This window comes from Capricornis sumatraensis, unplaced genomic scaffold, assembly GCF_032405125.1.
Source record: "Capricornis sumatraensis isolate serow.1 unplaced genomic scaffold, serow.2 scaffold7, whole genome shotgun sequence".
Classification (NCBI taxonomy): Eukaryota; Metazoa; Chordata; class Mammalia; order Artiodactyla; family Bovidae; genus Capricornis; species Capricornis sumatraensis.
The window spans coordinates 4,347,948-4,417,629 of record NW_027184618.1 but is presented as its reverse complement, the minus strand read 5'-3'; positions in this window follow the sequence as shown (position 1 = coordinate 4,417,629).

Below are 69,682 nucleotides of genomic sequence, written 5' to 3'. Positions count from 1 at the left end.
TTCCTGGATTTTCTCGAGTTACGGCAGGTGTTCCCGAGTTACGACGGGGACCACTGGGACCCGCCCTGGTGGCCTCAGGAGAGGCCAGTCCCCATGCGAGTTGCTAGGGGGCCACTCGGGATTCCTCTCCCGTCAATACCGGGGCCAAAAACCTTGTGTGGAATCAGGGCCGGAACCGAGGATTCCTCTCAGGGGCTGACATGGATCTTTGGGTACTTCTGGAGTCTCGCCAGGGGAGACAGGCCTCGTCTCGAGTGGGGGCATGCACGTGCGCTTTCCTTCCAGGCTGTAGCAGCAATGTCACGCTTCCCGTCGCGTGGATCAAAGGGGCTGTGGTTTTCCCTCGAGGCTTTCCCTCGAGGCTTTCCCACAGGGCTGTCCCACGTGCCACCGTGGTGTGAGTCGATCCTCGGCGTGAAAGATGAGCCAGTGCAGGGCAAAGAGGTTCCTCTGGAATGGACTGAGACATCTGGGGGACTCTTGGAATGGTGGTACGACCATGGAGTTCCTCTCGCCTTTCCTGTTGAGAGTGCCTCCTCTTGAGATGCGAAGGGAACGCCGGGAATTCTTTCCCGTTGAAAGCAGGGAAAGGATCCCTCATCTCGAGCTCCGAGGGGGAAACGGGGCTCCTCTGGATGTGGGCGGGACCATCGTGCTTCCTCTCGAGTGGAGACGGGTATGGCGGTGAACTTCTTGAGTTGCAGCAAGGGTGTGAAAGACCCTTTCGAAGTTCCAGAGGTTAGGTGTCATTAGTCTCCAGACGCCTCATCGGAAATAGGCCTCATCTCGCCTGGAAGGGAGAACTTCCTGGATTTTCTCGAGTTGCGGCAGGTGTTGTCGAGTTACGACGGGGACCTCAGGGACCCGCCCTGGTGGCCTCAGGAGAGGCCAGTCCCCATGCGAGTTGCTAGGGGGCCTCTCGGGATTCCTCTCCCGTCGATACCGGGGCCAAAAACCTTGTGTGGAGTCAGGGCCGGAACCGAGGATTCCTCTCAGGGGCTGACATGGATCTTTGGGTACTTCTGGAGTCTCCCCAGCGGAGTCAGGCTTCGTCTCGAGTGGGGGCATGCACGTGCGCTTTCCTTCCAGGCTGTAGCAGCAATGTCACGCTTCCCGTCGCGTGGATCAAAGGATCTGTGGTTTTCCCTCGAGGCTTTCCCACAGGGCTGTCCCACGTGCCACCGTGGTGTGAGTCGATCCTCGGCGTGAAAGATGAGCCAGTGCAGGGCAAAGAGGTTCCTCTGGAATGGACTGAGACATCTGGGGGACTCTTGGAATGGTGGTACGACCATGGAGTTCCTCTCGCCTTTCCAGTTGAGAGTGCCTCCTCTTGAGATGCGATGGGAACGCCGGGAATTCTTTCCCGTTGAAAGCAGGGAAAGGATCCCTCATCTCGAGCTACGAGGGGGAAACGGGGCTCCTCTGGATGTGGGCGGGACCATCATGCTTCCTCTCGAGTGGACACGGGTATGGCGGTGAACTTCTTGAGTTGCAGCAAGGGTGTGAAAGACCCTTTCGAAGTTCCAGAGGTTAGGTGTCATTCGTCTCCAGACGCCTCATCGGAAATAGGCCTCATCTCGCCTGGAAGGTAGAACTTCCTGGATTTTCTCGAGTTGCGGCAGGTGTTGTCGAGTTACGACGGGGACCTCAGGGACCCGCCCTGGTGGCCTCAGGAGAGGCCAGTCCCCATGCGAGTTGCTAGGGGGCCTCTCGGGATTCCTCTCCTGTCGATACCGGGGCCAAAAACCTTGTGTGGAGTCAGGGCCGGAACCGAGGATTCCTCTCAGGGGCTGACATGGATCTTTGGGTACTCCTGGAGTCTCCCCAGCGGAGTGAGGCCTCGTCTCGAGTGGGGGCATGCACGTGCGCTTTCCTTCCAGGCTGTAGCAGCAATGTCACGCTTCCCGTGGCGTGGATCAAAGGATCTGTGGTTTTCCCTCGAGGCTTTCCCTCGAGGCTTTCCCACAGGGCTGTCCCACGTGCCACCGTGGTGTGAGTCGATCCTCGGCGTGAAAGATGAGCCAGTGCAGGGCAAAGAGGTTCCTCTGGAATGGACTGAGACATCTGGGGGACTCTTGGAATGGTGGTACGACCATGGAGTTCCTCTCGGCTTTCCTGTGGAGAATGCCTCCTCTTGAGATGCGACGGGATCGCCGGGAATTCTTTCCCGTTGAAAGCAGGGAAAGGATCCCTCATCTCGAGCTCCGAGGGGGAAACGGGGCTCTTCTGCATGTGGGCGGGAGAATCGTGCTTCCTCTCGAGTGGAGACGGGTATGGCGGTGAACTTCTTGAGTTGCAGCAAGGGTGTGAAAGACCCTTTCGAAGTTCCAGAGGTTAGGTTTCATTAGTCTCCAGACGCCTCATCGGAAATAGGCCTCATCTCGCCTCGAAGGGAGAACTTCCTGGATTTTCTCGAGTTGCGGCAGGTTATCCAGAGTTACGACGGGGACCTCAGGGACCCGCCCTGGTGGCCTCAGGAGAGGCCAGTCCCCATGCGAGTTGCTAGGGGGCCTCTCGGGATTCCTCTCCCGTCGATACCGGGGCCAAAAACCTTGTGTGGAGTCAGGGCCGGAACCGAGGATTCCTCTCAGGGGCTGATATGGATCTTTGGGTACTTCTGGAGTCTCGCCAGGGGAGACAGGCCTCGTCTAGAGTGGGGGCATGCACGTGCGCTTTCCTTCCAGGCTGTAGCAGCAATGTCACGCTTCCCGTCGCGTGGATCAAAGGGTCTGTGGTTTTCCCTCGAGGCTTTCCCTCGAGGCTTTCCCACAGGGCTGTCCCACGTGCCACCGTGGTGTGAGTCGATCCTCGGCGTGAAAGATGAGCCAGTGCAGGGCAAAGAGTTTCCTCTGGAATGGACTGAGACATCTGGGGGACTCTTGGAATGGTGGTACGACCATGGAGTTCCTCTCGACTTTCCTGTTGAGAGTGCCTCCTCTTGAGATGCGACGGGAACGCCGGGAATTCTTTCCCGTTGAAAGCAGGGAAAGGATCCCTCATCTCGAGCTACGAGGGGGAAACGGGGCTCCTCTGGATGTGGGCGGGACCATCGTGCTTCCTCTCGAGTGGAGACGGGTATGGCGGTGAACTTCTTGACTTGCAGCAAGGGTGTGAATTAACCTTTCGAAGTTCCAGATGTTAGGTGTCATTAGTCTCCAGACGCCTCATCGGAAATAGGCCTCATCTCGCCTGGAAGGGAGAACTTCCTGGATTTTCTCGAGTTGCGGCAGGTGTTCTCGAGTTATGACGGGGACCTCAGGGACCCGCCCTGGTGGCCTCAGGAGAGGCCAGTCCCCATGCGAGTTGCTAGGGGGCCTCTCGGGATTCCTCTCCCGTCGATACCGGGGCCAAAAGAATTTTTTGGAGTCAGGGCCGGAACCGAGGATTCCTCTCAGGGGCTGAAATGGATCTTTGGGTACTTCTGGAGTCTCCCCAGGGGAGTCAGGCCTCGTCTCGAGTGGGGGCATGCACGTGCACTTTCCTTCCAGGCTGTAGCAGCAATGTCACGCTTCCCGTCGCGTGGATCAAAGGATCTGTGGGTTTCCCTGGAGGCTTTCCCACAGGGCTGTCCCACGTGCCACCGTGGTGTGAGTCGATCCTCGGCGTGAAAGATGAGCCAGTGCAGGGCAAAAAGGTTCCTCTGGAATGGACTGAGACATCTGGGGGACTCTTTGAAAGGTGGTACGACCATGGACTTCCTCTAGCCGTTCCTGTTGAGAGTGCCTCCTCTTGAGATGCGACGGGAACGCCGGGAATTCTTTCCTGTTGAAAGCAGGGAAAGGATCCCTCATCTCGAGCTACGAGGGGTAAACGGGGCTCCTCTGGATGTGGGCGGGACCATCGTGCTTCCTCTCGAGTGGAGACGGGAATGGCGGTGAACTTCTTGAGTTGTAGCAAGGTTGTGATAGACCGTGTTGAAGTTCCAGAGCTTAGTTGTCATTAGTCTCCAGAAGCCTCATCGGAAATATGCCTCTTCTCGCCTGGAAGGGAGAACTTCCTGGATTTTCTCGAGTTGCGGCAGCTGTTCTCGCGTTACGACGGGGACCTCAGGGACCCGCCCTGGTGGCCTCAGGAGAGGCCAGTCCCCATGCGAGTTGCTAGGGCGCCTCTCGGGATTCCTCTCCCGTCGAAACCGGGGCCAAAAACCTTGTGTGGAGTCAGGGCCGGAACCGAGGATTCCTCTCAGGGGCTGACATGGATCTTTGGGTACTTCTGGAGTCTCCCCAGGGGAGTCAGGCCTCGTCTCGAGTGCGGGCATACACGTGCGCTTTCCTTCCAGGCTGTAGCAGCAATGTCACTCTTCCCATCGTGTGGATCAAAGGATCTGTGGTTTTCCCTCGAGGCTTTCCCTCGAGGCTTTCCCACAGGGCTGTCCCACGTGCCAGCGTGGTGTGAGTCGATCCTCGGCGTGAAAGATGAGCCAGTGCAGGGCAAAGAGGTTCCTCTGGAATGGACTGAGACATCTGGGGGACTCTTGGAATGGTGGTACGACCACGGAGTTCCTCTCGCCGATCCAGGTGAGAGTGCCTCCTCTTGAGATGCGACGGGAACGCTGGGAACTCTTTCCCGTTGAAAGCAGGGAAAGGATCCCTCATCTCGAGCTACGAGGGGGAAACGGGGCTCCTCTGGATGTGGACGGGACCATCGTGCTTCCTCTCGAGTGGAGACCGGTATGGCGGTGAACTTCTTGAGTTACAGCAAGGGTGTGAAAGACCCATTCGAAGTTCCAGAGGTTAGGTGTCATTACTCTCCAGACGCCTCATCGGAAATAGGCTTCATCTTTCCTGGAAGGGAGAACTTCCTGGATTTTCTCGAGTTGCGGCAGGTGTTCTCGAGATTCGATGGGGACCTCAGGGACCCGCCCTGGTGGCCTCAGGAGAGGCCAGTCCCCATGCGAGTTGCTAGGGGGCCTCTCGGGATTCCTCTCCCGTCGATACCGGGGCCAAAAGAATTTTTTGGAGTCAGGGCCGGAACCGAGGATTCCACTCAGGGGCTGACATGGATCTTTGGGTACTTCTGGAGTCTCCCCAGGGGAGTCAGGCCTCGTCTCGAGTGGGGGCATGCACGTGCGCTTTCCTTCCAGGCTGTAGCAGCAATGTCACGCTTCCCGTCGCGTGGATCAAAGGATCTGTGGTTTTCCCTCGAGGCTTTCCCTCGAGGCTTTCCCACAGGGCTGTCCCACGTGCCACCGTGGTGTGAGTCGATCCTCGGCGTGAAAGATGAGCCAGTGCAGGGCAAAGAGGTTCCTCTGGAATGGACTGAGACATCTGGGGGACTCTTGGAATGGTGGTACGACCATGGAGTTCCTCTCGCCTTTCCTGTTGAGAGTGCCTCCTCTTGAGATGCGACGGGAACACCGGGAATTCTTTCCCGTTGAAAGCAGGTAAAGGATCCCTCATCTCGAGCTCCGAGGGGGAAACCGGGCTCCTCTGGATGTGGGCGGGACCATCGTGCTTCCTCTCGAGTGGAGACGGGTATGGCGGTGAACTTCTTGAGTTGCAGCAAGGGTGTGAAAGACCCTTTCGAAGTGCCAGAGGTTAGGTGTCATTAGTCTCCAGACGCCTCATCGGAAATAGGCCTCATCTCGCCTGGAAGGGAGAACTTCCTGGATTTTCTCGAGTTGCGGCAGGTGTTCCCGAGTTACGACGGGGACCTCAGGGACCCGCCCTGGTGGCCTCAGGAGAGGCCAGTCCCCATGCGAGTTGCTAGGGGGCCTCTCGGGATTCCTCTCCCGTCGATACCGGGTCCAAAAACCTTGTGTTGGGTCAGGGCCGGAACCGAGGATTCCTCTCAGGGGCTGATATGGATCTTTGGGTACTTCTGGAGTCTTGCCTGGGGAGTCAGGCCTCGTCTACAGTGGGGGCATGCACGTGCGCTTTCCTTCCAGGCTGTAGCAGCAATGTCACGCTTCCCGTCGCGTGGATCAAAGGATCTGTGGTTTTCCCTCGAGGCTTTCCCTCGAGGCTTTCCCACAGGGCTGTCCCACGTGCGACCGTGGTGTGAGTCGATCCTCGGCGTGAAAGATGAGCCAGTGCAGGGCAAAGAGGTTCATCTGGAATGGACTGAGACATCTGGGGGACTCTTGGAATGGTGGTACGACCATGGAGTTCCTCTCGGCTTTTCTGTGGAGAGTGCCTCCTCTTGAGATGCGACGGGATCGCCGGGAATTCTTTCCCGTTGAAAGCAGGGAAAGGATCCCTCATCTCGAGCTCCGAGGGGAAACGGGGCTCCTCTGGATGTGGGCGGGACCATCGTGCTTCCTCTCGAGTGGAGACGGGTATGGCGGTGAACTTCTTGAGTTGCAGCAAGGGTGTGAAAGACCCTTTCGAAGTTCCAGAGGTTAGGTGTCATTAGTCTCCAGACGCCTCATCGGAAATAGGCCTCATCTCGCCTGGAAGGGAGAACTTCCTGGATTTTCTCGAGTTGCGGCAGGTGTTCTCGAGTTACGACGGGGACCTCAGGGACCCGCCCTGGTGGCCTCAGGAGAGGCCAGTCCCCATGCGAGTTGCTAGGGGGCCTCTCGGGATTCCTCTCCCGTCGATACCGGGACCAAAAACCTTGTGTGGAGTCAGGGCCGGAACCGAGGATTCTTCTCAGGGGCTGACATGGATCTTTGGGTACTTCTGGAGTCTCCCCAGGGGAGTCAGGCCTCGTCTCGAGTGCGGGCATGCACGTGCGCTTTCCTTCCAGGCTGTAGCAGCAATGTCACGCTTCCCGTCGTGTGGAACAAAGGATCTGTGGTTTTCCCTCGAGGCCCTCCCTCGAGGCTTTCCCACACGGCAGTCCCACGTGCCACCGTGGTGTGAGTCGATCCTCGGCGTGAAAGATGAGCCAGTACAGGGCAAAAAGGTTCCTCTGGAATGGACTGAGACATCTGGTTGACTCTTGGAATGGTGGTTCGACCATGGAGTTCCTCTCGCCTTTCCTATTGAGAGTGCCTCCTCTTGAGATGCGACGGGAACGCTGGGAATTCTTTCCCGTTGAAAGCAGGGAAAGGATCCCTCATCTCGAGCTACGAGGGGGAAACGGGGCTCCTCTGGATGTGGGCGGGACCATCGTGCTTCCTCTCGAGTGGAGACCGGTATGGCGGTGAACTTCTTGAGTTGCAGCAAGGGTGTGAAAGACCCTTTCGAAGTTCCAGAGCTTAGGTGTCATTAGTCTCCAGACGCCTCATCGGAAATAGGCCTCATCTCGCCTGGAAGGGAGAACTTCCTGGATTTTCTCGAGTTGCGGCAGGTGTTCTCGAGTTACGACGAGGACTTCAGGGACCCGCCCTGGTGGCCTCAGGAGAGGCCAGTCCCCAAGCGAGTTGCTAGGGGTCCTCTCGGGATTCCTCTCCCGTCGATACCAGGGACAAAAACCATGTGTGGAGTAAGGGCCGGAACCGAGGATTCCTCTCAGGGGCTGACATGGATCTTTGGGTACTCCTGGAGTCTCGCCAGGGGCGTCAGGCTTCGTCTCGAGTGGGGGCATGCACGTGTGCTTGCCTTCCAGGCTGTAGCAGCAATGTCACGCTTCCCGTCGCGTGGATCAAAGGATCTGTGGTTTTCCCTCGAGGCTTTCCCTCGAGGCTATCCCACATGCCTGTCCCACGTGCCACAGTGATGTGAGTCAATCCTCGTCGTGAAAGATGAGCCAGTGCAGGGCAAAGAGGTTCCTCGGGAATGGACTGAGACATCTGGGGGACTCTTGGCATCGTGGTACGACCATGGAGTTCCTCTCCCCTTTCCTGTTGAGATTGCCTCCACTTGAGATGCGACGGGAACGCCGGGAATTCTTTCCCGTTGAAAGCAGGGAAAGGATCCCTCATCACGAGCTACGAGGGGGAAATGGGGCTCCTCTGGATGTGGGCGGGACCATCGTGCTTCCTCTCGAGTGGAGACGCGTATGGCGGTGAACTTCTTGAGTTGCAGCAAGGCTGTGAAAGACCCTTTCGACGTTCCAGAGGTTAGGTGTCATTAGTCTCCAGACGCCTCATCGGAAAGAGGCCTCATCTCGCCTGGAAGGGAGAACTTCCTGGATTTTCTCGAGTTGTGGCAGGTGTTCTCGAGTTACAACGGAGACCACAGGGACCCGCCCTGGTGGCCTCAGGAAAGGTCAGTCCCAATGCGAGTTGCTATGTGGCCTCTCGGGATTCCTCTCCCTTCGATACTGGGGCCAAAACCCTTGTGTGGAGTCAGGGCCGGAACCGAGGATTCCTCTCAGGGGCTGATATGGATCTTTGGGTACTTCTGGAGTCTCCCCAGGGGAGTCAGGCCTCGTCTCGTGTGGGGTCATGCACGTGCGCTTTCCTTCCACACTGTAGAAGCAATGTCACGCTTCCCGTCGCGTGGATCAAAGGATCTGTGGTTCTCCCTCGAGGCTTTCCCACAGGGCTGTCCCTAGTGCCACCGTGGTGTGAGTCGTTCCTCGGCGTGAAAGATCAGCCAATGCAGGGCAAACAGGTTCCTCTGGAATGGAATGAGACATCTGGGGGACTCTTGGAATGGTGGTACGACCATGGAGTTCCTCTCGCCTTTCCTGTTGAGAGTGCCTCCCCTTGAGATGCGATGGGAACGCCGGGAATTCTTTCCCGTTGAAAGCAGGGAAAGGATCCCATATCTTGAGCTACGAGGGGGAAACGGGGCTCCTCTGGATGTGGGCGGGACCATCGTGCTTCCTCGCGAGTGGAGACGGATATGGCGGTGAACTTCTTGAGTTGCAGCAAGGGTGTGAAAGACCCTTTCGAAGTTCCAGAGTTTAGGTGTCATTAGTCTCCAGACCCCTCATCGGAAATAGGCTTCATCTCTCCTGGAAGGGAGAACTTCGTGGATTTTCTCGAGTTGCGGCAGGTGTTCTCGAGTTACGACGGGGACATCAGGGACCCGCCCTGGTGGCCACAGGAAAGGCCAGTCCCCATGCGAGTTGCTATCGGGCCTCTCGGGATTCCTCTCCTGTTGATACCGGGGCCAAAATCTTTGTGTGGATTCAGGGCCGGAACCGAGGATTCCTCTCAGGGGCTGACATGGATCTTTGGGTACTTCTGGAGTCTCCCCAGGGGAGTCAGGCCTCGTCTCGAGTGGGGGCATTCACGTGCGCTTTCCTTCCAGGCTGTAGCAGCAATGTCACGCTTCCCGTCGCGTGGATCAAAGGATCTGTGGTTTTCCCTCGAGGCTTTCCCTCGAGGCTTTCCCACATGGCTGTCCCACGTGCCACCGTGGTGTGAGTCGATCCTAGGCGTGAAAGATGAGCCAGTGCAGGGCAAAGAGGATCCTATGGAATGGACTGAGACATGTGGGGAACTCTTGGAATGGTGGTACGACCATGGAGCTCCTCTCGACTTTCCTGTCGAGAGTGCCTCCTCTTGAGATGCGACGGGAACGCCGGGAATTCTTTCCCGTTGAAAGCAGGGAAAGGATCCCTCATCTCGAGCTACGAGGGGGAAACGGGGCTCCTCTGGATGTGGGCGGGACCATCGTGCTTCCTCTCGAGTGGAGACGGGTATGGCGGTGAACTTCTTGAGTTGCAGCAAGGGTGTGAAAGACCCTTTCGAAGTTCCAGAGGTTAGGTGTCATTAGTCTCCAGACGCCTCATCGGAAATAGGCCTCATCTCGCCTGGAAGGGAGAACTTCCTGGATTTTCTCGAGTTGCGGCAGGTGTTCTCGAGTTACGACGGGGACCTCAGGGACCCGCCCTGGTGGCCTCAGGAGAGGCCAGTCCCCAAGCGAGTTGCTAGGGGTCCTCTCGGGATTCCTCTCCCGTCGATACAAGGGACAAAACCCTTGAGTCGAGTAAGGGCCGGAACCGAGGATTCCTCTCAGGGGCTGACATGGATCTTTGGGTACTCCTGGAGTCTCGCCAGGGGCGTCAGGCCTCGTCTCGAGTGGGGGCATGCACGTGTGCTTGCCTTCCAGGCTGTAGCAGCAATGTCACGCTTCCCGTCGCATGGATCAAAGGATCTGTGGTTTTCCCTCGAGGCTTTCCCTCGAGGCTATCCCACATGCCTGTCCCACGTGCCACCGTGATGTGAGTCGATCCTCGGCGTGAAAGATGATCCAGTGCAGGGCAAAGAGGTTCCTCGGGAATGGACTGAGACATCTGGGGGACTCTTGGCATCGTGTTACGACCATGGAGTTCCTCTCGCCTTTCCTGTTGAGAGTGCCTCCACTTGAGATGCGACGGGAACGCCGGGAATTCTTTCCCGTTGAAAGCAGGGAAAGGATCCCTCATCACGAGCTACGAGGGGGAAACGGGGCTCCTCTGGATGTGGGCGGGACCATCGTGCTTCCTCTCGAGTGGAGACGCGTATGGCGGTGAACTTCTTGAGTTGCAGCAAGGCTGTGAAAGACCCTTTCGACGTTCCAGAGGTTAGGTGTCATTAGTCTCCAGACGCCTCATCGGAAATAGGCCTCATCTCGCCTGGAAGGGAGAACTTCCTGGATTTTCTCGAGTTGCGGCAGGTGTTCTCGTGTTACAACGGAGACCACAGGGACCCGCCCTGGTGGCCTCAGGAAAGGTCAGTCCCAATGCGAGTTGCTATGTGGCCTCTCGGGATTCCTCTCCCGTCGATACTGGGGCCAAAACCCTTGTGTGGAGTCAGGGCCGGAACCGAGGATTCCTCTCAGGGGCTGATATGGATCTTTGGGTACTTCTGGAGTCTCCCCAGGGGAGTCAGGCCTCGTCTCGTGTGGGGTCATGCACGTGCGCTTTCCTTCCACACTGTAGAAGCAATGTCACGCTTCCCGTCGCGTGGATCAAAGGATCTGTGGTTTTCCCTCGAGGCTTTCCTTCGAGGCTTTCCCACAGGGCTGTCCCACGTGCCACCGTGGTGTGAGTCGATCCTCGGCGTGAAAGATGAGCCAGTGCAGGGCAAAGAGGTTCCTCTGGAATGGACTGAGACATCTGGGGGACTCTTGGAATGGTGGTACGACCATGGAGTTCCTCTCGCCTTTCCTGTTGAGAGTGCCTCCTCTTGAGATGCGACGGGATCACCGGGAATTCTTTCCCGTTGAAAGCAGGGAAAGGATCCCTCATCTCGAGCTACGAGGTGGAAACGGGGCTCCTCTGGATGTGGGAGGGACCATCGTGCTTCCTCTCGAGTGGAGACGGGTATGGGGGTGAAATTCTTTAGTTGCAGCAAGGGTGTGAAATACCCTTTCGACGTTCCAGAGGTTAGGTGTCATTAGTCTCCAGACGCCTCATCGGAAATAGGCCTCATCTCGCCTGGAAGGGAGAACTTCCTGGATTTTCTCGAGTTGTGGCAGGTGTTCTCGAGTTACGACGGGGACCTCAGCGACCCGCCCTGGTGGCCTCAGGAGAGGCCAGACCCCTAGCGAGTTGCTAGGGGGCCTCTCGGGATTCCTCTCCCGTCGATACCGGGGCCAAAAACCTTGTGTGGATTCAGGGCCGGAACCGAGGATTACTCTCAGGGGCTGACATGGATCTTTGGGTACATCTGAAGTCTCCCCAGGGTAGTCAGGCCTCGTCTCGAGTGGGGGCATGCACGTGCGCTTTCCTTCCAGGCTGTAGCAGCAATGTCACGCTTCCCGTCGCGTGGATCAAAGGATCTGTGGTTTTCCCTCGAGGCTTTCCCTCGAGGCATTCCCACAGGGCTGTCCCACGTGCCACCGTGGTGTGAGTCGATCCTCGGCGTGAAAGATGAGCCAGTGCAGGGCAAAGAGGTTCCTCTGGAATGGACTGAGACATCTGGGGGACTCTTGGAATGGTGGTACGACCATGGAGTTCCTCTCGCCTTTCCTGTTGAGAGTGCCTCCTCTTGAGATGCGACGGGAACGCCGGGAATTCTTTCCCGTTGAAAGCAGGGAAAGGATCCCTCATCTGGAGCTACGAGGGGGAAACGGGGCTCCTCTGGATGTGGGCGGGACCATCGTGCTTCCTCTCGAGTGGAGACGGGTATGGCGGTGAACTTCTTGAGTTGCAGCAAGGGTGTGAAAGACCCTTTCGAAGTTCCAGAGGTTAGGTGTCATTAGTCTCCAGACGCCTCATCGGAAAGAGGCCTCATCTCGCCTGGAAGGGAGAACTTCCTGGATTTTCTCGAGTTGCGGCAGGTGTTCTCGAGTTAAGACGGGGACCTCAGGGACCCGCGCTGGTGGCCTCAGGAGAGGCCAGTCCCCATGCGATTTGCTAGGGGCCTCTCGGGATTCCTCTCCCGTCGATACTGGGGCCAAAAACCTTGTGTGGAGTCAGGGCCGGTACCGAGCATTCCTCTCAGGGGCTGACATGGATCTTTGGGTACTTCTGGAGTCTCCCCAGGGGAGTCAGGCCTCGTCTCGAGTGGGGGCATGCACGTGCGCTTTCCTTCCAGGCTGTAGCAGCAATGTCACGCTTCCCGTCGCGTGGATCAAAGGATCTGTGGTTTTCCCTCGAGGCTTTCCCTCGAGGCTTTCCCACAGGGCTGTCCCACGTGCCACCGTGGTGTGAGTCGATCCTCGGCGTGAAAGATGAGCCAGTGCAGGGCAAAGAGGTTCCTCTGGAATGGACTGAGACATCTGGGGGACTCTTGGAATGGTGGTACGACCATGGAGTTCCTCTCGCCTTTCCTGTTGAGAGTGCCTCCTCTTGAGATGCGACGGGATCACCGGGAATTCTTTCCCGTTGAAAGCAGGGAAAGGATCCCTCATCTCGAGCTACGAGGAGGAAACGGGGCTCCTCTGGATGTGGGCGGGACCATCGTGCTTCCTCTCGAGTGGAGACGGGTATGGGGGTGAAATTCTTTAGTTGCAGCAAGGGTGTGAAAGACCCTTTCGAAGTTCCAGAGGTTAGGTGTCATTAGTCTCCAGACGCCTCATCGGAAATAGGCCTCATCTCGCCTGGAAGGGAGAACTTCCTGGATTTTCTCGAGTTGTGGCAGGTGTTCTCGAGTTACGACGGGGAACTCAGGGACCCGCCCTGGTGGCCACAGGAGAGGCCAGGCCCCATGCGAGTGGCTAGGGGGCCTCACCGGATTCCTCTCCCGTCGATACCGGGGCCAAAAACCTTGTGTGGAGTCAGGGCCAAAACCGAGGATTCCTCTCAGGGGCTGACATGGATCTTTGGATACTTCTGGAGTCTCCCCAGGGGAGCCAGGCCTCGTCTCGAGTGGGGGCATGCACGTGCGCTTTCCTTCCAGGCTGTAGCAGCAATGTCACGCTTCCCGTCTCGTGGATAAAAGGATCTGTGATTTTCCCTCGAGGCTTTCCCACAGGGCTGTCCCACGTGCCACCGTGGTGTGAGTCAATTCTCGGCGTGAAAGATGAGCCAGTGCAGGGCAAAGAGGTTCCTCTGGATTGGACTGAGACATCTGGGGGACTCTTGGAATGATGGTACGACCATGGAGTTCCTCTCGCCTTTCCTGTTGAGAGTGCCTCCTCTTGAGATGCGACGGGAACGCTGGGAATTCTTTCCCGTTGAAAGCAGGGAAAGGATCCCTCATCTCGAGCTACGAGGGGGAAACGGGGCTCCTCTGGCTGTGGGCGGGACCATCGTGCTTCCTCTCGAGTGGAGACGGGTATGGCGGTGAAATTCTTGAGTTGCAGCAAGGGTGTGAAAGACCCTTTCGAAGTTCCAGAGGTTAGGTGTCATTAGTCTCCAGACGCCTCATCGGAAATAGGCCTCATTTCGCCTGGAAAGGAGAACTTCCTGGATTTTCTCGAGTTGCGGCAGGTGTTCTCGAGTTACGACGGGGACCTCAGGGACCCGCCCTGGTGGCCTCAGGAACGGCCAGTCCCCATGCTAGTTGCTAGGGGGCCTCTCGGGATTCCTCTCCCGTCGATACCGGGGCCAGAAACCTTGTGTGGAGTCAGGGCCGGAACCGAGAATTCCTCTCAGTGGCTGACATGGATCTTTGGGTACTTCTGGAGTCTCCCCAGGGGAGTCAGGCCTCGTCTCGAGTGGGGTCATGCACGTGCGCTTTCCTTCCAGGCTGAAGCAGCAATGTCATGCTTCCCGTCGCGTGGATCAAAGGATCTGTGGTTTTCCCTCGAGGCTTTCCCACAGGGCTGTCCCACGTGCCACCGTGGTGTGAGTCGATCCTCGGCGTGAAAGATGAGCCAGAGCAGGGCAAAGAGGTTCCTCTGGAATGGACTGAGAAATCTCGGGGACTCTTGGAATGGTGGTACGACCATGGAGTTCCTCTCGTCTTTCCTGTTGAGAGTGCCTCCTCTTGAGATGCGACGGGAACGCCGAAAATACTTTCCCGTTGATAGCAGGGAAAGGATCCCTCATCTCGAGCTCCGAGGGGGAAACGGGGCTCCTCTGGATGTGGGCGGGACCATCATGTTTCCTCTCGAGTGGAGACGGTTATGGCGGTGAACTTCTTGAGTTGCAGCAAGGGTGTGAAAGACCCTTTCGAACTTCCAGAGGTTCCGTGTCATTAGTCTCCAGACGCCTCATCGGAAATAGGCCTCATCTCGCCTGGAAGGGAGAACTTCCTGGATTTTCTCGAGTTGCGGCAGGTGTTCTCGAGTTACGACGGGGACCTCAGGGACCCGCCCTGGTGGCCTCAGGAAAGGTCAGTCCCCTTGCGAGTTCCTGGGGGGCCTCTCGGGATTCCTCTCCCGTCGATACCGGGGCCAAAATACTTGTGTGGAGTCAGGGCCGGAACCGAGGATTCCTCTCAGGGGCTGACATGGGTCTTTGGGTACTTCTGGAGTCTCCCCAGGGGAGTCAGGCCTCGTCTCGAGTGGGGGCATGCACGTGCGCTTTCCTTACAGGCTGTAGCAGCAATGTCACGGTTCCCGTCGCGTGGATCAAAGGATCTGTGGTTTTCCCTCGAGGCTTTCCCTCGAGGCTTTCCCACAGGGCTGTCCCACGTGCCACCGTGTTATGAGTCGATCCTCGGCGTGAAAGATGAGCCAGTGCAGGGCAAAGAGGTTCCTCTGGAATGGACTGAGACATCTGGGGGACTCTTGGAATTGTGGTACGACCATGGAGTTCCTCTCGCATTTCCTGTTGAGAGTGCCTCCTCTTGAGATGCGACGGGAACGCCGGGAATTCTTTCCCATTGAAAGCAGGGAAAGGATCCCTCATCTCGAGCTACGAGGGGGAAACGGGGCTCCTCTGGATGTGGGCGGGACCATCGTGCATCCTCTCGAGTGGAGACGGGTGTGGTGGTGAACTTCTTGAGTTGCAGCAAGGGTGTGAAAGACCCTTTCGAAGTTCCAGCGGTTAGGTGTCATTAGTCTCCAGATGCCTCATCGGAAATAGGCCTCAACTCGCCTGGAAGGGAGAACTTCCTGGATTTTCTCGAGTTGTGGCAGGTGTTCTCGAGTTACGACGGGGAACTCAGGGACCCGCCCTGGTGGCCACAGGAGAGGCCAGGCCCCATGCGAGTGGCTAGGGGGCCTCACCGGATTCCTCTCCCGTCGATACCGGGGCCAAAAACCTTGTGTGGAGTCAGGGCCAAAACCGAGGATTCCTCTCAGGGGCTGACATGGATCTTTGGATACTTCTGGAGTCTCCCCAGGGGAGTCAGGCCTCGTCTCGAGTGGGGGCATGCACGTGCGCTTTCCTTCCAGGCTGTAGAAGCAATGTCACGCTTCCCGTCGCGTGGATCAAAGGATCTGTGGTTCTCCCTCGAGGCTTTCCCACAGGGCAGTCCCTAGTGCCACCGTGGTGTGAGTCGTTCCTCGGCGTGAAAGATGAGCCAATGCAGGGCAAACAGGTTCCTCTGGAATGGAATGAGACATCTGGGGGACTCTTGGAATGGTGGTACGACAGTGGAGTTCCTCTCGCCTTTCCTGTTGAGAGTGCCTCCTCTTGAGATGCGATGGGAACGCCGGGAATTCTTTCCCGTTGAAAGCAGGGAAAGGATCCCATATCTCGAGCTACGAGGGGGAAACGGGGCTCCTCTGGATGTGGGCGGGACCATCGTGCTTCCTCTCGAGTGGAGACGGTTATGGCGGTGAACTTCTTGAGTTGCAGCAAGGGTGTGAAAGACCCTTTCGAAGTTCCAGAGGTTAGGTGTCATTAGTCTCCAGACCCCTCATCGGAAATAGGCTTCATCTCTCCTGGAAGGGAGAACTTCGTGGATTTTCTCGAGTTGCGTCAGGTGTTCTCGAGTTACGACGGGGACATCAGGGACCCGCCCTGGTGGCCTCAGGGGAGGCCAGTACCCAAGCGAGTTGCTAGGGGTCCTCTCGGGATTCCTCTCCCGTCGATACCAGGGACAAAACCCTTGAGTGGAGTAAGGGCCGGAACCGAGGATTCCTCTCAGGGGCTGACATGGATCTTTGGGTACTCCTGGAGTCTCGCCAGGGGCGTCAGGCCTCGTCTCGAGTGGGGGCATGCACGTGTGCTTGCCTTCCAGGCTGTAGCAGCAATGTCACGCTTCCCGTTGCGTGGATCAAAGGATCTGTGGTTTTCCCTCGAGTCTTTCCCTCGAGGCTATCCCACATGCCTGTCCCACGTGCCACAGTGATGTGAGTCAATCCTCGGCGTGAAAGATGAGCCAGTGCAGGGCAAAGAGGTTCCTCGGGAATGGACTGAGACATCTGGGGGACTCTTGGCATCGTGGTACGACCATGGAGTTCCTCTCCCCTTTCCTGTTGAGAGTGCCTCCACTTGAGATGCGACGGGAACGCCGGGAATTCTTTCCCGTTGAAAGCAGGGAAAGGATCCCTCATCACGAGCTACGAGGGGGAAATGGGGCTCCTCTGGATGTGGGCGGGATCATCGTGCTTCCTCTCGAGTGGAGACGCGTATGGCGGTGAACTTCTTGAGTTGCAGGAAGGCTGTGAAAGACCCTTTCGACGTTCCAGAGGTTAGGTGTCATTAGTCTCCAGACGCCTCATCGGAAAGAGGCCTCATCTCGCCTGGAAGGGAGAACTTCCTGGATTTTCTCGAGTTGCGGCAGGTGTTCTCGAGTTACAACGGAGACCACAGGGACCCGCCCTGGTGGCCTCAGGAAAGGTCAGTCCCAATGCGAGTTGCTATGTGGCCTCTCGGGATTCCTCTCCCGTCGATACTGGGGCCAAAACCCTTGTGTGGAGTCAGGGCCAGAACCGAGGATTCCTCTCAGGGGCTGATATGGATCTTTGGGTACTTCTGGAGTCTCCCCAGGGGAGTCAGGCCTCGTCTCGTGTGGGGTCATGCACGTGCGCTTTCCTTCCACACTGTAGAAGCAATGTCACGCTTCCCGTCGCGTGGATCAAAGGATCTGTGGTTTTCCCTCGAGGATTTTCCTCGAGGCTTTCCCACAGGGCTGTCCCACGTGCCACCGTGGTGTGAGTCGATCCTCGGCGTGAAAGATGAGCCAGTGCAGGGCAAAGAGGTTCCTCTGGAATGGACTGAGACATCTGGGGGACTCTTGGAATGGTGGTACGACCATGGAGTTCCTCTCAACTTTCCTGTTGAGAGTGCCTCCTCTTGAGATGCGACGGGAACGCCGGGAATTCTTTCCCGTTGAAAGCAGGGAAAGGATCCCTCATCTGGAGCTACGAGCGGGAAACGGGGCTCCTCTGGATGTGGGCGGGACCATCGTGCTTCCTCTCGAGTGGAGACGGGTATGGCGGTGAACTTCTTGAGTTGCAGCAAGGGTGTGAAAGACCCTTTCGAAGTTCCATAGGTTAGGTGTCATTAGTCTCCAGACGCCTCATCGGAAATAGGCCTCATCTCGCCTGGAAGGGAGAACTTCCTGGATTTTCTCGAGTTGCGGCAGGTGTTCTCGAGTTACGACGGGGACCTCAGGGACCCGCCCTGGTGGCCTCAGGAACGGCCAGTCCCCATGCTAGTTGCTACGGGGCCTCTCGGCATTCCTCTCCCGTCGATACCGGGGCCAGAAACCTTGTGTGGAGTCAGGGCCGGAACCGAGGATTCCTCTCAGGGGCTGACATGGATCTTGGGGTACTTCTGGAGTCTCCCCAGGGGAGTCAGGCCTCGTCTCGAGTGGGGGCATGCACGTGCGCATTCCTTCCATGCTGTAGCAGCAATGTCACGCTTCCCGTCGCGTGGATCAAAGGATCTGTGGTTTTTAATCGAGGCTTTCCCTTGAGGCTTTCCCACAGGGCTGTCCCACGTGCCACCGTGGTGTGAGTCGTTCCTCGGCGTGAAAGATGAGCCAGTGCAGGGCAAAGAGTTTCCTCTGGAATGGACTGAGAAATCTCGGGGACTCTTGGAATGGTGGTACGACCATGGAGTTCCTGTCATCTTTCCTGTTGAGTGTGCCTCCTCTTGAGATGCGACGGGAACGCCGGGAATTCTTTCCCGTTGATAGCAGGGAAAGGATCCCTCATCTCGAGCTACGAGGGGGAAACGGGGCTCCTCTGGCTGTGGGCGGGACCATCGTGCTTCCTCTCGAGTGGAGACGGGTATGGCGGTGAAATTCTTGAGTTGCAGCAAGGGTGTGAAAGACCCTTTCGAAGTTCCAGAGGTTAGGTGTCATTAGTCTCCAGACGCCTCATCGGAAATAGGCCTCATTTCGCCTGGAAAGGAGAACTTCCTGGATTTTCTCGAGTTGCGGCAGGTGTTCTCGAGTTACGACGGGGACCTCAGGGACCCGCCCTGGTGGCCTCAGGAACGGCCAGTCCCCATGCTAGTTGCTAGGGGGCCTCTCGGGATTCCTCTCCCGTCGATACCGGGGCCAGAAACCTTGTGTGGAGTCAGGGCCGGAACCGAGAATTCCTCTCAGTGGCTGACATGGATCTTTGGGTACTTCTGGAGTCTCCCCAGGGGAGTCAGGCCTCGTCTCGAGTGGGGGCATGCACGTGCGCTTTCCTTCCAGGCTGAAGCAGCAATGTCATGCTTCCCGTCGCGTGGATCAAAGGATCTGTGGTTTTCCCTCGAGGCTTTCCCACAGGGCTGTCCCACGTGCCACCGTGGTGTGAGTCGATCCTCGGCGTGAAAGATGAGCCAGAGCAGGGCAAAGAGGTTCCTCTGGAATGGACTGAGAAATCTCGGGGACTCTTGGAATGGTGGTACGACCATGGAGTTCCTCTCGTCTTTCCTGTTGAGAGTGCCTCCTCTTGAGATGCGACGGGAACGCCGAAAATACTTTCCCGTTGATAGCAGGGAAAGGATCCCTCATCTCGAGCTCCGAGGGGGAAACGGGGCTCCTCTGGATGTGGGCGGGACCATCATGTTTCCTCTCGAGTGGAGACGGTTATGGCGGTGAACTTCTTGAGTTGCAGCAAGGGTGTGAAAGACCCTTTCGAACTTCCAGAGGTTCCGTGTCATTAGTCTCCAGACGCCTCATCGGAAATAGGCCTCATCTCGCCTGGAAGGGAGAACTTCCTGGATTTTCTCGAGTTGCGGCAGGTGTTCTCGAGTTACGACGGGGACCTCAGGGACCCGCCCTGGTGGCCTCAGGAAAGGTCAGTCCCCTTGCGAGTTCCTGGGGGGCCTCTCGGGATTCCTCTCCCGTCGATACCGGGGCCAAAATACTTGTGTGGAGTCAGGGCCGGAACCGAGGATTCCTCTCAGGGGCTGACATGGGTCTTTGGGTACTTCTGGAGTCTCCCCAGGGGAGTCAGGCCTCGTCTCGAGTGGGGGCATGCACGTGCGCTTTCCTTACAGGCTGTAGCAGCAATGTCACGGTTCCCGTCGCGTGGATCAAAGGATCTGTGGTTTTCCCTCGAGGCTTTCCCTCGAGGCTTTCCCACAGGGCTGTCCCACGTGCCACCGTGTTATGAGTCGATCCTCGGCGTGAAAGATGAGCCAGTGCAGGGCAAAGAGGTTCCTCTGGAATGGACTGAGACATCTGGGGGACTCTTGGAATTGTGGTACGACCATGGAGTTCCTCTCGCATTTCCTGTTGAGAGTGCCTCCTCTTGAGATGCGACGGGAACGCCGGGAATTCTTTCCCATTGAAAGCAGGGAAAGGATCCCTCATCTCGAGCTACGAGGGGGAAACGGGGCTCCTCTGGATGTGGGCGGGACCATCGTGCATCCTCTCGAGTGGAGACGGGTGTGGTGGTGAACTTCTTGAGTTGCAGCAAGGGTGTGAAAGACCCTTTCGAAGTTCCAGCGGTTAGGTGTCATTAGTCTCCAGATGCCTCATCGGAAATAGGCCTCAACTCGCCTGGAAGGGAGAACTTCCTGGATTTTCTCGAGTTGTGGCAGGTGTTCTCGAGTTACGACGGGGAACTCAGGGACCCGCCCTGGTGGCCACAGGAGAGGCCAGGCCCCATGCGAGTGGCTAGGGGGCCTCACCGGATTCCTCTCCCGTCGATACCGGGGCCAAAAACCTTGTGTGGAGTCAGGGCCAAAACCGAGGATTCCTCTCAGGGGCTGACATGGATCTTTGGATACTTCTGGAGTCTCCCCAGGGGAGTCAGGCCTCGTCTCGAGTGGGGGCATGCACGTGCGCTTTCCTTCCAGGCTGTAGAAGCAATGTCACGCTTCCCGTCGCGTGGATCAAAGGATCTGTGGTTCTCCCTCGAGGCTTTCCCACAGGGCAGTCCCTAGTGCCACCGTGGTGTGAGTCGTTCCTCGGCGTGAAAGATGAGCCAATGCAGGGCAAACAGGTTCCTCTGGAATGGAATGAGACATCTGGGGGACTCTTGGAATGGTGGTACGACAGTGGAGTTCCTCTCGCCTTTCCTGTTGAGAGTGCCTCCTCTTGAGATGCGATGGGAACGCCGGGAATTCTTTCCCGTTGAAAGCAGGGAAAGGATCCCATATCTCGAGCTACGAGGGGGAAACGGGGCTCCTCTGGATGTGGGCGGGACCATCGTGCTTCCTCTCGAGTGGAGACGGTTATGGCGGTGAACTTCTTGAGTTGCAGCAAGGGTGTGAAAGACCCTTTCGAAGTTCCAGAGGTTAGGTGTCATTAGTCTCCAGACCCCTCATCGGAAATAGGCTTCATCTCTCCTGGAAGGGAGAACTTCGTGGATTTTCTCGAGTTGCGTCAGGTGTTCTCGAGTTACGACGGGGACATCAGGGACCCGCCCTGGTGGCCTCAGGAGAGGCCAGTACCCAAGCGAGTTGCTAGGGGTCCTCTCGGGATTCCTCTCCCGTCGATACCAGGGACAAAACCCTTGAGTGGAGTAAGGGCCGGAACCGAGGATTCCTCTCAGGGGCTGACATGGATCTTTGGGTACTCCTGGAGTCTCGCCAGGGGCGTCAGGCCTCGTCTCGAGTGGGGGCATGCACGTGTGCTTGCCTTCCAGGCTGTAGCAGCAATGTCACGCTTCCCGTTGCGTGGATCAAAGGATCTGTGGTTTTCCCTCGAGTCTTTCCCTCGAGGCTATCCCACATGCCTGTCCCACGTGCCACAGTGATGTGAGTCAATCCTCGGCGTGAAAGATGAGCCAGTGCAGGGCAAAGAGGTTCCTCGGGAATGGACTGAGACATCTGGGGGACTCTTGGCATCGTGGTACGACCATGGAGTTCCTCTCCCCTTTCCTGTTGAGAGTGCCTCCACTTGAGATGCGACGGGAACGCCGGGAATTCTTTCCCGTTGAAAGCAGGGAAAGGATCCCTCATCACGAGCTACGAGGGGGAAATGGGGCTCCTCTGGATGTGGGCGGGATCATCGTGCTTCCTCTCGAGTGGAGACGCGTATGGCGGTGAACTTCTTGAGTTGCAGGAAGGCTGTGAAAGACCCTTTCGACGTTCCAGAGGTTAGGTGTCATTAGTCTCCAGACGCCTCATCGGAAAGAGGCCTCATCTCGCCTGGAAGGGAGAACTTCCTGGATTTTCTCGAGTTGCGGCAGGTGTTCTCGAGTTACAACGGAGACCACAGGGACCCGCCCTGGTGGCCTCAGGAAAGGTCAGTCCCAATGCGAGTTGCTATGTGGCCTCTCGGGATTCCTCTCCCGTCGATACTGGGGCCAAAACCCTTGTGTGGAGTCAGGGCCAGAACCGAGGATTCCTCTCAGGGGCTGATATGGATCTTTGGGTACTTCTGGAGTCTCCCCAGGGGAGTCAGGCCTCGTCTCGTGTGGGGTCATGCACGTGCGCTTTCCTTCCACACTGTAGAAGCAATGTCACGCTTCCCGTCGCGTGGATCAAAGGATCTGTGGTTTTCCCTCGAGGATTTTCCTCGAGGCTTTCCCACAGGGCTGTCCCACGTGCCACCGTGGTGTGAGTCGATCCTCGGCGTGAAAGATGAGCCAGTGCAGGGCAAAGAGGTTCCTCTGGAATGGACTGAGACATCTGGGGGACTCTTGGAATGGTGGTACGACCATGGAGTTCCTCTCAACTTTCCTGTTGAGAGTGCCTCCTCTTGAGATGCGACGGGAACGCCGGGAATTCTTTCCCGTTGAAAGCAGGGAAAGGATCCCTCATCTGGAGCTACGAGCGGGAAACGGGGCTCCTCTGGATGTGGGCGGGACCATCGTGCTTCCTCTCGAGTGGAGACGGGTATGGCGGTGAACTTCTTGAGTTGCAGCAAGGGTGTGAAAGACCCTTTCGAAGTTCCATAGGTTAGGTGTCATTAGTCTCCAGACGCCTCATCGGAAATAGGCCTCATCTCGCCTGGAAGGGAGAACTTCCTGTATTTTCTCGAGTTGCGGCAGGTGTTCTCGAGTTACGACGGGGACCTCAGGGACCCGCCCTGGTGGCCTCAGGAACGGCCAGTCCCCATGCTAGTTGCTAGGGGGCCTCTCGGCATTCCTCTCCCGTCGATACCGGGGCCAGAAACCTTGTGTGGAGTCAGGGCCGGAACCGAGGATTCCTCTCAGGGGCTGACATGGATCTTGGGGTACTTCTGGAGTCTCCCCAGGGGAGTCAGGCCTCGTCTCGAGTGGGGGCATGCACGTGCGCATTCCTTCCATGCTGTAGCAGCAATGTCACGCTTCCCGTCGCGTGGATCAAAGGATCTGTGGTTTTTAATCGAGGCTTTCCCTTGAGGCTTTCCCACAGGGCTGTCCCACGTGCTACCGTGGTGTGAGTCGTTCCTCGGCGTGAAAGATGAGCCAGTGCAGGGCAAAGAGTTTCCTCTGGAATGGACTGAGAAATCTCGGGGACTCTTGGAATGGTGGTACGACCATGGAGTTCCTGTCATCTTTCCTGTTGAGTGTGCCTCCTCTTGAGATGCGACGGGAACGCCGGGAATTCTTTCCCGTTGATAGCAGGGAAAGGATCCCTCATCTCGAGCTATGAGGGGGAAACGGGGCTCCTCTGGATGTGGGCGGGACCATCGTGTTTCCTCTCGAGTGGAGACGGGTATGGCGGTGAACTTCTTGAGTTGCAGCAAGAGTGTGAAAGACCCTTTCGAAGTTCCAGAGGTTCGGTGTCATTACTCTCCAGACGCCTCATCGGAAATAGGCCTCATCTCGCCTGGAAGGGAGAACTTCCTGGATTTTCTCGAGTTGCGGCAGGTGTTCTCGAGTTACGACGGGGACCTCAGGGACCCGCCCTGGTGTCCTCAGGAAAGGCCAGTCCCCATGCGAGTTGCCCGGGGGCCTCTCGGGATTCCTCTCCCGTCGATACCGGGGCCAAAAACCTTGTGTGGAGTCAGGGGCGGAACCGAGGATTCCTCTCAGGGGCTGACATGGATCTTTGGGTACTTCTGGAGTCTCCCCAGGGGAGTCAGGCCTCGTCTCGAGTGGGGGCATGCACGTGCGCTTTCCTTCCAGGCTGTAGCAGCAATGTCACGCTTCCCGTCGTGTGGATCAAAGGATCTGTGGTTTTCCCTCTAGGCTTTCCCACAGGGCTGTCCCACGTGCCACCATGGTGTGAGTCGATCCTCGGCGTGAAAGATGAGCCTGTGCAGGGCAAAGAGGTTGCTCTGGAATGGACTGAGACATCTGGGGGACTCTTGGAATGGTGGTACGACCATGGAGTTCCTCTCGCCTTTCCTGTTGAGAGTGCCTCCTCTTGAGATGCGACGGGAACACCGGGAATTCTTTCCCATTGAAAGCAGGGAAAGGATCCCTCATCTCGAGCTACGAGGGGGAAACGGGGCTCCTCTGGTTGTGGGTGGGACGATCGTGCTTCCTCTCGAGTGGAGACGGGTATGGCGGTGAACTTCTTGAGTTGCAGCAAGGGTGTGAAAGACCCTTTCGAAGTTCCAGAGGTTAGGTGTCATTAGTGTCCAGACGCCTCATCGGAAATAGGTCTCATCTCGCCTGGAAGGGAGAACTTCCTGGATTTTCTCGAGTTGCAGCAGGTGTTCTCGAGTTACGACGGGCACCTCAGGGACCCGCCATGGTGGCCTCAGGAAAGGCCAGTCCTCATGCGAGTTGCTAGGGTGCCTCTCGGTATTCCTCTCCCGTCGATACCTGGACCAAAAACCTTGTGTGGAGTGAGGGCCGGAACCGAGGATTACTCTCAGGGGCTGACATGTATCTTTGGGTCTTTCTGGAGTCTCCCGAGGGGAGTCAGGCCTCGTCTCGAGTGGTGGCATGCACGTGAGCTTTCCTTCCAGGCTGAAGCAGCAAAGACACTCTTCCCGTCGCGTGGATCAAAGGATCTGTGGATTTCCCTCCAGGCTTTCCCTTGAGGCTTTCCCACAGGGCTCTCCCACGTGCCAACGTGGTGTGATTCGATCCTCGGCATGAAAGATGAGCCAGTGCAAGGCAAAGAGTTTGCTCTGGAATGGACTGAGACATCTGGGGGACTCTTGAAATGGTGGTACGACCATGCAGTTCCTCTCGCCTTTCCTGTTGAGAGTGCCTCCTCTTGAGATGCGATGGGAACGCCGGGAATTCTTTCCCCTTGAAAGCAGGGAAAGGATCCCTCATCTCGAGCTACCATGGGGAAACGGGGCTCCTCTGGATGTGGGCGGGACCATCATTCTTCCTCTCGAGTCGACACGGGTATGGCGGTGAACTACTTGAGTTGCAGCAAGGGTGTGAAAGACCCTTTCGAAGTTCCAGAGGTTAGGTGTCATTAGTCTCCAGACGCCTCATCGGAAATAGGCCTCATCTCGCCTGGAAGGGAGAACTTCCTGGATTTTCTCGAGTTGCGGCAGGTGTTCTCCAGTTACGACGGGGACCTCAGGGACCGGCCTGGTGGCCTCAGGAAAGGCTAGTCCACATGCGAGGTGCTAGGGGGCCTCTCGGGATTCCTCTCCCGTCGATACCGGGGCCAAAAACCTTTTGTGGAGTCAGGGCCGGAACCGAGGATTCCTCTCAAGGGCTGACATGGATCTTGGGGTACTTCTGGAGTCTCCCCAGGGGAATCAGGCCTCATCTCGAGTGGGGGCACGCACGTGCGCTTTCCTTCCAGGCTGTAGCAGCAATGTCACGCTTCCCGTCGCGTGGATCAAAGGATCTGTGGTTTTCAATCGAGGCTTTCCCTTGAGGCTTTCCCACAGGGCTGTCCCACGTGCCACCGTGGTGTGATTCGATCCTCGGCGTGAAAGATGAGCCAGTGCAGGGCAAAGAGGTTCCTCTGGAATGGACTGAGACATCTGGGGGACTCTTGGAATGGTGGTACGACCATGGAGTTCCTCTCGCCTTTCCTGTTGAGAGTGCCTCCTCTTGAGATGTGACGGGAACGCCGGGAATTCTTTCCCGTTGAAAGCAGGGAAAGGATCCCTCATCTCGAGCTACGAGGGGGAAACGGGGATCCTCTGGATGTGGGCGGGACCATCATGCTTCCTCTCGAGTCGACACGGGTATGACGGTGAACTTCTTGTGTTGCAGCAAGGGTGTGAAATACCCTTTCGAAGTTCCAGAGGTTAGGTGTCATTAGTGTCCAGACGCCTCATCGGAAATAGGCCTCATCTCGCCTGGAAGGGAGAACTTCCTGGATTTTCTCGAGTTGCGGCATGTGTTCTCCAGTTACGACGGGGACCTCAGAGACCGGCCTGGTGGCCACAGGAAAGGCCAGTCCCCATGCGAGTTGCTCGGGGGCCTCTCGGGATTCCTCTCCCGTCGATACCGGGGCCAAAAACTTTGTGTGGAGTCAGGGGCGGAACCGAGGATACCTCTCAGGGGATGACATGGATCTTTGGGTACTTCTGGAGTCTCCCCAGGGGAGTCAGGCCTCGTCTCGAGTGGGGGCATGCACGTGCGCTTTCCTTCCAGGCTGTAGCAGCAATGTCACGCTTCCCGTCGTGTGGATCAAAGGATCTGTGGTTTTCCCTCTAGGCTTTCCCACAGGGCTGTCCCACGTGCCACCGTGGTGTGAGTCGATCCTCGGCGTGAAAGATGAGCCTGTGCAGGGCAAAGAGGTTGCTCTGGAATGGACTGAGACATCTGGGGGACTCTTGGAATGGTGGTACGACCATGGAGTTCCTCTCGCCTTTCCTGTTGAGAGTGCTTCCTCTTGAGATGCGACGGGAACACCGGGAAATCTTTCCCATTGAAAGCAGGGAAAGAATCCCTCATCTCGAGCTACGAGGGGGAAACGGGGCTCCTCTGGTTGTGGGTGGGACGATCGTGCTTCCTCTCGAGTGGAGACGGGTATGGCGGTGAACTTCTTGAGTTGCAGCAAGGGTGTGAAAGACCCTTTCGAAGTTCCAGAGGTTAGGTGTCATTAGTCTCCAGACCCCTCATCGGAAATATGCCTCATCTCGCCTGGAAGGGAGAACTTCCTGGATTTTCTCGAGTTGCAGCAGGTGTTCTCGAGTTACGACGGGGACCTCTGAGATCCGCACTGGTGGCCTCAGGAAAGGCCAGTCCCCATGGGAGTTACTAGGGGGCCTTTTGGGATTCCTCTCCCGTCGATACCGGGACCAAAATCCTTGTGTGGAGTCAGGGCCGGAACCGAGGATTCCTCTCAGGGGCTGACATGGATCTTTGGGTACTTCTGGAGTCTCCCCAGGGGAGTCAGGCCTCGTCTCGTGTGGGGGCATGCACTTGCGGTTTCCTTCCAGGCTGTAGCAGCAATGTCACCCTTCCCGTGGCGTGGATCAAAGGATCTGTGGTTTTCCCTCGAGGCTTTCCCTCGAGGGTTTCCCACAGGGCTGTCCCACGTGCCACCGTGGTGTGAGTCGATCCTCGGCGTGAAAGATGAGCCAGTGCAGGGCAAAGAGGTTCCTCTGGAATGGACTGAGACATCTGGGGGACTCTTGGAATGGTGGTACGACCATGGAGTTCCTCTCGCCTTTCCTGTTGAGAGTGCCTCCTCTTGAGATGCGACGGGAACACCGGGAATTCTTTCCCGTTGAAAGCAGGGAAAGGATCCCTCATCTCGAGATCCGAGGGGGAAACGGGGCTCCTCTGGTAGTGGGCGGGACCATCGTGCTTCCTCTCGAGTGGAGACGGGTATGGCGGTGAACTTCTTGAGTTGCAGCAAGGGTGTGAAAGACCCTTTCGAAGTTCCAGAGGTTAGGTGTCATTAGTCTCCAGACGCCTCATCGGAAATAGGCCTCATCTCGCCTGGAAGGGAGAACTTCCTGGATTTTCTCGAGTTGCGGCAGGTGTTCTCGAGTTACGACGGGGACCTCAGGGACCCGCCCTGGTGGCCTCAGGAGAAGCCAGTCCCCATGCGAGTTGCTAGGGGGCCTCTCGGGATTCCTCTCCCGTTGATACCAGGGCCAAAATCCTTGTGTGGAGTCAGGGCCGGAACCGAGGATTCCTCTCAGGGGCTGACATGGATCTTTGGGTACTTCTGCAGTCTCCCCAAGGGAGTCAGGCCTCGTCTCGAGTGGGGGCATGCACGTGCGCTTTCCTTCCAGGCTGTAGCAGCAATGTCACGCTTCCCGTCGCGTGGATCAAAGGATCTGTGGTTTTCCCTCGAGGCTTTCCCTCGAGGCTTTCCCACAGGGCTGTCCCACGTGCCACCGTGGTGTGAGTCGATCCTCGGCGTGAAAGATGAGCCAGTGCAGGGCAAAGAGGTTCCTCTGGAATGGACTGAGACATCTGGGGGACTCTTGGAATGGTGGTACGACCATGGAGTTCCTCTCGCCTTACGTGTTGAGAGTGCCTCCTCTTGAGATGCGACGGGAACACCGGGAATTCTTTCCCGTTGAAAGCAGGGAAAGGATCCCTCACCTCGAGCTACGAGGGGGAAACGGGGCTCCTCTGGATGTGGGCGGGACCATCGTGCTTCCTCTCGAGTGGAGACGGGTATGGCGGTGAACTTCTTGAGTTGCAGCAAGGGTGTGAAAGACCCTTTCGAAGTTCCAGAGGTTAGGTGTCATTAGTCTCCAGACGCCTTATCGGAAATAGGCCTCATCTCGCCTGGAAGGGAGAACTTCCTGCATTTTCTCGAGTTGCGGCAGGTGTTCTCGAGTTACGACGGGGACCTCAGGGACCCGCCCTGGTGGCCTCAGGAGAGGCCAGTCCACATGCGAGGTGCTAGGGGGCCTCTCGGGATTCCTGTCCCGTCGATACCGGCGCCAAAAACCTTGTGTGAAGTCAGGGCCGGAACCGAGGATTCCTCTCAGGGGCTGACATGCATCTTTGGGTACTTGTGGAGTCTCCCCAGGGGAGTCAGGGCTCGTCTCGAGTGGGGGCATGCACGTGCACTTGCCTTCCAGGCTGTAGCAGCAATGTCACGCTTCCCGTCGCGTGGATCAAACGATCTGTGGTTTTCCCTCGAGGCTTTCCCTCGAGGCTTTCCCACAGGGCTGTCCCACGTGCCACCGTGGTGTGAGTCGATCCTCGGCGTGAAAGATGAGCCAGTGCAGGGCAAAGAGGTTCCTCTGGAATGGACTGAGACATCTGGGGGACTCTTGGAATGGTGGTACGACCATGGAGTTCCTCTCGCCTTTCCTGTTGAGAGTGCCTCCTATTGAGATGCGACGGGAACGCCGGGAATTCTTTCCCGTTGAAAGCAGGGAAAGGATCCCTCATCTCCAGCTCCGAGGGGGAAACGGGGCTCCTCTGGATGTGGGCGGGACCATCGTGCTTCCTCTCGAGTGGAGACGGGTATGGCGGTGAAATTCTTGAGTTGCAGCAAGGGTGTGAAAGACCCTTTCGAAGTTCCAGAGGTTAGGTGTCATTAGTCTCCAGACGCTTCATCGGAAATAGGCCTCATCTCGCCTGGAAGGGAGAACTTCGTGGATTTTCTCGAGTTGTGGCAGGTGTTCTCGAGTTACGACGGGGACCTCAGGGACCCGCCCTGGTGGCCTCAGGAGAGGCCAGTCCCCATGCGAGTTGCTAGGGGGCCTCTCGGGATTCCTCTCCCGTCGATACCGGGGCCAAAAGAATTTTTTGGAGTCAGGGCCGGAACCGAGGATTCCTCTCAGGGGCTGACATGGATCTTTGGGTACTTCTGGAGTCTCCCCAGGGGAGTCAGGCCTCGTCTCGAGTGGGGGCATGCACGTGCGCTTTCCTTCCAGGCTGTAGCAGCAATGTCACGCTTCCCGTCGCGTGGATCAAAGGGTCTGTGGTTTTCCCTCGAGGCTTTCCCTCGAGGCTTTCCCACAGGTCTGTCCCACGTGCCACCGTGGTGTGAGTCGATCCTCGGCGTGAAAGATGAGCCAGTGCAGGGCAAAGAGGTTCCTCTGGAATGGACTGAGACATCTGAGGGACTCTTGGAATGGTGGTACGACCATGGAGTTCCTCTCGGCTTTCCTGTGGAGAGTGCCTCCTCTTGAGATGCGACGGGATCGCCGGGAATTCTTTCCCGTTGAAAGCAGGGAAAGGATCCCTCATCTCGAGCTCCGAGGGCGAAACGGGTCTCCTCTGGATGTGGGCGGGACCATCGTGCTTCCTCTCGAGTGGAGACGGGTATGGCGGTGAACTTCTTGAGTTGCAGCAAGGGTGTGAAAGATCCTTTCGAAGTTCCAGAGGTTAGGTGTCATTAGTCTCCAGACGCCTCATCGGAAATAGGCCTCATCTCGCCTGGAAGGGAGAACTTCCTGGATTTTCTCGACTTGCGGCAGGTGTTCTCGAGATTCTACGGGGACCTCAGGGACCCGCCCTGGTGGCCTCAGGAGAGGCCAGTCCCCAAGCGAGTTGCTAGGGGGCCTCTCGGGATTCCTCTCCCGTCGATTCCGGGGCCAAAAACCTTGTGTGGAGTCAGGGCCGGAACCGAGGATTCTTCTCAGTGGCTGACATGGATCTTTGGGTAATTCTGGAGTCTCCCCAGGGGAGTCAGGCCTCGTCTCGAGTGCGGGCATGCACGTGCGCTTTCCTTCCAGGCTGTAGCAGCAATGTCACGCTTCCCGTCGTGTGGAACAAAGGATCTGTGGTTTTCCCTCGAGGCCCTCCCTCGAGGCTTTCCCACACGGCAGTCCCACGTGCCACCGTGGTGTGAGTCGATCCTCGGCGTGAAAGATGAGCCAGTACAGGGCAAAAAGGTTCCTCTGGAATGGACTGAGACATCTGGTTGACTCTTGGAATGGTGGTTCGACCATGGAGTTCCTCTCGCTTTTCCTATTGAGAGTGCCTCCTCTTGAGATGCGACGGGAACGCTGGGAATTCTTTCCCGTTGAAAGCAGGGAAAGGATCCCTCATCTCGAGCTACGAGGGGGAAACGGGGCTCCTCTGGATGTGGGCGGGACCATCGTGCTTCCTCTCGAGTGGAGACCGGTATGGCGGTGAACTTCTTGAGTTGCAGCAAGGGTGTGAAAGACCCTTTCGAAGTTCCAGAGGTTAGGTGTCATTAGTCTCCAGACGCCTCATCGGAAATAGGCCTCATCTCGCCTGGAAGGGAGAACTTCCTGGATTTTCTCGAGTTGCGGCAGGTGTTCTCGAGTTACGACGAGGACCTCAGGGACCCGCCCTGGTGGCCTCAGGAGAGGCCAGTCCCCAAGCGAGTTGCTAGGGGTCCTCTCGGGATTCCTCTCCCGTCGATACCAGGGACAAAAACCTTGTGTGGAGTAAGGGCCGGAACCGAGGATTCCTCTCAGGGGCTGACATGGATCTTTGGGTACTCCTGGAGTCTCGCCAGGGGCGTCAGGCCTCGTCTCGAGTGGGGGCATGCACGTGTGCTTGCCTTCCAGGCTGTAGCAGCAATGTCACGCTTCCCGTCGCGTGGATCAAAGGATCTGTGGTTTTCCCTCAAGGCTTTCCCTCAAGGCTTTCCCACAGGGCTGTCCCACGTGCCACCGTGGTGTGAGTCGATCCTCGGCGTGAAAGATGAGCCACTGCAGGGCAAAGAGGTTCCTCTGGTATGTACTGAGATAAATGGGGGACTCTTGGCATGGTGGTACGACCATGGAGTTCCTCTCGCCTCTCCTGCTGAGAGTGCCTCCTCTTGAGATGCGACGGGAACAACGGGAATTCTTTCCCGTTGAAAGCAGGGAAAGGATCCCTCATCTCGAGCTACGAGGGGGAAACGGGGCTCCTCTGGATGTGGGCCGGACCATCGTGCTTCCTCTCGAGTGGAGACGGGTATGGGGGTGAACTTCTTGAGTTGCAGCAAGGGTGTGAAAGACCCTTTCGAAGTTCCAGAGGTTAGGTGTCATTAGTCTCCAGACGCCTCATCGGAAATAGGCCTCATCTCGCATGGAAGGGAGAACTTCCTGGATTTTCTCGAGTGCGGCAGGTGTTCTCGAGTTACGAAGGAGACCTCAGGGACCCGCCCTGGTGGCCTCAGGAAAGGTCAGTCGCAATGCGAGTTGCTATGTGGCCTCTCGGGATTCCTCTCCCGTCGATACTGGGGCCAAAACCCTTGTGTGGAGTCAGGGCCGGAACCGAGGATTCCTCTCAGGGGCTGATATGGATCTTTGGGTACTTCTGGAGTCTCCCCCGGGGAGTCAGGCCTCGTCTCGTGTGGGGTCATGCACGTGCGCTTTCCTTCCACACTGTAGAAGCAATGTCACGCTTCCCGTCGCGTGGATCAAAGGATCTGTGGTTCTCCCTCGAGGCTTTCCCACAGGGCAGTCGCTAGTGCCACCGTGGTGTGAGTCGTTCCTCGGCGTGAAAGATGAGCCAATGCAGGGCAAACAGGTTCCTCTGGAATGGAATGAGACATCTGGGGGACTCTTGGAATGGTGGTACGACAGTGGAGTTCCTCTCGCCTTTCCTGTTGAGAGTGCCTCCTCTTGAGATGCGATGGGAACGCCGGGAACTCTTTCCCGTTGAAAGCAGGGAAAGGATCCCATATCTCGAGCTACGAGGGGGAAACGGGGCTCCTCTGGATGTGGGCGGGATCATCGTGCTTCCTCTCGAGTGGAGACGGGTATGGCGGTGAACTTCTTGAGTTGCAGCAAGGGTGTGAAAGACCCTTTCGAAGTTCCAGAGGTTAGGTGTCATTAGTCTCCAGACACCTCATCGGAAATAGGCTTCATCTCTCCTGGAAGGGAGAACTTCGTGGATTTTCTCGAGTTGCGTCAGGTGTTCTCGAGTTACGACGGGGACATCAGGGACCCGCCCTGGTGGCCTCAGGAAAGGCCAGTCCCCATGCGAGTTGCTATCGGGCCTCTCGGGATTCCTCTCCTGTCGATACCGGGGCCAAAATCTTTGTGTGGATTCAGGGCCGGAACTGAGGATTCCTCTCAGGGGCTGACATGGATCTTTGGGTACTTCTGGAGTCTCCCCAGGGGAGTCAGGCCTCGTCTCGAGTGGGGACATGCACGTGCGCTTTCCTTCCAGGCTGTAGCAGCAATGTCACGCTTCCCGTCGCGTGGATCAAAGGATCTGTGGTTTTCCCTCGAGGCTTTCCCTCGAGGCTTTCCCACATGGCTGTCCCACGTGCCACCGTGGTGTGAGTCGATCCTAGGCGTGAAAGATGAGCCAGTGCAGGGCAAAGAGGATCCTATGGAATGGACTGAGACATGTGGGGGACTCTTGTAATGGTGGTACGACCATGGAGCTCCTCTCGACTTTCCTGTCGATAGTGCCTCCTCTTGAGATGCGACGGGAACGCCGGGAATTCTTTCCCGTTGAAAGCAGGGAAAGGATCCCTCATCTCGAGCTACGAGGGGGAAACGGGGCTCCTCTGGATGTGGGCGGGACCATCGTGCTTCCTCTCCAGTGGAGACGGGTATGGCGGTGAACTTCTTGAGTTGCAGCAAGGGTGTGAAAGACCCTTTCGAAGTTCCAGAGGTTACGTGTCATTAGTCTCCAGACGCCTCATCGGAAATAGGCCTCATCTCGCCTGGAAGGGAGAACTTCCTGGATTTTCTCGAGTTGCGGCAGGTGTTCTCGAGTTACGACGGGGACCTCAGGGACCCGCCCTGGTGGCCTCAGGAGAGGCCAGTCCCCATGCGAGTTGCTAGGGGGCCTCTCGGGATTCCTCTCCCTTCGATACCGGAGCCAGAAACCTTGTGTGGAGTCAGGGCCGGAACCGAGGATTCCTCTCAGGGGCTGACATGGATCTTTGGGTACTTCTGGAGTCTCCCCAGGGGAGTCAGGCCTCGTCTCGAGTGGGGGCATGCACGTGCGCTTTCCTTCCAGGCTGTAGCAGCAATGTCACGCTTCCCGTGGCGTGGATCAATGGATCTGTGGTTTTCCCTCGAGGCTTTCCCTCGAGGCTTTCCCACAGGGCTGTCCCACGTGCCACCGTGGTGTGAGTCGATCCTCGTCGTGAAAGATGAGCCAGTGCAGGGCAAAGAGGTTCCTCTGGAATGGACTGAGACCTCTGGGGGACTCTTGGAATGGTGGTACGACCATGGAGTTCCTCTCGCCTTTCCTGTTGAGAGTGCCTCCTCTTGAGATGTGACGGGAACGCCGGGATTCTTTCCCGTTGAAAGCAGGGAAAGGATCCCACATCTCGAGCTCCGAGGGGGAAACGGGGCTCCTCTGGATGTGGGCGGGACCATCGTGCTTCCTCTCGAGTGGAGACGGGTATGGCGGTGAACTTCTGGAGTTGCAGCAAGGGTGTGAAAGACCCTTTCGAAGTTCCAGAGGTTAGGTGTCATTAGTGTCCTGACGCCTCATCGGAAATAGGCCTCATCTCGCCTGGAAGGGAGAACTTCCTGGATTTTCTCGAGTTGCGGCAGGTGTTCTCGAGTTAAGACGGGGACCTCAGGGACCCGCCCTGGTGGCCTCAGGAGAGGCCAGTCCCCATGCGAGTTGCTAGGGGGCCTCTCGGGATTCCTCTCCCGTCGATACAGGGGCCATAAACCTTGTGTGGAGTCAGGGCCGGAACCGAGCATTCCTCTCAGGGTCTGACATGGATCTTTGGGTACTTCTGGAGTCTCCCCAGGGGAGTCAGGCCTCGTCTCGAGTGGGGGCATGCACGTGCGCTTTCCTTCCAGGCTGTAGCAGCAATGTCACGCTTCCCGTCGCGTGGATCAAAGGATCCGTGGTTTTCCCTCGAGGCTTTCCCTCGAGGCTTTCCCACAGGGCTGTCCCACGTGCCACCGTGGTGTGAGTCGATCCTCGGCGTGAAAGATGAGCCAGTGCAGGGCAAAGAGGTTCCTCTGGAATGGACTGAGACATCTGGGGGACTCTTGGAATGGTGGTACGCCCATGGAGTTCCTCTCGCTTTTCCTGTTGAGAGTGCCTCCTCTTGAGATGCGACGGGAACGCCGGGAATTCTTTCCCGTTGAAAGCAGGGAAAGGATCCCTCATCTCGAGCTACGAGGGGGAAACGGGGCTCCTCTGGATATGGGCGGGACCATTGTGCTTCTTCTCGAGTGGAGACGGGTATGGTGGTGAACTTCTTGAGTTGCAGCAAGGGTGTGAAAGACCCTTTCGAAGTTCCAGTGGTTAGGTGTCATTAGTCTCCAGATGCCTCATCGGAAATAGGCCTCAACTCGCCTGGAAGGGAATACTTCCTGGAATTTCTCGAGTTTCGGCAGGTGTTCTCGAGTTATGACGGGGACCTCAGGGACCCGCCCTGGTGGCCTCAGGAGAGGCCAGTCCCCATGCGAGTTGTTAGGGGGCCTCTCGGGATTCCTCTCCCGTCGATACCGGGGCCAAAAACCTTGTGTGGATTCAGGGCCGGAACCGAGGATTCCTCTCAGGGGCTGACATGGATCTTTGGGTACTTCTGGAGTCTCCCCAGGGGAGTCAGGCCTCGTCTCGAGTGGGGGCCTGCACGTGCACTTTCCTTCCAGGCTGTAGCAGCAATGTCAAGCTTCCCGTGGCGTGGATCAAAGGATCTGTGGTTTTCCCTCGAGGCTTTCCCTTGAGGCTTTCCCACAGGGCTGTCCCACGTGCCACCGTGGTGTGAGTCGATCCTCGGCGTGAAAGATGAGCCAGTGCAGGGCAAAGAGGTTCCTCTGGAATGGACTGAGACATCTGGGGGACTCTTGGAATGGTGGTACGACCATGGAGCTCCTCTCGCCTTTCCTGTTGAGAGTGCCTCCTCTTGAGATGCGACGGAAACACCGGGAATTCTTTCCCGTTGATAGCAGGGAAAGGATCCCTCATCTCGAGCTACGAGGGGGAAACGGGGCTCCTCTGGATGTGGGCGGGACCATCGTGCTTCCTCTCGAGTGGAGACGGGTATGGTGGTGAACTTCTTGAGTTGCAGCAAGGGTGTGAAAGACCCTTTCGAAGTTCCAGTGGTTAGGTGTCATTAGTCTCCAGATGCCTCATCGGAAATAGGCCTCAACTCGCCTGGAAGGGAATACTTCCTGGAATTTCTCGAGTTTCGGCAGGTGTTCTCGAGTTACGACGGGGACCTCAGGGACCCGCCCTGGTGGCCTCAGGAGAGGCCAGTCCCCATGCGAGTTGTTAGGGGGCCTCTCGGGATTCCTCTCCCGTCGATACCGGGGCCAAAAACCTTGTGTGGATTCAGGGCCGGAACCGAGGATTCCTCTCAGGGGCTTACATGGATCTTTGGGTACTTCTGGAGTCTCCCCAGGGGAGTCAGGCCTCGTCTCGAGTGGGGGCCTGCACCTGCACTTTCCTTCCAGGCTGTAGCAGCAATGTCAAGCTTCCCGTGGCGTGGATCAAAGGATCTGTGGTTTTCCCTCGAGGCTTTCCCTTGAGGCTTTCCCACAGGGCTGTCCCACGTGCCACCGTGGTGTGAGTCGATCCTCGGCGTGAAAGATGAGCCAGTGCAGGGCAAAGAGGTTCCTCTGGAATGGACTGAGACATCTGGGGGACTCTTGGAATGGTGGTACGACCATGGAGCTCCTCTCGCCTTTCCTGTTGAGAGTGCCTCCTCTTGAGATGCGACGGAAACACCGGGAATTCTTTCCCGTTGATAGCAGGGAAAGGATCCCTCATCTCGAGCTACGAGGGGGAAACGGGGCTCCTCTGGATGTGGGCGGGACCATCGTGCTTCCTCTCGAGTGGAGACGGGTATGGCGGTGAACTTCTTGAGTTGCAGCAAGGGTGTGAAAGACCCTTTCGAAGTTCCAGAGGTTAGGTGTCATTCGTCTCCAGACGCCTCATCGGAAATAGGCCTCATCTCGCCTGGAAGGGAGAACTTCCTGGATTTTCTCGAGTTGCGGCAGGTGTTCTCGAGTTACGACGGGGACCTCAGGGACCCGCCCTGGTGGCCTCAAGAACGGCCAGTCCCCATGCTAGTTGCTAGTGGGCCTCTCGGGGATCCTCTCCCGTAGATACCGGGGCCAAAAACCTTGTGTGGAGTCAGGGCCGGAACCGAGGATTCCTCTCAGGGGCTGACATGGATCTTTGGGTACTTCTGGAGTCTCCCCAGGGGAGTCAGGCCTCGTCTCTAGTGGGGGCATGCACGTGCACTTTCCTTCCAGGCTGTAGCAGCAATGTCACGCTTCCCGTCGAGTGGATCAAGGGATCTGTGGTTTTCCCTCGAGGCTTTCCCTCGAGGCTTTCCCACAGGGCTGTCCCACGTGCCACCGTGGTGTGAGTCGATCCTCGGCGTGAAAGATGAGCCAGTGCAGGGCAAAGAGGTTCCTCTGGAATGGACTGAGACATCTGGGGGACTCTTGGAATGGTGGTACGACCATGGAGTTCCTCTTGCCTTTCCTGTTGAGAGTGCCTCCTCTTGAGATGTGACAGGAACACCGGGAATTCTTTCCCATTGAAAGCAGGGAAAGGATCCCTCATCTCGAGCTACGAGGGGGAAACGGGGCTCCTCTGGTTGTGGGTGGGACGATCGTGCTTCCTCTCGAGTGGAGTCGGGTATGGCGGTGAACTACTTGAGTTGCAGCAAGGGTGTGAAAGACCCTTTCGAAGTTCCAGAGGTTAGGTGTCATTAGTCTCCAAACGCCTCATCGGAAATAGGCCTCATCTCGCCTGGAAGGGAGAACTTCCTGTTTTTTCTCGAGTTGCAGCAGGTTTTCTCGAGTTAGGACGGGGACCTCAGGGACCCGCCTTGGTGGCATCAGGAAAGGCCAGTCCCCATTCGAGTTGCTAGGGTGCCTCTCAGTATTTCTCTCCCGTCGATACCAGGACCAAAAACCTTGTGTGGAGGCAGGGCCGGAACCGAGGATTCCTCTCAGGGGCTGACATGGATCTTTGGGTCTTTCTGGAGTCTCCCGATGGGAGTCAGGCCTCGTCTCGAGTGGGGGCATGCACGTGCGCTTTCCATCCAGGCTGTAGCAGCAATGTCACGCTTCCCGTCGCGTGGATCAAAGGATCTGTGGTTTACCCTCGAGGCTTTCCCACAGGGCTGTCCCACGTGCCACCGTGGTGTGAGTCGATCCTCGGCGTGAAAGATGAGCCAGTGCAGGGCAAAGAGTTTCCTCTGGAATTTACTGAGACATCTGGGGGACTCTTGGAATGGTGGTACGACCATGGAGTTCCTCTCGCCTTTCCTGTTGAGAGTGCCTCCTCTTGAGATGCGACGGGAACGCCGGGAATTCTTTCCTGTTGAAAGCAGGGAAAGGATCCCTCATCTCGAGCGACGAGGGGGAAACGGGGCTCCTCTGGATGTGGGCGGGACCATCGTGCTTCCTCTCGAGTGGAGACGGGTATGGCGGTGAACTTCTTGAGTTGCAGCAAGGGTGTGAAAGACCCTTTTGAAGTCCCAGAGATTAGCTCTCATTAGACTCCAGACGCCTCATCGGAAATAGGCCTCATCTCGCCTGGAACGGAGAACTTCCTGGATTTTCTCGAGTTGCGGCAGGTGTTCTCGAGTTACGACGGGGACCTCAGGGACCCGCCCTGGTGGCCTCAGGAAACTCCAGTCCCCATACGAGTTGCTAGGGTGCCTCTCGGGATTCCTCTCCAGTCGAAACCGGGGCCAAAAACCTTGTGTGGAGTCAGGGCCGGAACGGAGGATTCCTCTAAGGGGCTGACATGGATCTTTGGGTCTTTCTGGAGTCTCCCCAGGGGAATCAGGCCTTGTCTCGAGTGGGGGCATGCACGTGCGCTTTCCTTCCAGGCTGTAGCAGCAATGTTACGCTTCCCGTCGCGTGGATCAAAGGATCTGTGGTTTTCCCTCGAGGCTTTCCCTTGAGGCTAACCCACAGGGCTGTCCCACGTGACACCGTGGTGTGAGTCGATCCTCGGCGTGAAAGATGAGCCAGTGCAGGGCAAAGAGGTTCCTCTGGAATGGACTGAGACATCTGGGGGACTCTTGGAATGGTGGTACGACCATGGAGTTCCTCTCGCCTTTCCTGTTGAGAGTGCCTCCTCTTGAGATGTGACGGGAACGCCGGGAATTATTTCCCGTTGATAGCAGGGAAAGGATCCCTCATCTCGAGCTACGAGGGGGAAACGGGGCTCCTCTTCATGTGGGCGGGACCATCGTGCTTCCTCTCGAGTGGAGACGGGTATGGCGGTGAACTTCTTGAGTTGCAGCAAGGGTGTGAAAGACCCTTTCGAAGTTCCAGAGGTTAGGTGTCATTAGTCTCCAGACGCCTCATCGGAAATAGGCCTCATCTCGCCTGGAAGGGAGAACTTCCTGGATTTTCTCGAGTTGTGGCAGGTGTTCTCGAGTTACGACGGGGAACTCAGGGACCCGCCCTGGTGGCCACAGGAGAGGCCAGGCCCCATGCGAGTGGCTAGGGGCCTCACCGGATTCCTCTCCCGTCGATACCGGGGCCAAAAACCTTGTGTGGAGTCAGGGCCAAAACCGAGGATTCCTCTCAGGGGCTGACATGGATCTTTGGATACTTCTGGAGTCTCCCCAGGGGAGTCAGGCCTCGTCTCGAGTGGGGGCATGCACGTGCGCTTTCCTTCCAGGCTGTAGCAGCAATGTCACGCTTCCCGTCTCGTGGATAAAAGGATCTGTGATTTTCCCTCGAGGCTTTCCCACAGGGCTGTCCCACGTGCCACCGTGGTGTGAGTCAATTCTCGGCGTGAAAGATGAGCCAATGCAGGGCAAAGAGGTTCCTCTGGATTGGACTGAGACATCTGGGGGACTCTTGGAATGATGGTACGACCATGGAGTTCCTCTCGCCTTTCCTGTTGAGAGTGCCTCCTCTTGAGATGCGACGGGAACGCCGGGAATTCTTTCCGTGGAAAGCAGGGAAAGGATCCCTCATCTCGAGCTACGAGGGGGAAACGGGGCTCCTCTGGATGTGGGCGGGACCATCGTGCTTCCTCTCGAGTGGAGACGGGTATGGCGGTGAAATTCTTGAGTTGCAGCAAGGGTGTGAAAGACCCTTTCGAAGTTCCAGAGGTTAGGTGTCATTAGTCTCCAGACGCCTCATCGGAAATAGGCATCATTTCGCCTGGAAAGGAGAACTTCCTGGATTTTCTCGAGTTGCGGCAGGTGTTCTCGAGTTACGACGGGGACCTCAGGGACCCGCCCTGGTGGCCTCAGGAACGGCCAGTCCCCATGCAAGTTGCTAGGGGGCCTCTCGGTATTCCTCTCCCGTCGATACCGGGGCCAGAAACCTTGTGTGGAGTCAGGGCGGGAACCGAGGATTCCTCTCAGGGGCTGACATGGATCTTTGGGTACTTCTGGAGTCTCCCCAGGGGAGTCAGGCCTCATCTCGAGTGGGGGCATGCACGTGCGCTTTCCTTCCAGGCTGTAGCAGCAACGTCATGCTTCCCGTTGCGTGGATCAAAGGATCTGTGGTTTGCCCTCGAGGTTTTCCCACAGGGCTGTCCCACGTGCCACCGTGGTGTGAGTCGATCCTCGGCGTGAAAGATGAGCCAGTGCAGGTCAAAGAGGTTCCTCTGGAATGGACTGAGAAATCTCGGGGACTCTTGGAATGGTGGTACGACCATGGAGTTCCTCTCGCCTTTCCTGTTGAGAGTGCCTCCTCTTGAGATGCGACGGAAACGCCGGGAATTCTTTCCCGTTGAAAGCAGGGAAAGGATCCCTCATCTCGAGCTACGAGGGGGAAACGGGGCTCCTCTGGATGTGGGCGGGACCTTCATGCTTCCTCTCGAGTCGACACGGGTATGGCGGTGAACTTCTTGAGTTGCAGCAAGGGTGTGAAAGACCCTTTCGAAGTTCCAGAAGTTCCGTGTCATTAGGCTCCAGACACCTCATCGGAAATAGGCCTCATCTCGCCTGGAAGGGAGAACTTCCTGAATTTTCTCGAGTTGCGGCAGGTGTTCTCGAGTTACGACGGGGACCTCAGGGACCTGCCCTGGTGGCCTCAGGAAAGGCCAGTCCCCATGCGAGTTACTCGGGGCCCTCTCGGGATTCCTCTCCTGTCGATACCGGGGCCAAAAAACTTGTGTGGAGTCAGGGCCTGAACCGAGGATTCCTCTCAGGGGCTGACATGGATCTTTGGGTACTTCTGGAGTCTCGCCAGGGGAGTCAGGCCTCGTCTCGAGTGGGGGCATGCACGTGCGCTTTCCTTCCAGGCTGTAGCAGCAATGTCACGCTTCCCGTCTCGTGGATAAAAGGATCTGTGATTTTCCCTCGAGGCTTTCCCACAGGGCTGTCCCACGTGCCACCGTGGTGTGAGTCAATTCTCGGCGTGAAAGATGAGCCAATGCAGGGCAAAGAGGTTCCTCTGGATTGGACTGAGACATCTGGGGGACTCTTGGAATGATGGTACGACCATGGAGTTCCTCTCGCCTTTCCTGTTGAGAGTGCCTCCTCTTGAGATGCGACGGGAACGCCGGGAATTCTTTCCGTGGAAAGCAGGGAAAGGATCCCTCATCTCGAGCTACGAGGGGGAAACGGGGCTCCTCTGGATGTGGGCGGGACCATCGTGCTTCCTCTCGAGTGGAGACGGGTATGGCGGTGAAATTCTTGAGTTGCAGCAAGGGTGTGAAAGACCCTTTCGAAGTTCCAGAGGTTAGGTGTCATTAGTCTCCAGACGCCTCATCGGAAATAGGCATCATTTCGCCTGGAAAGGAGAACTTCCTGGATTTTCTCGAGTTGCGGCAGGTGTTCTCGAGTTACGACGGGGACCTCAGGGACCCGCCCTGGTGGCCTCAGGAACGGCCAGTCCCCATGCAAGTTGCTAGGGGGCCTCTCGGTATTCCTCTCCCGTCGATACCGGGGCCAGAAACCTTGTGTGGAGTCAGGGCGGGAACCGAAGATTCCTCTCAGGGGCTGACATGGATCTTTGGGTACTTCTGGAGTCTCCCCAGGGGAGTCAGGCCTCATCTCGAGTGGGGGCATGCACGTGCGCTTTCCTTCCAGGCTGTAGCAGTAACGTCATGCTTCCCGTTGCGTGGATCAAAGGATCTGTGGTTTGCCCTCGAGGTTTTCCCACAGGGCTGTCCCACGTGCCACCGTGGTGTGAGTCGATCCTCGGCGTGAAAGATGAGCCAGTGCAGGTCAAAGAGGTTCCTCTGGAATGGACTGAGAAATCTCGGGGACTCTTGGAATGGTGGTACGACCATGGAGTTCCTCTCGCCTTTCCTGTTGAGAGTGCCTCCTCTTGAGATGCGACGGAAACGCCGGGAATTCTTTCCCGTTGAAAGCAGGGAAAGGATCCCTCATCTCGAGCTACGAGGGGGAAACGGGGCTCCTCTGGATGTGGGCGGGACCTTCATGCTTCCTCTCGAGTCGACACGGGTATGGCGGTGAACTTCTTGAGTTGCAGCAAGGGTGTGAAAGACCCTTTCGAAGTTCCAGAAGTTCCGTGTCATTAGGCTCCAGACACCTCATCGGAAATAGGCCTCATCTCGCCTGGAAGGGAGAACTTCCTGAATTTTCTCGAGTTGCGGCAGGTGTTCTCGAGTTACGACGGGGACCTCAGGGACCTGCCCTGGTGGCCTCAGGAAAGGCCAGTCCCCATGCGAGTTACTCGGGGGCCTCTCGGGATTCCTCTCCTGTCGATACCGGGGCCAAAAAACTTGTGTGGAGTCAGGGCCTGAACCGAGGATTCCTCTCAGGGGCTGACATGGATCTTTGGGTACTTCTGGAGTCTCGCCAGGGGAGTCAGGCCTCGTCTCGAGTGGGGGCATGCACGTGCGCTTTCCTTCCAGGCTGTAGCAGCAATGTCATGCTTCCCGTCGCGTGGATCAAAGGATCTGTGGTTTTCCCTCGAGGCTTTCCCACAGGGCTGTCCCACGTGCCACCGTGGTGTGAGTCGATCCTCGGCGTGAAAGATGAGCCAGTGCAGGGCAAAGAGGTTCCTCTGGAATGGACTGAGAAATCTCGGGGACTCTTGGAATGGTGGTACGACCATGGAGTTCCTCTCGTCTTTCCTGTTGAGAGTGCCTCCTCTTGAGATGCGACGGGAACGCCGAAAATACTTTCCCGTTGATAGCAGGGAAAGGATCCCTCATCTCGAGCTACGAGGGGCAAACGGGGCTCCTCTGGATGTGGGCGGGACCATCATGTTTCCTCTCGAGTGGAGACGGTTATGGCGGTGAACTTCTTGAGTTGCAGCAAGGGTGTGAAAGACCCTTTCGAACTTCCAGAGGTTCCGTGTCATTAGTCTCCAGAAGCCTCATCGGAAATAGGCCTCATCTCGCCTGGAAGGGAGAACTTCCTGTATTTTCTCGAGTTGCGGCAGGTGTTCTCGAGTTACGACGGGGACCTCAGGGACCCGCCCTGGTGGCCTCAGGAAAGGTCAGTCCCCTTGCGAGTTCCTAGGGGGCCTCTCGGGATTCCTCTCCCCTCGATACCGGGGCCAAAATACTTGTGTGGAGTCAGGGCCGGAACCGAGGATTCCTCTCAGGGGCTGACATGGGTCTTTGGGTACTTCTGGAGTCTCCCCAGGGGAGTCAGGCCTCGTCTCGAGTGGGGGCATGCACGTGCGCTTTCCGTCCAGGCTGTAGCAGCAATGTCACGCTTCCCGTCGCGTGGATCAAAGGATCTGTGGTTTTCCCTCGAGGCTTTCCCTCGAGGCTTTCCCACAGGGCTGTCCCACGTGCCACCGTGGTGTGAGTCGATCCTCGGCGTGAAAGATGAGCCAGTGCAGGGCAAAGAGGTTCCTCTGGAATGGACTGAGACATCTGGGGGACTCTTGGAATGGTGGTACGACCATGGAGTTCCTTTCGCCTTTCCTGTTGAGAGTGCCTCCTCTTGAGATGCGACGGGAACGCCGGGAATTCTTTCCCGTTGAAAGCAGGGAAAGGATCCCTCATCTCGAGCTACGAGGGGCAAACGGGGCTCCTCTGGATGTGGGCGGGACCATCGTGCTTCCTCTCGAGTGGAGACGGGTATGGCGGTGAACTTCTTGAGTTGCAGCAAGGGTGTGAAAGACCCTTTCGAAGTTCCAGAGGTTAGGTGTCATTAGTCTCCAGACGCCTCATCGGAAATAGGCCTCATCTCGCCTGGAAGGGAGAACTTCCTGAATTTTCTCGAGTTGCGGCAGGTGTTGTCGAGTTACGACGGGGACCTCAGGGACCCGCCCTGGTGGCCTCAGGAGAGGCCAGTCCCCATGCGAGTTGCTAGGGGGCCTCTCGGGATTCTTCTCCCGTCGATACCGGGGCCAAAAAACTTGTGTGGATTCAGGGCCGGAACCGAGGATTCCTCTCAGGGGCTGACATGGATCTTTGGGTACTTCTGGAGTCTCCCCAGGGGAGTCAGGCCTCGTCTCGAGTGGGGGCATGCACGTGCGCTTTCCTTCCAGGCTGTAGCAGCAATGTCATGCTTCCCGTGGCGTGGATCAAAGGATCTGTGGTTTTCCCTCTAGGCTTTCCCTCGAGGCTTTCCCACAGGGCTGTCCCACGTGCCACCGTGGTGTGAGTCGATCCTCGGCGTGAAAGATGAGCCAGTGCAGGGCAAAGAGGTTCCTCTGGAATGGACTGAGACATCTGGGGGACTCTTGGAATGGTGGTACGACCATGGAGTTCCTCTCGCCTTTCCTGTTGAGAGTGCCTCCTCTTGAGATGCGACGGGGACGCTGGGAATTCTTTCCCGTTGAAAGCAGGGAAACGATCCCTCATCTCGAGCTCCGAGGGGGAAACGGGGCTCCTCTGGATGTGGGCGGGACCATCGTGCTTCCTCTCGAGTGGAGACGGGTATGGCGGTGAACTTCTTGAGTTGCAGCAAGGGTGTGAAAGACCCTTTCGAAGTTCCAGAGGTTAGGTGTCATTCGTCTCCAGACGCCTCATCGGAAATAGGCCTCATCTCGCCTGGAAGGTAGAACTTCCTGGATTTTCTCGAGTTGCGGCAGGTGTTGTCGAGTTACGACGGGGACCTCAGGGACCCGCCCTGGTGGCCTCAGGAGAGGCCAGTCCCCATGCGAGTTGCTAGGGGGCCTCTCGGGATTCCTCTCCCGTCGATACCGGGGCCAAAAACCTTGTGTGGAGTCAGGGCCGGAACCGAGGATTCCTCTCAGGGGCTGACATGGATCTTTGGGTACTTCTGGAGTCTCCCCAGCGGAGTCAGGCCTCGTCTCGAGTGGGGGCATGCACGTGCGCTTTCCTTCCAGGCTGTAGCAGCAATGTCACGCTTCCCGTCGCGTGGATCAAAGGATCTGTGGTTTTCCCTCGAGGCTTTCCCTCGAGGCTTTCCCACAGGGCTGTCCCACGTGCCACCGTGGTGTGAGTCGATCCTCGGCGTGAAAGATGAGCCAGTGCAGGGCAAAGAGGTTCCTCTGGAATGGACTGAGACATCTGGGGGACTCTTGGAATGGTGGTACGACCATGGAGTTCCTCTCGCCTTTCCAGTTGAGAGTGCCTCCTCTTGAGATGCGATGGGAACGCCGGGAATTCTTTCCCGTTGAAAGCAGGGAAAGGATCCCTCATCTCGAGCTCCGAGGGGGTAACAGGGCTCCTCTGGATGTGGGCGGGACCATCATGCTTCCTCTCGAGTGGACACGGGTATGGCGGTGAACTTCGTGAGTTGCAGCAAGGGTGTGAAAGACCCTTTCGAAGTTCCAGAGGTTAGGTGTCATTCGTCTCCAGACGCCTCATCGGAAATAGGCCTCATCTCGCCTGGAAGGTAGAACTTCCTGGATTTTCTCGAGTTGCGGCAGGTGTTCTCGAGTTACGACGGGGACCTCAGGGACCCGCCCTGGTGGCCTCAGGAGAGGCCAGTCCCCATGCGAGTTGCTAGGGGCCTCTCGGGATTCCTCTCCCATCGATACCGGGGCCAAAAACCTTGTGTGGAGTCAGGGCCGGAACCGAGGATTCCTCTCAGGGGCTGACATGGATCTTTGGGTACTCCTGGAGTCTCCCCAGCGGAGCCAGGCCTCGTCTCGTGTGGGGGCATGCACGTGCGCTTTCCTTCCAGGCTGTAGCAGCAATGTCACGCTTCCCGTCGCGTGGATCAAAGGGTCTGTGGTTTTCCCTCGAGGCTTTCCCTCGAGGCTTTCCCACAGGGCTGTCCCACGTGCCACCGTGGTGTGAGTCGATCCTCGGCGTGAAAGATGAGCCAGTGCAGGGCAAAGAGTTTCCTCTGGAATGGACTGAGACATCTGGGGGACTCTTGGAATGGTGGTACGACCATGGAGTTCCTCTCGCCTTTCCTGTTGAGAGTGCCTCCTCTTGAGATGCGACGGGAACGCCGGGAATTCTTTCCCGTTGAAAGCAGGGAAAGGATCCCTCATCTCGAGCTACGAGGGGGAAACGGGGCTCCTCTGGATGTGGGCGGGACCATCGTGCTTCCTCTCGAGTGGAGACGGGTATGGCGGTGAACTTCTTGAGTTGCAGCAAGGGTGTGAAAGACCCTTTCGAAGTTCCAGATGTTAGGTGTCATTAGTCTCCAGACGCCTCATCGGAAATAGGCCTCATCTCGCCTGGAAGGGAGAACTTCCTGGATTTTCTCGAGTTGCGGCAGGTGTTCTCGAGTTACGACGAGGACCTCAGGGACCCGCCCTGGTGGCCTCAGGAGAGGCCAGTCCCCATGCGATTTGCTAGGGGGCCTCTCGGGATTCCTCTCCCGTCGATACCGGGGCCAAAAGAATTTTTTGGAGTCAGGGCCGGAACCGAGGATTCCTCTCAGGGGCTGACATGGATCTTTGGGTACTTCTGGAGTCTACCCAGGGGAGTCAGGCCTCGTCTCGAGTGGGGGCATGCACGTGCGCTTTCCTTCCAGGCTGTAGCAGCAATGTCACGCTTCCCGTCGCGTGGATCAAAGGATCTGTGGTTTTCCCTCGAGGCTTTCCCTCGAGGCTTTCCCACAGGGCTGTTCCACGTGCCACCGTGGTGTGAGTCGATCCTCGGCGTGAAAGATGAGCCAGTGCAGGGCAAAGAGGTTCCTCTGGAATGGACTGAGATATCTGGGGGACTCTTGGAATGGTGGTACGACCATGGAGTTCCTCTCGGCTTTCCTGTGGAGAGTGCCTCCTCTTGAGATGCGACGGGATCGCCGGGAATTCTTTCCCGTTGAAAGCAGGGAAAGGATCCCTCATCTCGAGCTCCGAGGGGGAAACGGGGCTCCTCTGGATGTGGGCGGGACCATCGTGCTTCCTCTCGAGTGGAGACGGGTATGGCGGTGAACTTCTTGAGTTGCAGCAAGGGTGTGAAAGACCCTTTCGAAGTTCCAGAGGTTAGGTGTCATTAGTCTCCAGACGCCTCATCGGAAATAGGCCTCATCTCGCCTGGAAGGGAGAACTTCCTGGATTTTCTCGAGTTGCGGCAGGTGTTCCCGAGTTACGACGGGGACCTCAGGGACCCGCCCTGGTGGCCTCAGGAGAGGCCAGTCCCCATGCGAGTTGCTAGGGGGCCTCTCGGGATTCCTCTCCCGTCGATACCGGGGCCAAAAACCTTGTGTGGAGTCAGGGCCGGAACCGAGGATTCCTCTCAGGGGCTGACATGGATCTTTGGGTACTTGTGGAGTCTCCCCAGGGGAGTCAGGCCTCGTCTCGAGTGGGGGCATGCACGTGCGCTTTCCTTCCAGGCTGTAGCAGCAATGTCACGCTTCCCGTCGCGTGGATCAAAGGATCTGTGGTTTTCCCTCGAGGCTTTCCCTCGAGGCTTTCCCACAGGGCTGTCCCACGTGCCACCGTGGTGTGAGTCGATCCTCGGCGTGAAAGATGAGCCAGTGAAGGGCAAAGAGGTTCCTCTGGAATGGACTGAGATATCTGGGGGACTCTTGGAATGGTGGTACGACCATGGAGTTCCTCTCGCCTTTCCTGTTGAGAGTGCCTCCTCTTGAGATGCGATGGGAACGCCGGGAATTCTTTCCCGTTGAAAGCAGGGAAAGGATCCCTCATCTCGAGCTACGAGGGGGAAACGGGGCTCCTCTGGATGTGGGCGGGACCATCATGCTTCCTCTCTAGTGGACACGGGTATGGCGGTGAACTTCTTGAGTTGCAGCAAGGGTGTGAAAGACCCTTTCGAAGTTCCAGAGGTTAGGTGTCATTCGTTTCCAGACGCCTCATCGGAAATAGGCCTCATCTCGCCTGGAAGGTAGAACTTCCTGGATTTTCTCGAGTTGCGGCAGGTGTTGTCGAGTTACGACGGGGACCTCAGGGACCCGCCCTGGTGGCCTCAGGAGAGGCCAGTCCCCATGCGAGTTGCTAGGGGGCCTCTCGGGATTTCTCTCCCGTCGATACCGGGACCAAAAACCTTGTGTGGAGTCAGGGCCGGAACCGAGGATTCCTCTCAGGGGCTGACATGGATCTTTGGGTACTTCTGGAGTCTCCCCAGCGGAGACAGGCCTCGTCTCGAGTGGGGGCATGCACGTGCGCTTTCCTTCCAGGCTGTAGCAGCAATGTCACGCTTCCCGTGGCGTGGATCAAAGGATCTGTGGTTTTCCCTCGAGGCTTTCCCTCGAGGCTTTCCCACAGGGCTGTCCCACGTGCCACCGTGGTGTGAGTCGATCCTCGGCGTGAAAGATGAGCCAGTGCAGGGCAAAGAGGTTCCTCTGGAATGGACTGAGACATCTGCGGGACTCTTGGAATGGTGGTACGACCATGGAGTTCCTCTCGCCTTTCCAGTTGAGAGTGACTCCTCTTGAGATGCGATGGGAACGCCGGGAATTCTTTCCCGTTGAAAGCAGGGAAAGGATCCCTCATCTCGAGCTACGAGGGGGAAACGGGGCTCCTCTGGATGTGGGCGGGACCATCATGCTTCCTCTCGAGTGGACACGGGTATGGCGGTGAACTTCGTGAGTTGCAGCAAGGGTGTGAAAGACCCTTTCGAAGTTCCAGAGGTTAGGTGTCATTCGTCTCCAGACGCCTCATCGAAAATAGGCCTCATCTCGCCTGGAAGGGAGAACTTCCTGGATTTTCTCGAGTTGCGGCAGGTGTTCTCGACTTACGACGGGGACCTCAGGGACCCGCCCTGGTGGCCTCAGGAGAGGCCAGTCCCCATGCGAGTTACTAGGGGGCCTCTCGGGATTCCTCTCCCATCGATACCGGGGCCAAAAACCTTGTGTGGAGTCAGGGCCGGAACCGAGGATTCCTCTCAGGGGCTGACATGGATCTTTGGGTACTCTTGGAGTCTCCCCAGCGGAGTCAGGCCTCGTCTCGAGTGGGGGCATGCACGTGCGCTTTCCTTCCAGGCTGTAGCAGCAATGTCACGCTTCCCGTCGCGTGGATCAAAGGATCTGTGGTTTTCCCTCGAGGCTTTCCCTCGAGGCTTTCCCACAGGGCTGTCCCACGTGCCACCGTGGTGTGAGTCGATCCTCGGCGTGAAAGATGAGCCAGTGCAGGGCAAAGAGGTTCCTCTGGAATGGACTGAGACATCTGGGGGACTCTTGGAATGGTGGTACGACCATGGAGTTCCTCTCGCCTTTCCTGTTGAGAGTGCCTCCTCTTGAGATGCGACGGGAACGCCGGGAATTCTTTCCCGTTGAAAGCAGGGAAAGGATCCCTCATCTCGAGCTACGAGGGGCAAACGGGGCTCCTCTGGATGTGGGCGGGACCATCGTGCTTCCTCTCGTGTGGAGACGGGTATGGCGGTGAACTTCTTGAGTTGCAGCAAGGGTGTGAAAGACCCTTTCGAAGTTCCAGAGGTTAGGTGTCATTAGTCTCCAGACGCCTCATCGGAAATAGGCCTCATCTCGCCTGGAAGGGAGAACTTCCTGGATTTTCTCGAGTTGCGGCAGGTGTTCCCGAGTTACGACGGGGACCTCAGGGACCCGCCCTGGTGGCCTCAGGAGAGGCCAGTCCCCATGCGAGTTGCTAGGGGGCCACTCGGGATTCCTCTCCCGTCGATACTGGGGCCAAAAACCTTGTGTGGAGTCAGGGCCGGATCCGAGGATTCCTCTCAGGGGCTGATATGGATCTTTGGGTACTTCTGGAGTCTCGCCAGGGGAGACAGGCCTCGTCTCGAGTGGGGGCATGCACGTGCGCTTTCCTTCCAGGCTGTAGCAGCAATGTCACGCTTCCCGTCGCGTGGATCAAAGGGGCTGTGGTTTTCCCTCGAGGCTTTCCCTCGAGGCTTTCCCACAGGGCTGTCCCACGTGCCACCGTGGTGTGAGTCGATCCTCGGCGTGAAAGATGAGCCAGTGCAGGGCAAAGAGTTTCCTCTGGAATGGACTGAGACATCTGGGGGTCTCTTGGAATGGTGGTACGACCATGGAGTTCCTCTCGCCTTTCCTGTTGAGAGTGCCTCCTCTTGAGATGCGACGGGAACGCCGGGAATTCTTTCCCGTTGAAAGCAGGGAAAGGATCCCTCATCTCGAGCTCCGAGGGGGAAACGGGGCTCCTCTGGATGTGGGCGGGACCATCGTGCTTCCTCTCGAGTGGAGACGGGTATGGCGGTGAACTTCTTGAGTTGCAGCAAGGGTGTGAAAGACCCTTTCGAAGTTCCAGAGGTTAGGTGTCATTAGTCTCCAGACGCCTCATCGGAAATAGGCCTCATCTCGCCTGGAAGGGAGAACTTCCTGGATTTTCTCGAGTTGCGGCAAGTGTTCTCGAGTTACGACGGGGACCTCAGGGACCCGCCCTGGTGGCCTCAGGAGAGGCCAGTCCCCATGCGAGTTGCTAGGGGGCCTCTCGGGATTCCTCTCCCGTCGATACCGGGGCCAAAAACCTTGTGTGGAGTCAGGGCCGGAACCGAGGATTCCTCTCAGGGGCTGACATGGATCTTTGGGTACTTCTGGAGTCTCCCCAGGGGAGTCAGGCCTCGTCTCGAGTGGGGGCATGCACGTGCGCTTTACTTCCAGGCTGTAGCAGCAATGTCATGCTTTCCGTGGCGTGGATCAAAGGATCTGTGGTTTTCCCTCTAGGCTTTCCCTCGAGGCTTTCCCACAGGGCTGTCCCACGTGCCACCGTGGTGTGAGTCGATCCTCGGCGTGAAAGATGAGCCAGTGCAGGGCAAAGAGGTTCCTCTGGAATGGACTGAGACATCTGGGGGACTCTTGGAATGGTGGTACGACCATGGAGTTCCTCTAGCCTTTCCTGTGGAGAGTGCCTCCTCTTGAGATGCGACGGGAACGCCGGGAATTCTTTCCCGTTGAAAGCAGGGAAAGGATCCCTCATCTCGAGCTACGAGGGGGAAACGGGGCTCCTCTGGATGTGGGCGGGACCATCGTGCTTCCTCTCGAGTGGAGACGGGTATGGCGGTGAACTTCTTGAGTTGCAGCAAGGGTGTGAAAGACCCTTTCGAAGTTCCAGAGGTTAGGTGTCATTAGTGTCCAGACGCCTCATCGGAAATAGGCCTCATCTCGCCTGGAAGGGAGAACTTCCTGGATTTTCTCGAGTTGCGGCAGGTGTTCTCGAGTTACGACGGGGACCTCAGGGACCCGCCCTGGTGGCCTCAGGAGAGGCCAGTCCCCATGCGAGTTGCTAGGGGGCCTCTCGGGATTCCTCTCCCGTCGATACCGGGGCCAAAAACCTTGTGTGGAGTCAGGGCCGGAACCGAGGATTCCTCTCAGGGGCTGACATGGATCTTTGGGTACTTCTGGAGTCTCCCCAGGGGAGTCAGGCCTCGTCTCGAGTGGGGGCATGCACGTGCGCTTTCCTTCCAGGCTGTAGCAGCAATGTCACGCTTCCCGTCGCGTGGATCAAAGGATCTGTGGTTTTCCCTCGAGGCTTTCCCTCGAGGCTTTCCCACAGGGCTGTCCCACGTGCCACCGTGGTGTGAGTCGATCCTCGGCGTGAAAGATGAGCCAGTGCAGGGCAAAGAGGTTCCTCTGGAATGGACTGAGACATCTGGGGGACTCTTGGAATGGTGGTACGACCATGGAGTTCCTCTCGCCTTTCCTGTTGAGAGTGCCTCCTCTTCAGATGCGACGAGAACACCGGGAATTCTTTCGCGTTGAAAGCAGGTCAAGGATCCCTCATCTCGAGCTCCGAGGGGGAAACGGGGCTCCTCTGGATGTGGGCGGGATCATCGTGCTTCCTCTCGAGTGGAGACGGGTATGGCGGTGAACTTCTTGAGTTGCAGTAAGGGTGTGAAAGGCCCTTTCGAAGTTCCAGAGGTTAGGTGTCATTAGTATCCAGACGCCTCATCGGAAATAGGCCTCATATCGCCTGGAAGGGAGAACTTCCTGGATTTTCTCGAGTTGCGGCAGGTGTTCCCGAGTTACGACGGGGACCTCAGGGACCCGCCCTGGTTGCCTCAGGAGAGGCCAGTCCCCATTCGAGTTGCTAGGGGGCCTCTCGGGATTCCTCTCCCATCGATACCGGGGCCAAAAACCTTGTGTGGAGTCAGGGCCGGAACGGAGGATTCCTCTCAGGGGCTGACATGGATCTTTGGGTACTTCTGGAGTCTCCCCAGTGGAGTCAGGCCTCGTCTCGAGTGGGGGCATGCACGTGCGCTTTCCTTCCAGGCTGTAGCAGCAATGTCACGCTTCCCGTCGCGTGGATCAAAGTATCTGTGGTTTTCCCTCGAGGCTTTCCCTCGAGGCTTTCCCACAGGGCTGTCCCACGTGCCACCGTGGTGTGAGTCGATCCTCGGCGTGAAAGATGAGCCAGTGCAGGGCAAAGAGTTTCCTCTGGAATGGACTGAGACATCTGGGGGACTCTTGGAATGGTGGTACGACCATGGAGTTCCTCTCGGCTTTCCTGTGGAGAGTGCCTCCTCTTGAGATTCGACGGGATCGCCGGGAATTCTTTCCCGTTGAAAGCAAGGAAAGGATCCCTCATCTCGAGCTCCGAGGGGGAAACGGGGCTCTTCTGGATGTGGGCGGGACCATCGTGCTTCCTCTCGAGTGGAGACGGGTATGGCGGTGAACTTCTTGAGTTGCAGCAAGGGTGTGAAAGACCCTTTCGAAGTTCCAGAGGTTAGGTTTCATTAGTCTCCAGACGCCTCATCGGAAATAGGCCTCATCTCGCCTGGAAGGGAGAACTTCCTGGATTTTCTCGAGTTGCGGCAGGTTATCCAGAGTTACGACGGGGACCTCAGGGACCCGCCCTGGTGGCCTCAGGAGAGGCCAGTCCCCATGCGAGTTGCTAGGGGGCCTCTCGGGATTCCTCTCCCGTCGATACCGGGGCCAAAAACCTTGTGTGGAGTCAGGGCCGGAACCGAGGATTCCTCTCAGGGGCTGATATGGATCTTTGGGTACTTCTGGAGTCTCGCCAGGGGAGACAGGCCTCGTCTAGAGTGGGGGCATGCACGTGCGCTTTCCTTCCAGGCTGTAGCAGCAATGTCACGCTTCCCGTCGCGTGGATCAAAGGGTCTGTGGTTTTCCCTCGAGGCTTTCCCTCGAGGCTTTCCCACAGGGCTGTCCCACGTGCCACCGTGGTGTGAGTCGATCCTCGGCGTGAAAGATGAGCCAGTGCAGGGCAAAGAGTTTCCTCTGGAATGGACTGAGACATCTGGGGGACTCTTGAAATGGTGGTACGACCATGGAGTTCCTCTCGCCTTTCCTGTTGAGAGTGCCTCCTCTTTAGATGCGACGGGAACGCCGGGAATTCTTTCCCGTTGAAAGCAGGGAAAGGATCCCTCATCTCGAGCTACGAGGGGGAAACGGGGCTCCTCTGGATGTGGGCGGGACCATCGTGCTTCCTCTCGAGTGGAGACGGGTATGGCGGTGAACTTCTTGAGTTGCAGCAAGGGTGTGAAAGACCCTTTCGAAGTTCCAGATGTTAGGTGTCATTAGTCTCCAGACGCCTCATCGGAAATAGGCCTCATCTCGCCTGGAAGGGAGAACTTCCTGGATTTTCTCGAGTTGCGGCAGGTGTTCTCGAGTTACGACGAGGACCTCAGGGACCCGCCCTGGTGGCCTCAGGAGAGGCCAGTCCCCATGCGAGTTGCTAGGGGGCCTCTCGGGATTCCTCTCCCGTCGATACCGGGGCCAAAAGAATTTTTTGGAGTCAGGGCCGGAACCGAGGATTCCTCTCAGGGGCTGACATGGATCTTTTGGTACTTCTGGAGTCTCCCCAGGGGAGTCAGGCCTCGTCTCGAGTGGGGGCATGCACGTGCGCTTTCCTTCCAGGCTGTAGCAGCAATGTCACGCTTCCCGTCGCGTGGATCAAAGGATCTGTGGTTTTCCCTCGAGGCTTTCCCACAGGGCTGTCCCACGTGCCACCGTGGTGTGAGTCGATCCTCGGCGTGAAAGATGAGCCAGTGCAGGGCAAAGAGGTTCCTCTGGAATGGACTGAGACATCTGGGGGACTCTTGGAATGGTGGTACGACCATGGAGTTCCTCTCGGCTTTCCTGTGGAGAGTGCCTCCTCTTGAGATGCGACGGGATCGCCGGGAATTCTTTCCCGTTGAAAGCAGGGAAAGGATCCCTCATCTCGAGCTCCGAGGGGGAAACGGGGCTCCTCTGGATGTGGGCGGGACCATCGTGCTTCCTCTCGAGTGGAGACGGGTATGGCGGTGAACTTCTTGAGTTGCAGCAAGGGTGTGAAAGACCCTTTCGAAGTTCCAGAGGTTAGGTGTCATTAGTCTCCAGACGCCTGATCGGAAATAGGCCTCATCTCGCCTGGAAGGGAGAACTTCCTGGATTTTCTCGAGTTGCGGCAGGTTATCCCGAGTTACGACGGGGACCTCAGGGACCCGCCCTGGTGGCCTCAGGAGAGGCCAGTCCCCATGCGAGTTGCTAGGGGGCCTCTCGGGATTCCTCTCCCGTCGATACCGGGGCCAAAAACCTTGTGTGGAGTCAGGGCCGGAACCGAGGATTCCTCTCAGGGGCTGACATGGATCTTTGGGTACTTGTGGAGTCTCCCCAGGGGAGTCAGGCCTCGTCTCGAGTGGGGGCATGCACGTGCGCTTTCCTTCCAGGCTGTAGCAGCAATGTCACGCTTCCCATCGCGTGGATCAAAGGATCTGTGGTTTTCCCTCGAGGCTTTCCCTCGAGGCTTTCCCACAGGGCTGTCCCACGTGCCACCGTGGTGTGAGTCGATCCTCGGCGTGAAAGATGAGCCAGTGCAGGGCAAAGAGGTTCCTCTGGAATGGACTGAGACATCTGGGGGACTCTTGGAATGGTGGTACGACCATGGAGTTCCTCTAGCCTTTCCTGTGGAGAGTGCCTCCTCTTGAGATGCGACGGGAACGCCGGGAATTCTTTCCCGTTGAAAGCAGGGAAAGGATCCCTCATCTCGAGCTACGAGGGGGAAACGGGGCTCCTCTGGATGTGGGCGGGACCATCGTGCTTCCTCTCGAGTGGAGACGGGTATGGCGGTGAACTTCTTGAGTTGCAGCAAGGGTGTGAAAGACCCTTTCGAAGTTCCAGAGGTTAGGTGTCATTAGTGTCCAGACGCCTCATCGGAAATAGGCCTCATCTCGCCTGGAAGGGAGAACTTCCTGGATTTTCTCGAGTTGCGGCAGGTGTTCTCGAGTTACGACGGGGACCTCAGGGACCCGCCCTGGTGGCCTCAGGAGAGGCCAGTCCCCATGCGAGTTGCTAGGGGGCCTCTCGGGATTCCTCTCCCGTCGATACCGGGGCCAAAAACCTTGTGTGGAGTCAGGGCCGGAACCGAGGATTCCTCTCAGGGGCTGACATGTATCTTTGGGTACTTCTGGAGTCTCCCCAGGGGAGTCAGGCCTCGTCTCGAGTGGGGGCATGCACGTGCGCTTTCCTTCCAGGCTGTAGCAGCAATGTCACGCTTCCCGTCGCGTGGATCAAAGGATCTGTGGTTTTCCCTCGAGGCTTTCCCTCGAGGCTTTCCCACAGGGCTGTCCCACGTGCCACCGTGGTGTGAGTCGATCCTCGGCGTGAAAGATGAGCCAGTGCAGGGCAAAGAGGTTCCTCTGGAATGGACTGAGACATCTGGGGTACTCTTGGAATGGTGGTACGACCATGGAGTTCCTCTCGCCTTTCCTGTTGAGAGTGCCTCCTCTTCAGATGCGACGAGAACACCGGGAATTCTTTCGCGTTGAAAGCAGGTCAAGGATCCCTCATCTCGAGCTCCGAGGGGGAAACGGGGCTCCTCTGGATGTGGGCGGGATCATCGTGCTTCCTGTAGAGTGGAGACGGGTATGGCGGTGAACTTCTTGAGTTGCAGTAAGGGTGTGAAAGACCCTTTCGAAGTTCCAGAGGTTAGGTGTCATTAGTATCCAGACGCCTCATCGGAAATAGGCCTCATATCGCCTGGAAGGGAGAACTTCCTGGATTTTCTCGAGTTGCGGCAGGTGTTCCCGAGTTACGACGGGGACCTCAGGGACCCGCCCTGGTTGCCTCAGGAGAGGCCAGTCCCCATTCGAGTTGCTAGGGGGCCTCTCGGGATTCCTCTCCCGTCGATACCGGGGCCAAAAACCTTGTGTGGAGTCAGGGCCGGAACGGAGGATTCCTCTCAGGGGCTGACATGGATCTTTGGGTACTTCTGGAGTCTCCCCAGTGGAGTCAGGCCTCGTCTCGAGTGGGGGCATGCACGTGCGCTTTCCTTCCAGGCTGTAGCAGCAATGTCACGCTTCCCGTCGCGTGGATCAAAGTATCTGTGGTTTTCCCTCGAGGCTTTCCCTCGAGGCTTTCCCACAGGGCTGTCCCACGTGCCACCGTGGTGTGAGTCGATCCTCGGCGTGAAAGATGAGCCAGTGCAGGGCAAAGAGGTTCCTCTGGAATGGACTGAGACATCTGGGGGACTCTTGGAATGGTGGTACGACCATGGAGTTCCTCTCGGCTTTCCTGTGGAGAGTGCCTCCTCTTGAGATTCGACGGGATCGCCGGGAATTCTTTCCCGTTGAAAGCAAGGAAAGGATCCCTCATCTCGAGCTCCGAGGGGGAAACGGGGCTCTTCTGGATGTGGGCGGGACCATCGTGCTTCCTCTCGAGTGGAGACGGGTATGGCGGTGAACTTCTTGAGTTGCAGCAAGGGTGTGAAAGACCCTTTCGAAGTTCCAGAGGTTAGGTTTCATTAGTCTCCAGACGCCTCATCGGAAATAGGCCTCATCTCGCCTGGAAGGGAGAACTTCCTGGATTTTCTCGAGTTGCGGCAGGTTATCCAGAGTTACGACGGGGACCTCAGGGACCCGCCCTGGTGGCCTCAGGAGAGGCCAGTCCCCATGCGAGTTGCTAGGGGGCCTCTCGGGATTCCTCTCCCGTCGATACCGGGGCCAAAAACCTTGTGTGGAGTCAGGGCCGGAACCGAGGATTCCTCTCAGGGGCTGATATGGATCTTTGGGTACTTCTGGAGTCTCGCCAGGGGAGACAGGCCTCGTCTAGAGTGGGGGCATGCACGTGCGCTTTCCTTCCAGGCTGTAGCAGCAATGTCACGCTTCCCGTCGCGTTGATCAAAGGGTCTGTGGTTTTCCCTCGAGGCTTTCCCTCGAGGCTTTCCCACAGGGCTGTCCCACGTGCCACCGTGGTGTGAGTCGATCCTCGGCGTGAAAGATGAGCCAGTGCAGGGCAAAGAGTTTCCTCTGGAATGGACTGAGACATCTGGGGGACTCTTGGAATGGTGGTACGACCATGGAGTTCCTCTCGCCTTTCCTGTTGAGAGTGCCTCCTCTTTAGATGCGACGGGAACGCCGGGAATTCTTTCCCGTTGAAAGCAGGGAAAGGATCCCTCATCTCGAGCTACGAGGGGGAAACGGGGCTCCTCTGGATGTGGGCGGGACCATCGTGCTTCCTCTCGAGTGGAGACGGGTATGGCGGTGAACTTCTTGAGTTGCAGCAAGGGTGTGAAAGACCCTTTCGAAGTTCCAGATGTTAGGTGTCATTAGTCTCCAGACGCCTCATCGGAAATAGGCCTCATCTCGCCTGGAAGGGAGAACTTCCTGGATTTTCTCGAGTTGCGGCAGGTGTTCTCGAGTTACGACGAGGACCTCAGGGACCCGCCCTGGTGGCCTCAGGAGAGGCCAGTCCCCATGCGAGTTGCTAGGGGGCCTCTCGGGATTCCTCTCCCGTCGATACCGGGGCCAAAAGAATTTTTTGGAGTCAGGGCCGGAACCGAGGATTCCTCTCAGGGGCTGACATGGATCTTTGGGTACTTCTGGAGTCTCCCCAGGGGAGTCAGGCCTCGTCTCGAGTGGGGGCATGCACGTGCGCTTTCCTTCCAGGCTGTAGCAGCAATGTCACGCTTCCCGTCGCGTGGATCAAAGGATCTGTGGTTTTCCCTCGAGGCTTTCCCACAGGGCTGTCCCACGTGCCACCGTGGTGTGAGTCGATCCTCGGCGTGAAAGATGAGCCAGTGCAGGGCAAAGAGGTTCCTCTGGAATGGACTGAGACATCTGGGGGACTCTTGGAATGGTGGTACGACCATGGAGTTCCTCTCGGCTTTCCTGTGGAGAGTGCCTCCTCTTGAGATGCGACGGGATCGCCGGGAATTCTTTCCCGTTGAAAGCAGGGAAAGGATCCCTCATCTCGAGCTCCGAGGGGGAAACGGGGCTCCTCTGGATGTGGGCGGGACCATCGTGCTTCCTCTCGAGTGGAGACGGGTATGGCGGTGAACTTCTTGAGTTGCAGCAAGGGTGTGAAAGACCCTTTCGAAGTTCCAGAGGTTAGGTGTCATTAGTCTCCAGACGCCTGATCGGAAATAGGCCTCATCTCGCCTGGAAGGGAGAACTTCCTGGATTTTCTCGAGTTGCGGCAGGTTATCCCGAGTTACGACGGGGACCTCAGGGACCCGCCCTGGTGGCCTCAGGAGAGGCCAGTCCCCATGCGAGTTGCTAGGGGGCCTCTCGGGATTCCTCTCCCGTCGATACCGGGGCCAAAAACCTTGTGTGGAGTCAGGGCCGGAACCGAGGATTCCTCTCAGGGGCTGACATGGATCTTTGGGTACTTGTGGAGTCTCCCCAGGGGAGTCAGGCCTCGTCTCGAGTGGGGGCATGCACGTGCGCTTTCCTTCCAGGCTGTAGCAGCAATGTCACGCTTCCCATCGCGTGGATCAAAGGATCTGTGGTTTTCCCTCGAGGCTTTCCCTCGAGGCTTTCCCACAGGGCTGTCCCACGTGCCACCGTGGTGTGAGTCGATCCTCGGCGTGAAAGATGAGCCAGTGCAGGGCAAAGAGGTTCCTCTGGAATGGACTGAGACATCTGGGGGACTCTTGGAATGGTGGTACGACCATGGAGTTCCTCTCGCCTTTCCTGTTGAGAGTGCCTCCTCTTGAGATGCGACGGGAACGCCGGGAATTCTTTCCCGTTGAAAGCAGGGAAAGGATCCCTCATCTCGAGCTACGAGGGGGAAACGGGGCTCCTCTGGATGTGGGCGGGACCATCGTGCTTCCTCTCGAGTGGACACGGGTATGGCGGTGAACTTCTTGAGTTGCAGCAAGGGTGTGAAAGACCCTTTCGAAGTTCCAGAGGTTAGGTGTCATTCGTTTCCAGACGCCTCATCGGAAATAGGCCTCATCTCGCCTGGAAGGTAGAACTTCCTGGATTTTCTCGAGTTGCGGCAGGTGTTGTCGAGTTACGACGGGGACCTCAGGGACCCGCCCTGGTGGCCTCAGGAGAGGCCAGTCCCCATGCGAGTTGCTAGGGGGCCTCTCGGGATTACTCTCCCGTCGATACCGGGACCAAAAACCTTGTGTGGAGTCAGGGCCGGAACCGAGGATTCCTCTCAGGGGCTGACATGGATATTTGGGTACTTCTGGAGTCTCCCCAGCGGAGTCAGGCCTCGTCTCGAGTGGGGGCATGCACGTGCGCTTTCCTTCCAGGCTGTAGCAGCAATATCACGCTTCCCGTCGCGTGGATCAAAGGATCTGTGGTTTTCCCTCGAGGCTTTCCCTCGAGGCTTTCCCACAGGGCTGTCCCACGTGCCACCGTGGTGTGAGTCGATCCTCGGCGTGAAAGATGAGCCAGTGCAGGGCAAAGAGGTTCCTCTGGAATGGACTGAGACATCTGCGGGACTCTAGGAATGGTGGTACGACCATGGAGTTCCTCTCGCCTTTCCAGTTGAGAGTGCCTCCTCTTGAGATGCGATGGGAACGCCGGGAATTCTTTCCCGTTGAAAGCAGGGAAAGGATCCCTCATCTCGAGCTACGAGGGGGAAACGGGGCTCCTCTGGATGTGGGCGGGACCATCATGCTTCCTCTCGAGTGGACACGGGTATGGCGGTGAACTTCGTGAGTTGCAGCAAGGGTGTGAAAGACCCTTTCGAAGTTCCAGAGGTTAGGTGTCATTCGTCTCCAGACGCCTCATCGGAAATAGGCCTCATCTCGACTGGAAGGTAGAACTTCCTGGATTTTCTCGAGTTGCGGCAGGTGTTCTCGAGTTACGACGGGGACCTCAGGGACCCGCCCTGGTGGCCTCAGGAGAGGCCAGTCCCCATGCGAGTTACTAGGGGGCCTCTCGGGATTCCTCTCCCATCCATACCGGGGCCAAAAACCTTGTGTGGAGTCAGGGCCGGAACCGAGGATTCCTCTCAGGGGCTGACATGGATCTTTGGGTACTCTTGGAGTCTCCCCAGCGGAGTCAGGCCTCGTCTCGAGTGGGGGCATGCACGTGCGCTTTCCTTCCAGGCTGTAGCAGCAATGTCACGCTTCCCGTCGCGTGGATCAAAGGATCTGTGGTTTTCCCTCGAGGCTTTCCCTCGAGGCTTTCCCACAGGGCTGTCCCACGTGCCACCGTGGTGTGAGTCGATCCTCGGCGTGAAAGATGAGCCAGTGCAGGGCAAAGAGGTTCCTCTGGAATGGACTGAGACATCTGGGGGACTCTTGGAATGGTGGTACGACCATGGAGTTCCTCTCGCCTTTCCTGTTGAGAGTGCCTCCTCTTGAGATGCGACGGGAACGCCGGGAATTCTTTCCCGTTGAAAGCAGGGAAAGGATCCCTCATCTCGAGCTACGAGGGGCAAACTGGGCTCCTCTGGATGTGGGCGGGACCATCGTGCTTCCTCTCGTGTGGAGACGGGTATGGCGGTGAACTTCTTGAGTTGCAGCAAGGGTGTGAAAGACCCTTTCGAAGTTCCAGAGGTTAGGTGTCATTAGTGTCCAGACGCCTCATCGGAAATAGGCCTCATCTCGCCTGGAAGGGAGAACTTCCTGGATTTTCTCGAGTTGCGGCAGGTGTTCCCGAGTTACGACGGGGACCTCAGGGACCCGCCCTGGTGGCCTCAGGAGAGGCCAGTCCCCATGCGAGTTGCTAGGGGGCCACTCGGGATTCCTCTCCCGTCGATACTGGGGCCAAAAACCTTGTGTGGAGTCAGGGCCGGAACCGAGGATTCCTCTCAGGGGCTGACATGGATCTTTGGGTACTTCTGGAGTCTCGCCAGGGGAGACAGGCCTCGTCTCGAGTGGGGGCATGCACGTGCGCTTTCCTTCCAGGCTGTAGCAGCAATGTCACGCTTCCCGTCGCGTGGATCAAAGGGGCTGTGGTTTTCCCTCGAGGCTTTCCCTCGAGGCTTTCCCACAGGGCTGTCCCACGTGCCACCGTCGTGTGAGTCGATCCTCGGCGTGAAAGATGAGCCAGTGCAGGGCAAAGAGTTTCCTCTGGAATGGACTGAGACATCTGGGGGTCTCTTGGAATGGTGGTACGACCATGGAGTTCCGCTCGCCTTTCCTGTTGAGAGTGCCTCCTCTTGAGATGCGACGGGAACGCCGGGAATTCTTTCCCGTTGAAAGCAGGGAAAGGATCCCTCATCTCGAGCTCCGAGGGGGAAACGGGGCTCCTCTGGATGTGGGCGGGACCATCGTGCTTCCTCTCGAGTGGAGACGGGTATGGCGGTGAACTTCTTGAGTTGCAGCAAGGGTGTGAAAGACCCTTTCGAAGTTCCAGAGGTTAGGTGTCATTAGTCTCCAGACGCCTCATCGGAAATAGGCCTCATCTCGCCTGGAAGGGAGAACTCCCTGGATTTTCTCGAGTTGCGGCAGGTGTTCTCGAGTTACGACGGGGACCTCAGGGACCCGCCCTGGTGGCCTCAGGAGAGGCCAGTCCCCATGCGAGTTGCTAGGGGGCCTCTCGGGATTCCTCTCCCGTCGATGCCGGGGCCAAAAACCTTGTGTGGAGTCAGGGCCGGAACCGAGGATTCCTCTCAGGGGCTGACATGGATCTTTGGGTACTTCTGGAGTCTCCCCAGGGGAGTCAGGCCTCGTCTCGAGTGGGGGCATGCACGTGCGCTTTACTTCCAGGCTGTAGCAGCAATGTCATGCTTTCCGTGGCGTGGATCAAAGGATCTGTGGTTTTCCCTCTAGGCTTTCCCTCGAGGCTTTCCCACAGGGCTGTCCCACGTGCCACCGTGGTGTGAGTCGATCCTCGGCGTGAAAGATGAGCCAGTGCAGGGCAAAGAGGTTCCTCTGGAATGGACTGAGACATCTGGGGGACTCTTGGAATGGTGGTACGACCATGGAGTTCCTCTCGCATTTCCTGTTGAGAGTGCCTCCTCTTGAGATGCGACGGGGACGCTGGGAATTCTTTCCCGTTGAAAGCAGGGAAACGATCCCTCATCTCGAGCTCCGAGGGGGAAACGGGGCTCCTCTGGATGTGGGCGGGACCATCGTGCTTCCTCTCGAGTGGAGACGGGTATGGCGGTGAACTTCTTGAGTTGCAGCAAGGGTGTGAAAGACCCTTTCGAAGTTCCAGAGGTTAGGTGTCATTAGTCTCCAGACGCCTCATTGGAAATAGGCCTCATCTCGCCTGGAAGGGAGAACTTCCTGGATTTTCTCGAGTTGCGGCAGGTGTTCTCGAGTTACGACGGGGACCTCAGGGACCCGCCCTGGTGGCCTCAGGATAGGCCAGTCCCCATGCGAGTTGCTAGGGGGCCTCTCGGGATTCCTCTCCCGTCGATACCGGGGCCAAAAACCTTGTGTGGAGTCAGGGCCGGAACCGAGGATTCCTCTCAGGGGCTGACATGGATCTTTGGGTACTTGTGGAGTCTCCCCAGGGGAGTCAGGCCTCGTCTCGAGTGGGGGCATGCACGTGCGCTTTCCTTCCAGGCTGTAGCAGCAATGTCACGCTTCCCGTCGCGTGGATCAAAGGATCTGTGGTTTTCCCTCGAGGCTTTCCCTCGAGGCTTTCCCACAGTGCTGTCCCACGTGCCACCGTGGTGTGAGTCGATCCTCGGCGTGAAAGATGAGCCAGTGCAGGGCAAAGAGGTTCCTCTGGAATGGACTGAGACATCTGGGGGAATCTTGGAATGGTGGTACGACCATGGAGTTCCTCTCGCCTTTCCTGTTGAGAGTGCCTCCTCTTGAGATGCGATGGGAACCCCGGGAATTCTTTCCCGTTGAAAGCAGGGAAAGGATCCCTCATCTCGAGCTACGAGGGGGAAACGGGGCTCCTCTGGATGTGGGCGGGACCATCATGCTTCCTCTCGAGTGGACACGGGTATGGCGGTGAACTTCTTGAGTTGCAGCAAGGGTGTGAAAGACCCTTTCGAAGTTCCAGAGGTTAGGTGTCATTCGTCTCCAGACGCCTCATCGGAAATAGGCCTCATCTCGCCTGGAAGGTAGAACTTCCTGGATTTTCTCGAGTTGCGGCAGGTGTTGTCGAGTTACGACGGGGACCTCAGGGACCCGCCCTGGTGGCCTCAGGAGAGGCCAGTCCCCATGCGAGTTGCTAGGGGGCCTCTCGGGATTCCTCTCCCGTCGATACCGGGGCCAAAAACCTTGTGTGGAGTCAGGGCCGGAACCGAGGATTCCTCTCAGGGGCTGACATGGATCTTTGGGTACTTCTGGAGTCTCCCCAGGGGAGTCAGGCCTCGTCTCGAGTGGGGGCATGCACGTGCGCTTTCCTTCCAGGCTGTAGCAGCAATGTCACGCTTCCCGTCGCGTGGATCAAAGGATCTGTGGTTTTCCCTCGAGGCTTTCCCTCGAGGCTTTCCCACAGGGCTGTCCCACGTGCCACCGTGGTGTGAGTCGATCCTCGGCGTGAAAGATGAGCCAGTGCAGGGCAAAGAGGTTCCTCTGGAATGGACTGAGACATCTGGGGGACTCTTGGAAAGGTGGTACGACCATGGACTTCCTCTAGCCGTTCCTGTTGAGAGTGCCTCCTCTTGAGATGCGACGGGAACGCCGGGAATTCTTTCCTGTTGAAAGCAGGGAAAGGATCCCTCATCTCGAGCTACGAGGGGGAAACGGGGCTCCTCTGGATGTGGGCGGGACCATCGTGCTTCCTCTCGAGTCGAGACGGGTATGGCGGTGAACTTCTTGAGTTGCAGCAAGGCTGTGAAAGACCCTTTCGACGTTCCAGAGGTTAGGTGTCATTAGTCTCCAGACGCCTCATCGGAAAGAGGTCTCATCTCGCCTGGAAGGGAGAACTTCCTGGATTTTCTCGAGTTGCGGCAGGTGTTCTCGAGTTACAACGGGGACCTCAGGGACCCGCCCTGGTGGCCTCAGGAAAGGTCAGTCCCAATGCGAGTTGCTATGTGGCCTCTCGGGATTCCTCTCCCGTTGATACCGGGTCCAAAAACTTTGTGTGGAATCAGGGCCGGAACCGAGGATTCCTCTCAGGGGCTGACATGGATCTTTGGGTACTTCTGGAGTCTCCCCAGGGGAGTCAGGCCTCGTCTCGAGTGCGGGCATGCACGTGCGCTTTCCTTCCAGGCTGTAGCAGCAATGTCACGCTTCCCGTCGCGTGGATCAAAGGATCTGTGGTTTTCCCTCGAGGCTTTCCCTCGAGGCTTGGCCACAGGGCTGTGTCACGCGCCACCGTGGTGTGAGTCGATCCTCGGCGTGAAAGATGAGCCAGTGCAGGGCAAAGAGGTTCCTCTGGAATGGACTGAGACATCTGGGGGACTCTTGGAATGGTGGTACGACCACGGAGTTCCTCTCGCCGATCCAGGTGAGAGTGCCTCCTCTTGAGATGCGACGGGAACGCTGGGAACTCTTTCCCGTTGAAAGTAGGGAAAGGATCCCTCATCTCGAGCTACGAGGGGGAAACGGGGCTCCTCTGGATGTGGACGGGACCATCGTGCTTCCTCTCGAGTGGAGACCGGTATGGCGGTGAACTTCTTGAGTTACAGCAAGGGTGTGAAAGACCCATTCGAAGTTCCAGAGGTTAGGTGTCATTAGTCTCCAGACGCCTCATCGGAAATAGGCTTCATCTTTCCTAGAAGGGAGAACTTCCTGGATTTTCTCGAGTTGCGGCAGGTGTTCTCGAGTTACGACGGGGACCTCAGGGACCCGGCCTGGTGGCCTCAGGAAAGGCCATTCCCCATGGAAGTTGCTAGGGGACCTCTCGGGATTCCTGTCCCGTCGATGCCGAGGCCAAAAACCATGTGTGAAGTCAGGGCCGGAACCGAGGATTCCTCTCAGGGGCTGACATGGATCTTTGGGTACTTCTGGAGTCTCCCCAGGGGAGTCAGGCCTCGTCTCGAGTGCGGGCATGCACGTGCGCTTTCCTTCCAGGCTGTAGCAGCAATGTCACGCTTCCCGTCGCGTGGATCAAAGGATCTGTGGGTTTCCCTGGAGGCTTTCCCACAGGGCTGTCCCACGTGCCACCGTGGTGTGAGTCGATCCTCGGCGTGAAAGATGAGCCAGTGCAGGGCAAAAAGGTTCCTCTGGAATGCACTGAGACATCTGGGGGACTCTTGGAATGGTGGTGCGACCATGGAGTTCCTCTAGCCGTTCCTGTTGAAAGTGCCTCCTCTTGAGATGCGACGGGAACGCCGGGAATTCTTACCTGTTGAAAGCAGGGAAATGATCCCTCATCTCGAGCTACGAGGGGGAAACGGGGCTCCTCTGTTTGTAGGCGGGACCATCGTTCTTCCACTGGAGTGGAGACGGGTATGGCGGTGAACTTCTTGAGTTGCAGCAAGGGTGTGAAAGACCCTTTCGACGTTCCAGAGGTTAGGTGTCATTAGTCTCCAGACGCCTCATCGGAAAGAGGTCTCATCTCGCCTGGAAGGGAGAACTGCCTGGATTTTCTCGAGTTGCGGCAGGTGTTCTCGAGTTACAGCGGGGACCTCAGGGACCCGCCCTGGTGGCCTCAGGAAAGGTCAGTCCCAATGCGAGTTGCTATGTGGCCTCTCGGGATTCCTCTCCCGTTGATACCGGGTCCAAAAACTTTGTGTGGAGTCAGGGCCGGAACCGAGGATTCCTCTCAGGGGCTGACATGGATCTTTGGGTACTTCTGGAGTCTCCCCAGGGGAGTCAGGCCTCGTCTCGAGTGCGGGCATGCACGTGCGCTTTCCTTCCAGGCTATAGCAGCAATGTCACGCTTCCCGTCGCGTGGATCAAAGGATCTGTGGTTTTCCCTCGAGGCTTTCCCTCGAGGCTTTGCCACAGGGCTGTGTCACGCGCCACCGTGGTGTGAGTCGATCCTCGGCGTGAAAGATGAGCCAGTGCAGGGCAAAGAGGTTTCTCTGGAATGGACTGAGACATCTGGGGTACTCTTGGCATGGTGGTACGACCATGGAGTTCCTCTCGCCTCTCCTGTTGAGAGTGCCTCCTCTTGAGAAGCGACGGGAACGCCGGGAATTCTTTCCCGTTGAAAGCAGGGAAAGGATCCCTCATCTCGAGCTACGAGGGGGAAACGGGGCTCCTCTGGATGAGAGCGGGACGATCGTGCTTCCTCTCGAGTGGAGACGGGAATGGCGGTGAACTTCTTGAGTTGTAGCAAGGTTGTGATAGACCGTTTTGAAGTTCCAGAGGTTAGTTGTCATTAGTCTCCAGAAGCCTCATCGGAAATAGGCCTCATCTCGCCTGGAAGGGAGAACTTACTAAATTTTCTCGAGTTGCGGCAGCTGTTCTCGCGTTACGACGGGGACCTCAGGGACCCGCCCTGGTGGCCTCAGGAGAGGCCAGTCCCCATGCGAGTTGCTAGAGGGCCTCTCGGGATTACTCTCCCGTCGATACCGGGGCCAAAAACATTGTGTGGAGTCAGGGCCGGAACCGAGGATTCCTCTCAGGGGCTGACATGGATCTTTGGGTACTTCTGGAGTCTCCCCAGGGGAGTCAGGCCTCGTCTCGAGTGCGGGCATGCACGTGCGCTTTCCTTCCAGGCTGTAGCAGCAATGTCACTCTTCCCGTCGTGTGGATCAAAGGATCTGTGGTTTTCCCTCGAGGCTTTCCCTCGAGGCTTTGCCACAGGGCTGTGTCACGCGCCACCGTGGTGTGAGTCGATCCTCGGCGTGAAAGATGAGCCAGTGCAGGGCAAAGAGGTTCCTCTAGAATGGACTGAGACATCTGGGGTACTCTTGGCATGGTGGTACGACCATGGAGTTCCTCTCGCCTTTCCTGTTGAGAGTGCCTCCTCTTGAGAAGCGACGGGAACGCCGGGAATTCTTTCCCGTTGAAAGCAGGGAAACGATCCCTCATCTCGAGCTCCGAGGGGGAAACGGGGCTCCTCTGGATGTGGGCGGGACCATCGTGCTTCCTCTCGAGTGGAGACGGGTATGGCGGTGAACTTCTTGAGTTGCAGCAAGGGTGTGAAAGACCCTTTCGAAGTTCCAGAGGTTAGGTGTCATTAGTCTCCAGACGCCTCATTGGAAATAGGCCTCATCTCGCCTGGAAGGGAGAACTTCCTGGATTTTCTCGAGTTGCGGCAGGTGTTCTCGAGTTACGACGGGGACCTCAGGGACCCGCCCTGGTGGCCTCAGGAGAGGCCAGTCCCCATGCGAGTTGCTAGGGGGCCTCTCGGGATTCCTCTCCCGTCGATACCGGGGCCAAAAACCTTGTGTGGAGTCAGGGCCGGAACCGAGGATTCCTCTCAGGGGCTGACATGGATCTTTGGGTACTTCTGGAGTCTCCCCAGGGGAGTCAGGCCTCGTCTCGAGTGGGGGCATGCACGTGCGCTTTACTTCCAGGCTGTAGCAGCAATGTCATGCTTTCCGTGGCGTGGATCAAAGGATCTGTGGTTTTCCCTCTAGGCTTTCCCTCGAGGCTTTCCCACAGGGCTGTCCCACGTGCCACCGTGGTGTGAGTCGATCCTCGGCGTGAAAGATGAGCCAGTGCAGGGCAAAGAGGTTCCTCTGGAATGGACTGAGACATCTGGGGGACTCTTGGAATGGTGGTACGACCATGGAGTTCCTCTCGCATTTCCTGTTGAGAGTGCCTCCTCTTGAGATGCGACGGGGACGCTGGGAATTCTTTCCCGTTGAAAGCAGGGAAACGATCCCTCATCTCGAGCTCCGAGGGGGAAACGGGGCTCCTCTGGATGTGGGCGGGACCATCGTGCTTCCTCTCGAGTGGAGACGGGTATGGCGGTGAACTTCTTGAGTTGCAGCAAGGGTGTGAAAGACCCTTTCGAAGTTCCAGAGGTTAGGTGTCATTAGTCTCCAGACGCCTCATTGGAAATAGGCCTCATCTCGCCTGGAAGGGAGAACTTCCTGGATTTTCTCGAGTTGCGGCAGGTGTTCTCGAGTTACGACGGGGACCTCAGGGACCCGCCCTGGTGGCCTCAGGATAGGCCAGTCCCCATGCGAGTTGCTAGGGGGCCTCTCGGGATTCCTCTCCCGTCGATACCGGGGCCAAAAACCTTGTGTGGAGTCAGGGCCGGAACCGAGGATTCCTCTCAGGGGCTGACATGGATCTTTGGGTACTTGTGGAGTCTCCCCAGGGGAGTCAGGCCTCGTCTCGAGTGGGGTCATGCACGTGCGCTTTCCTTCCAGGCTGTAGCAGCAATGTCACGCTTCCCGTCGCGTGGATCAAAGGATCTGTGGTTTTCCCTCGAGGCTTTCCCTCGAGGCTTTCCCACAGTGCTGTCCCACGTGCCACCGTGGTGTGAGTCGATCCTCGGCGTGAAAGATGAGCCAGTGCAGGGCAAAGAGGTTCCTCTGGAATGGACTGAGACATCTGGGGGAATCTTGGAATGGTGGTACGACCATGGAGTTCCTCTCGCCTTTCCTGTTGAGAGTGCCTCCTCTTGAGATGCGATGGGAACCCCGGGAATTCTTTCCCGTTGAAAGCAGGGAAAGGATCCCTCATCTCGAGCTACGAGGGGGAAACGGGGCTCCTCTGGATGTGGGCGGGACCATCATGCTTCCTCTCGAGTGGACACGGGTATGGCGGTGAACTTCTTGAGTTGCAGCAAGGGTGTGAAAGACCCTTTCGAAGTTCCAGAGGTTAGGTGTCATTCGTCTCCAGACGCCTCATCGGAAATAGGCCTCATCTCGCCTGGAAGGTAGAACTTCCTGGATTTTCTCGAGTTGCGGCAGGTGTTGTCGAGTTACGACGGGGACCTCAGGGACCCGCCCTGGTGGCCTCAGGAGAGGCCAGTCCCCATGCGAGTTGCTAGGGGGCCTCTCGGGATTCCTCTCCCGTCGATACCGGGGCCAAAAACCTTGTGTGGAGTCAGGGCCGGAACCGAGGATTCCTCTCAGGGGCTGACATGGATCTTTGGGTACTTCTGGAGTCTCCCCAGGAGAGTCAGGCCTCGTCTCGAGTGGGGGCATGCACGTGCGCTTTCCTTCCAGGCTGTAGCAGCAATCTCACGCTTCCCGTCGCGTGGATCAAAGGATCTGTGGTTTTCCCTCGAGGCTTTCCCTCGAGGCTTTCCCACAGGGCTGTCCCACGTGCCACCGTGGTGTGAGTCGATCCTCGGCGTGAAAGATGAGCCAGTGCAGGGCAAAGAGGTTCCTCTGGAATGGACTGAGACATCTGGGGGACTCTTGGAAAGGTGGTACGACCATGGACTTCCTCTAGCCGTTCCTGTTGAGAGTGCCTCCTCTTGAGATGCGACGGGAACGCCGGGAATTCTTTCCTGTTGAAAGCAGGGAAAGGATCCCTCATCTCGAGCTACGAGGGGGAAACGGGGCTCCTCTGGATGTGGGCGGGACCATCGTGCTTCCTCTCGAGTCGAGACGGGTATGGCGGTGAACTTCTTGAGTTGCAGCAAGGCTGTGAAAGACCCTTTCGACGTTCCAGAGGTTAGGTGTCATTAGTCTCCAGACGCCTCATCGGAAAGAGGTCTCATCTCGCCTGGAAGGGAGAACTTCCTGGATTTTCTCGAGTTGCGGCAGGTGTTCTCGAGTTACAACGGGGACCTCAGGGACCCGCCCTGATGGCCTCAGGAAAGGTCAGTCCCAATGCGAGTTGCTATGTGGCCTCTCGGGATTCCTCTCCCGTTGATACCGGGTCCAAAAACTTTGTGTGGAATCAGGGCCGGAACCGAGGATTCCTCTCAGGGGCTGACATGGATCTTTGGGTACTTCTGGAGTCTCCCCAGGGGAGTCAGGCCTCGTCTCGAGTGCGGGCATGCACGTGCGCTTTCCTTCCAGGCTGTAGCAGCAATGTCACGCTTCCCGTCGCGTGGATCAAAGGATCTGTGGTTTTCCCTCGAGGCTTTCCCTCGAGGCTTTGCCACAGGGCTGTGTCACGCGCCACCGTGGTGTGAGTCGATCCTCGGCGTGAAAGATGAGCCAGTGCAGGGCAAAGAGGTTCCTCTGGAATGGACTGAGACATCTGGGGGACTCTTGGAATGGTGGTACGACCACGGAGTTCCTCTCGCCGATCCAGGTGAGAGTGCCTCCTCTTGAGATGCGACGGGAACGCTGGGAACTCTTTCCCGTTGAAAGCAGGGAAAGGATCCCTCATCTCGAGCTACGAGGGGGAAACGGGGCTCCTCTGGATGTGGACGGGACCATCGTGCTTCCTCTCGAGTGGAGACCGGTATGGCGGTGAACTTCTTGAGTTACAGCAAGGGTGTGAAAGACCCATTCGAAGTTCCAGAGGTTAGGTGTCATTAGTCTCCAGACGCCTCATCGGAAATAGTCTTCATCTTTCCTGGAAGGGAGAACTTCC